Raw genomic sequence first — 72,089 nt, 5'->3', positions numbered from 1 at the left:
CTCCCTAATGGCGATTTTGATCTAAACAACTCCTAGGGTTTGAATTAAGCAAGTTTAGAAGCATTCACACAAGAAGGGAAACAATCAAAAGCTAATGATGTATAATCTCTTCTTTGATACTCCTAAATTTCGAGTTCAATAATGTCGAATTTAGCTTCTTCTAAAGGTTAGGGTTTGGTTTTCTAACCTCCTTTGAGTGGTTTCCATGGTTCTAATCTCAATCCAATTATCCTATTGATGAATTTGATGATTTGGGTAAAAAGCTCCATGAACCCTAGAAAACCCAAATTGGGAATATTGCAATTGATGGTGAAATGAGATTGGATTCTATGACCTAGATGATATTTGATAGCAATAAAACCAATTGGAATGCTCAAATTCATCCATAATGGTAGAATCAAGCACAAACATGAATTTTAGGTGACTTATGGAAAGATATGAGGACATCAATGGATTTTATGCAATTTGGTATAATTGTTAAACAAATAAAGTTCATAACGATGAATGGATGTTTTTCGAATGATTTGAATTCAAAACATGAGGTGTTGCTTGAATCCTAGATTGATATATGGAATAATTGGTCATATGGGTATTTTAGGAAATCTAGGGATAACTATATGATGATTGACATATTGCAAGTGAATGACATTCATGAACATGAATTGACACTTTAGAGATGGAATTGGAACATAAACATGAAGGATTTCTTGAGGTATAAGTGGTTCTAGTGATTGTTTTAGCCTAAAGGTCAATTTGGGAAACATGGAATAGAATTGAGGATTCAATGGTTAGTTTTTATACTTAAAATGAGATTAATTAAGGTTTTATGTGCTTGACAACATTTATTTGATTGTTCAATAAGTTAGGAACAAGCCATGTGAGCTTAGGAATGTTCAAGTGAAAAATGGACTAGTTTACCATTCTTTTAAACACTTGGGGATCATCATGATCTAAAGGTTTCAATGAACACTTATTGCATTAAATGGAGTGTTTTAAGATGATAAAACACCTCCTAAACATGTGTGAGAACCTAAATAAATGGTATAAAGTGAATGGAAAAAGGGTCTTCAAGAACTATGCAAAGTAGGGTGTTATTTGGTGAAAAATAGAGTTTTAGGTGTGTCCAGACATGAAAACACGGCCCGTGTAAATTCATGCTTTAATTTACACGGCCCGTGTAAATCTCTAATTTGGAGATTTTCTTGTTTTTTTCATAATTTTTGCGTACGAACTCGGATTTACACACGGTTTTCGCCTACATTCATATTTTTGGATGAGGAATGATTTGAAAAAAATAAAATTTAGTATTTGAACCTTTGAGGGGTATTTTGGTCATTTTAATGACTTATGTCCACATAAGGCGTATTTAGTGTTTGAAGAGGATTGTTATAGGGAAAGCAACTAGAAGAGCACTAGCTAACCTATGTGTGATTAAGGTGAGTACGTGTTGGCATCTTTCCCACATTGGGGTACATAGCAAAATGATATTATGATAATGAAATTCAATGCTTTGATATATATAATGTTTTGAAACAAAAGCGTTAAATGTTTTTGGAAATTGTTTTTGAAAGAGTGCCTTAAAGGCAAGACTGTTTTTGAAAGAAAATAATGTGTTGGAAGATCGAATGTTTTGAAAATATGATTGAAAAGTTTTGAAATATAAATTTTTTACTTTTGAAATGATTTTATGATACTAATGTATGAAATGTGTAAAGCACGGAAAGTAATGAAAATAAATGTAAAGTAATGAAAAGGAATGGAAAGTAATGAAAGGAATTGGAAAGTAATGAAATGAAAACTGTTCGGGCCATGATACCTCGTAAGAGGCACTGGAGGAATCTATCAGGGTGGCGCCTCCCCTTCGATAGATAGATGTCCTAATGTAAATGATGCCTTGGTAGATTGATTTGTTCTTTCCACCTTGGTCTAGACTTGGGAGTGGTTCCTCTATTGGACGTAGACTCTAAGTATAAAAATGGCAACGGTTTAATACCAAAATTAGCCCTTAATGATAAAAGAAAATGGAATATGGAAATATGTCTTTTGAAATGAAATGATAAGATATGAAATGAGATGAAATGATATTTATGATGCGTACGAAACGAGTTTTCCTTGAAAATGCTTGAAACTGATTTATGGTCTAAAACTATGTTTTGCAAAGATTAAACATTTTTGATGAAAAGTGATAAATTTTTTGGGTCACAGACTCACGTAGCTCACGAGACATTTTTTCTTACGTATCTTTTTTTAATGCCATGTATTCCAGGTTGCAATTAAGGAGAAAATTGATAGATTGAAGTTAGAAGATTAATAGATAGAGAATGGAATGGAACTTGTGAAGTTCCTTATTCAATGTTATTAATGTAATTCGTATTTGTTGGCTATGGTTGTATGGTGCTTAATCGTAACACCCAAGGTTTTAATTGTAATTACTTTTGTGGGACCAGTTTTATGTTAAATGGGAGTTAATACCCAAATGTTTTTATAACCATACTATTTGAAAAAGTTTTGAAAAATTTAGGGTGTTACATGAACATTATCATACTCAGTGGACCATTAGAATACATAAAGTTGCCAACTTTATGAATTTCTTCCATTCAAACTTGGTCAAACATGAAAGACATGCGACAACACCTTAGATATAACCACTTTAAGCAATAAAGTTTGAGCTTTTGACACTTACAAAGGTCTAGAAAGAATATAGGATGATAATGATGATGTTTCCTTGTAAGCTCCACCAATAGAACACCTTCTTATCCTTCTTTTTTTCTTCGAGCCAACAAATGCTCCAAAAGGCCAAAAATCACCAAGGGAATGAGGGTTACTGAGGAAATAAGGTTGAGAGAGGCTGATAGTCAACCCTAAAATCGACTTAGATGGGTTTAAATACGAAGGAAACTCTAAAAGATCATGGGTTTCGGCTGTAGTAGATCTTACGTTGGAACACCCTACATCTCATGTCGTCAGGATGATGCTAAACGTGCTTATCATAATTTGCTTGTCACTTCATGACCACCCAATGGTCACGTCGCGACACTCGATTTTCTCCAAAAATCAACATTTTGACTCCTTGAAACCCTAAATCAATTCATCCTTAGAAACAGGTGTTACAAGGGAAGTGGGAGCACCTCTTAGCCGGCTGATCTACTAGAGGTTTTGGTAAATATTTACGAAAATTATATATATATATATATATATATATATATATATATATATATATATATATATATATATATATTGTAACGCCCGTAGATCCGGGCTAGTCAAATTAGAGACGATAAGCATCAAAAATGACTTTTTTATGGAAGATTATTTATAAGGATTAATCTTAAACAAGTTGTAGTATATGTCACAAGGTTTTCGTGCATATAAAGAACACCAAAATCCGAGTTATAACGAAGAAGTTATGACCTGTCGAAGTTTCGCGACAGAACCGACATGACCCAGCGCGACCCAGCGCGATGTAAATAGTGAATTTAAGTTAGATAGATATCTATCCTTAGTGATCTAAACGAGAGTCGAATATTTCTTCAATAGTAGTCCAACGATAAAAAGACAGATGAAAACGGAGTTCAGATGAAGGAGTTATGAATTTCGAACGGAGTTTTCCTATCCCGGCCTACTAAAGATAATATATAAGTAATATACTTATAATATATTAAAAATAAAGTCAAAATTAGCCAATGGAGTCTAAACGAGAGTTGTAGAGCATAATTTCACCTTCGCGTCGATAGAAGAACATCGAAAACGGAGTTCGTATGCGAATGTTATGAATTTCTGAAGTTTGGGGCGCGAACCCCAAAGCTGTGTCAGAGACCACGACGTGACACGTCTTCTGACACCTCTGGTAGTCCCCCAGATGCAACTTGAGATGATGCATGTAGTGACAACCAAGCCCACGACGTGGCAAAAGGTGTCACGACGTGGCAAGGTCCAGTTTTGCCCTATAAATAGATTTGAAGGGCCAACCGAGTTTGGTTGCTCATTCTCTCATCTCTCACCCATATTACCTCGATTTACGTGCAAATAAATACCCCCGAAGCCCCGGTATCATCCCGAGACCCGAAGTGAGTCCCGAAGTTCGAAGATCTCGAGAAGAAAAGAGTTTCCGAGCCGAAGCTCTGCCCGCGAGAAACCCGGTGTGTGAAGTGATCTCGATTTCACCGAAGAATACTACTTCTACAAGTCGTAGTGTTGTCCGATGATCTTCTGATCAAGTGAGTGTGTGGTCACTTTCTTCTAACACATAAATATTAAGTATTTTCTATGAAATATGTGCTATGTGTATAATATAAAGTTGTTAATATGTGTGGGTGTATAGTCCCTTTCATAAACACGATTTTAATACAAGTATTGTTTGAATGTATTAAGTATATGTTTGGTGTGATTGTGTGGTCACTTTCTTCTAACACATAAATATTAAGTATTTGCTACGAAATACGTGTTATGTGTTTATATATTGTGGTTTATTTGAGATAAGCGTGGAATGGATGTTTTATATAGGTTTTAAATGAGTTAAACTACATATGTATTTTATATCTACAAATATGTTGGGTAGAACATGGGTAGACAAACTAGTTGGTGTGTGATGAAGGATAAGTTTGAGGATGATACGAAAGATAAACCTCGGTAGCTATGGATTTAGTACTGTAAAGAATAAACCTCGGTAACTATGGATTTAGTATTGTATAGATAAACCTTGGTAGCTATGGATTTAGTACCGTATAGACGAACGTTGGTAGCTATGGATTTAGTATTGTATAGATAAACCTTGTTAGCTATGGATTTAGTACCGTATAGATGAACGCTGGTAGCTATGGATTTAGTACTGTATAGATAAACCTTGGTAGCTACCGATTTAGTACCGTATAGACGAACACCGCTAGCTATGGATTTAGTATTGTAAAGAATAAACCTCGGTAGCTATGGATTTAGTACCGTATAGACGAAAGTTGATAGCTATGGATTTAGTACTGTATAGATAAACCTTGGAAGCTATGGATTTAGTACCGTATAGACGAACGCTGGTAGCTATGGATTTAGTACTTTATAGATAAACCTTGGTAGCTATGGATTTAGTACCTTATAGACAAACGCTGGTAGCTATGGATTTAGTATTGTATAGATAAACCTTGGTAGCTATGGATTTAGTACCGTATAAACGAACGCTGGTAGCTATGGATTTAGTACTATATAGATAAACCTTGGTGGCTATGGATTTAGTACCGTATAGACGAACGTTGGTAGATATGGATTTAGTACTGTATAGATAAAACTTGGTAGCTATGGATTTAGTACTGTATAGACGAACGTTGATAGATATGGATTTAGTACTGTATAGATAAAACTTGGTAGCTATGGATTTAGTACCGTGTAGACAAACGCTGGTAGCTGTGAATTTAGTACTGTATAGATAAAACTTGGTAGCTATGGATTTAGTACCGTATAGACAAACGCTGGTAGCTATGGATTTAGTACTGTTAGATATACGATGATAGCTATGGACTTAGTACCTACACTGTTAGCTATATGTTTAGTACCCGATGAATGAACCATAGTGTAACGCCCGTAGATCCGGGCTAGTCAAATTAGAGACGATAAGCATCAAAAATGACTTTTTGATGGAAGATTATTTAGAAGGATTAATCTTAACCAAGTTGTAGTATATGTCACAAGGTTTCTGTGCATATAAAGAACGTCAAAATCCGAGTTATAACGAAGAAGATATGACCTGTCGAAGTTTCGCGACAGAACCGACATGACCCAGCGCGACCCAGCGCAACGTAAATAGTGAATTTAAGGTAGATAGATATATATCCTTAGTGATCTAAATGAGAGTCGAAGATTTCTTCGATAGTAGTCCAACGATAAAAAGACAGACGAAAACGAAGTTCATATGAAGGAGTTATGAATTTCGAACGCTGGTAGCTATGGATTTAGTACTGTATAGATAAACATTGGTAGCTATGGATTTATTACCATATAGACGAACGCTGGTAGCTATGGATTTAGTATTGTACAGATAAACCTTGGTAGCTATGGATTTAGTACCGTATAGACGAACGCTGGTAGCTATGGATTTAGTACTATATGGATAAACCTTGGTAGATATGGATTTAGTACCGTATATACGAACGCTGGTAGCTATGGATTTAGTATTGTATAGATAAACCTTGGTAGCTATGGATTTAGTACCGTGTAGACGAACGCTGGTAGCTGTGAATTTAGTACTGTATAGATAAACCTTGGTAGCTATGGATTTAGTACCGTATAGACAAACACTGGTATCTATGGATTTAGTACTGTTAGATAGACGATGATAGCTATGGACTTAGTACCTACACTGGTAGCTATAGATTTAGTACCCGATGAATGAACCATAGTGTAACGCCCGTAGATTCGGGCTAGTCAAATTAGAGACGATAAGCATCAAAAATGACGTTTTGATGAAAGATTATTTAGAAGTATTAATCTTAACCAAGTTGTATTATATGTCACAAGGTTTCTGTGCATATAAAGAACGCCAAAATCCGAGTTATAACGAAGAAGTTATGACCTGTCGAAGTTTTGCGACAGAACCAACATGACCCAGCGCGACCCAGCGCAACATAAATAGTGAATTTGAGGTAGATAGATATCTATCCTTAGTGATCTAAATGAGAGTCGAAGATTTTTTCGATAGTAGTCCAACGATAAAAAGACAGACGAAAACGGAGTTCATATGAAGGAGTTATGAATTTCGAACGGAGTTTTCCTGTCCCGGCCTACTAAAGATAATATATACGTAATATACTTATAATATATTAAAAATAAAGTCAAAATTAGCCAATGGAGTCTAAACGAGAATTGTAGAGCATAATCTCACATTCGCGTCCATATAAAGAACGTCGAAAATGGAGTTCGTATGCGAAAGTTATGAATTTCTAAAGTTCGGGGCGCGAACCCCAAAGTTGTGTCAGAGACCACGACGTGGCAAGCAGTGCCATGACGTGGCAAGTCTCCTGACACCTCCGGGAGTCCCCCAGATGCAACTTGAGATGACGCATGCAATGACGACCAAGCCCACGACGTGGCAAGGGCCAGTTTCGCCCTATAAATAGATTTGAAGGGCCAGCCGAGTTTGGTTGCTCATTCTCTCATCTCTCACCCATATTACCTCGATTTACGTGCAAAGAGATACCCCCGAAGCCCTGGTATCAATCCCGAGACCCGAAGCAATTCCCGAAGCCCCGAAGATCCCGAGAAGAAAAGAGTTTACGAGCCGAAGCTCTGCCCGCGAGAAACCCGGTGTGTGAAGATATCCCGGTTTCACTGAAGAATACTACTCTTAGAGCTGTAGTGTTGTACGATCATCTTCTGATCAAGTGAGTGTATAGTTACTTTCTTCTAACACATAAATATAAAGTATTAGCTATGAAATACGTGCTATGAGTTATATATTATTTGTCTATTTGAGATGGGCTTGGAATTGATGTTTTTATTCGGGTGTTAAATGATTTAAATTGTGCTTGTATTTATATCCACAAAAATGTTGGGTAGAACATGGGTAGATGGAATATTTGGTGACGATGTGACTTCGTGTCTATCTAGTAAGCCTTTGTGACAATGTGACTCCGTGCCTATTAAGTAAAGCTTTGGTGACGATGCGACTTCGTGCCTATTTGATAAACCTTGGTGACGATGTGACTTCGTGCCTATTGTATGAACCCTAGTGACTATGTGACGTAGTATCTGTTGTATAAACCGTGGTAGCAAATAGACCTTGTGCCAATTCCTTAGGTAAATTCTTAGGAATGAATGAATGAAGGATAGTGGATTCTTAGGGTAAACCCTTGAGAAAATAAAGGAGATATGGGGATAGGTATTTGGGTTGATTGCTTGATAATTGAATATAATAAATGTATTATTGTGGGGTGAAAACCCTATATGCTCACCAGGCTCCCAAGCCTGACCCACTCAGTTTTCTTTACATTACAGGTGATGGCACAAGAGTATAAGTTGGTGGACTTGACGATAGATTTTGGGTTATAGATCAGTAGTTATAAATAACTGTCGTAAGGTTTATTTTATATTGTTTATGCTTTTGGTCTGTATCGAACATGACATCCCGATGTTTTATAATTTAATGAAAATACATTCTCTTTGAGAAACGTTTTGATAAATTTTATCATATTTTATTTTGGGAACAAATTCCACAACTCTTTTAATCAAAAGATTACTCTGATTTTAAAAGAACAAAGCATAAACAAATCGGTCTTTTCTGGCCATGAAATTGGGGATGTCACACATAGCAACTATGGAATTAGTGGTCTGGGAAGGAGCCTTGGCAGCTATTGTCTTAGTGTCTAATAAAGAATCCTGGTAGCTATTGTCTTAGTGCCTAATACGGAGTGAACGAATAGATGATTCTTAGGGTAGACCCTTAAGAGTAAGGAAGATAGTGGGGATGAGTAATTGGGTTGATTGTTTGATAATTAAATATAATAATTATATTATTGTGGGTTGAAAACCCTATATGCTCACCAGGCTCCCAAGCCTGACCACTCAGTTTAATTGTATCACAGGTATCGATACGAAACTGTTTTGCACTGAGAGATTAAAGGAGATGTAAATCACTAGACTAAATGAATGTATGTTCTGTTTATGCTTATGTGTCTGTATCGGAACATAACATCCCGATGTTTTATTATTTAATGAAAATACATTCTCTTTGAGAAATGTTTTGATAAGTTTTTATCATATCTTGTTTTGGGAACAAATTCCGCAACCATTTTCTTTAAACGATTACTCTGATTTATAAAACAAAGCATAAACAAATCGGTCTTTTCTGACCGAGAAATTGGGGATGTCACACACACACACACATACATATATATATATATATATATATATATATAATTTTATTAGATAATTTGATGAAAATTCAGGCCTTATTTTTTTTTTGAGGCCATGTGCGGTCACACACTCGGAACCCGTTAAAGGTTGGCCTTGATTGTGTTAGTATAAAAAGTAATATCAATCCCTCGTGCACTTGACAATTTTAGTCCCTATGATTTTTTTTGGTCTTATTTTTTACCTGGTAATTTCAGTCGTTTTATTTTTAGATAAATTAACTAAGTATTAAAATATTATTTTGACCTGTTTTGTTGTTAACTTTGTAATATGTTATTTTTATCCTCTTCATTTTTTAAACTTTTGTGTTTATCCCCTCGTAGTGTTTATATATATCATTACTATATATGAAAACTTTGTTTCTCTCGTGCCGCCAAAATCAAATTCACACCCTTCATAGAACACCACGTCACCTATATTTTAAACGACGCCATTGACGTCGGTCTTCAAGGATTACATTGTCGGAAGAAGGAACCGACTCTACCATCACAACTATTCTCTCCGACGGTTTGCATGTCAGGCCATCTAAAACCAAATCAATATGTTCTAACCCTCAAACGACGCAACTTACCATTATGTCGATCCAATCCCATTATTGTCGTTTCTCCTTCATCGTCTCACCTTCTATATAAACCCTTTTTCTCGTCTACAAATTTTATACGTTTCCAAATACGCCCACTTCACTCAACGTTTCAACGAGGACACTCATAAAATTAGATACACACACCCGCTGGGAGACGCTCTTGTTTCGCAGGTATGTAATTTTGGATTCTAATTTTGCTATACTTGCTTCTGGTGTTCAACAAAACCTGCAAATGTTTACCTACTTCGAGAAAATTAATCGACTTTCAGATTACCATCCAGTGTTTTTAATTTTTTTGATCGAACCGAAGATCACAGGAGTCTGCTCCAGTATGATGCGAGTAACCTCAGAAGAAAGGAACTCTCTAGTCTGCTCATCCATCTGCCCGACCTCCGGGCCTGATCCCGATCCTGATCCCCCTCCGGCATCTGAGCTGCCGACTGCTGGTCTCGGACGCAAAACTACCATTCTGAAACATAACATAACAACATCAGAACACTGAAATATCTCAAGGGATCATGTTACTACTACTAGCTTCCTGGTCTTGTCTTGGCCTTCCTTGATTCGAGTACGGATCCTCTGCTTTCAGTAGTACGGGCCCATACTACCTTCCACATCTATCCGTACTTTCCTCAAGAACTGCCTTGACTCCACCAAGTCACTTCTACTACTGCCATTCTCTGCTACTCTCATCCTAGGCTTGCCCTAGGGAAACCTCAAGCTCAACATGACTGGTCCTCAGCTGCTGTAGGTCTCCTCATAATGCCAGCTAGCCACCACCTAAACACCATCGCATGTGATGAGGATCAGATAATCCTTCAAGTAAAAGATCCGTCCCTACAACGGTTGGACTCAAACAAGAGCTGCGCAGTAGGGCCAGTTCCAGCACTCTGGGATTATTCAAACCTGATTACATGTGGTGTGACGTGTTCACCTAGTGGCTAACTCCCATCACTCAGAACCCCACAAAGCACGAAGCAAGCATCATTCGGACAAGGGAACCAGACTCAAGCAAAACTATCCTCGTAACAAGAAACGGCACTAGCATCGGATGCTAAGCTCATACTATCATGCATAACCTAAACAGGCTATCCTACTGCTGTCTACTCAATTCTAGCATGCAATACTCATAAAGCTGTAACACATAAGCAGGCACATAAGGCATTCTCCTAGATCCTTAGCCCTATACTAGCATGCTGTTCTACTGAAACTGAAACTGAACAAATAACTTGTATGGGTAATTGGGAGTACTTACTTGAGCTCGGCTGACCGCATGCACACACCTCTATCTTGTTAAAAACAATTCTTTCTTTCTAAGTGCTTTCAAAATTCTTTTTGTAAAACATTTTTATTTTACTAAAATCTTTTATTTCCCTTAGTTTGAGTTCAGATACACCCGGAAGTGTATCCGTATCCCTCAAACCAGGGCTCTGATACCAACTTGAAACAACCCAAACATACGACCCAAAAATTTCGTTTTTCAATATAATCAAAACCATAATCAGAGTGTCATATAATAAAACCATGCGTGATGTATTCCAACATAATAGAAAACACTGTGCGGAAACTGTATCATACTACGGCAAATCAAAACAAACTAAATCAATCCCAGGCTAAAAGCTAAAGTTATGGTGTGTGCGATGCTGTCACCCCGAGCTCTTCCCTTTGCTTGCGGAAGTACCTGAAACCAAAACTGAAACTGTAAGCACGAAGCTTAGTGAGCTCCCCCAAACTACCACATACCATACAATAACATATAAACACATATTGGGCCTTGCCCACTGCATCGGGTCGAAGCCCGGAAACTGCATCGGACCGAAGTCCGGAACTGACCGGGACCTTGTCCCCTGCATCGGACCGAAGTCCGGAACTAACTGCATCGGACCGAAGTCCGGAACTGACTGGGACCTTGTCCCCTGCATCGGACCGAAGTCCGGAACTAGCTGCATCGGACCGAAGTCCGGAACTGACTGGGACCTTGTCCCCTGCATCGGACCGAAGTCCGGAACTAACTGCATCGGACCGAAGTCCGAAACTAACTGCATCGGACCAATGTCCGGAACTAACTGCATCGGACCGAAGTCCGGAACTGACTGGCTGAACATGGCATAGCATAACACATCAACTAGCATAAACACATATACGGCATACTACATCGGGCCGTAGCCCGGAACACATAATACTTAACGCATAAAACATAGCACACAAATCCTGTTCGAGCCACGAAGGCATCGAACATTCTAGCTACTGCATCGGACCTAAATCCGGAAACTACTGCTAACTGAACGGGCCGGCATTGTGGCCTTAGACCCGTTCCTACTGGAAGGAAACTCACCTCGTAAGCTGGCTGCTGAGTGTGTGGCTCGGGAAGCTAACGGCTGCTGCTCCTGAATCTCCTCGGCTACAAGTCCATAAACACACTCAATCAAATACTAAACACTGCACTTGGGGTAAAATGACTCTTTTACCCTTGGTCAAAGTTACTCTCATTTGGACTGACTCGCCGAGTTGGGCCACCCAACTCGCCGAGTCCTACTCTCACTTTTCACTCTTACTCGCTGCTACTCGTCGAGTCTGGCATCGACTCGACGAGTACCCTCTTGATCCAAGAACTCAGACAATCTTCATCCGACTCACCGAGCCGGATGAACAAACTCGACGAGTTGTTCTTGATCTGAAGGAGATTGCCTTGGACTCGCCGAGTTGATGAACAACTCGCCGAGTCCCTCCATCACTGAGTTTACCCTCAACTCGCTGAGTCCACTCCCTAACTCACCTCGTCCACTCGACACTGACAAAACTGAAGGACTCGGGAACTCGCGACCCAACTCGCCGAGTCGTTCTTCCCAACTCGCCGAGTTGCCGCCATGCAACTGATTTTTACTCGATTTTGTTTGAATCCAACACATACAATTGATAGATCTGAGTCTAATAAGCTGATTTACCACGTAAAGTTTCCAACTTTACGTGCACAACCTCATGAATAAGGGAAATAAGGCTAAAAGATGCACAAAATGGGTAGATCTATGGTTAATATGCAAAGTAACTCCAAAAAGACAGTAGATCTGGGCTCTACAACACCCCATCATTCAGCTCCAAAAATATTTCGACTTATTAAGACATTCAAGCAAACATAAGGCTTGGAACAAGCATCAACTAGCTCTTAGGAGAGCTCTAATGGAAGTTTAAAGCATATAACAAGAAGGAAACTCCGAAAATACCTCAATTAACTCAGATTTGCCCTTGGATCCTTGCACTACAACTCTTCTCCTTGCTTCTTTCTTCTTCTCCTTCTTCACACCTTCACAAAATGGCACCAAAACACTTATAAGCTCTCAAGGGAGGATTAGGGTTCTCTCACTGTGTTCTCAGGGTGAGGGAGGCGAGTATGGGGCTATAAGGTGGTTTAAATAGTGGGCAACCCGGGGATTTAGGGTTTCACCTAGACGGATGGACTCGCCGAGTCAGGGATATGGACTCGCCGAGTCCCCGGCTCCCGCGTGCTCGAAGTCGCGACCCTACTCGGCGATTCAGGCTATGACTCGCCGAGTCCCTCTTGAAAACTTACAACAATTACCGATGAATTAACGTACCGGGAACGGGTCGTTACAATTCTCTCCCACTTGTCTCAGACTTCATCCTCGAAGTCTGCTACGGCTGGATCTGCAAAAATTTCCGGGTAATGCGCTCTCATCTCCTCCTCAGCCTCCCACGTCCATTCAGACCCCTTCCGGTGCTGCCACTGCACCTTTACTAGCTGAATTACCTTGTTCCTCAAGGTCTTGATCTTCCGTTCCAAAATCGCGACCGGTCTCTCAATATAATTCAGGCCGCCATCAACGTGGATATCCTCTAAGGGAACGACTGCCGTCTCATCCACCAAACACTTCCTTAACTGCGACACATGGAAGGTGTTGTGTATCTGACTAAGCTCCTCAGGGAGATCTAACCGATAAGCAACCCGACCCACTCGGGCCAAAACCCTGAAAGGACCAATAAATCTGAGGCCCAATTTGCCCCTCTTCCGGAACCTGATGACACCTTTCCAAGGTGAGACTTTCAGAAGAACCATATCGCCCACCTGGAACTCCAAGTCTGAATGCCTCCTGTCGGCGTAGCTCTTCTGCCGACTCTGCGCAGTCTACAGCCTACTACGGACCTGCTGGATCAACTCAGTCGTCTTGAGCACCACTTCGGTGCTCCCTATGAATCGCTGACCGACCTCGCCCCAACAAATCGGGGTCCTGCACTTCCTGCCATATAACATCTCAAAAGGAGGTCGATCGATGCTCGCATGATAACTGTTGTTATACGAGAATTCCGCTAACGGAAGATACGTATCCCAACTGCCCCCAAAATCTAGAACACATGCCGTAAGCATGTCCTCAAGAGTCTGAATCGTCCTCTCGCTCTGCCCGTCTGTCTGTGGATGAAAAGCAGTGCTGAAATGGAGACGAGTACCCATCTCGTCGTGGAACCGCTTCCAGAATCTGGACGTGAAACGGACATCTCGGTCCGACACCACCGATACCGGCACTCCATGACGTGCCACAATCTCCCGCACATAGATATCAGCTAACTTTTCCGCCGATATACTCTCCTGAATCGGAATAAAATGAGCACTCTTCTTCAACCGATCCACTACTACCCATATCGAGTCCACTCCACGTGCGGTCCTGGGGAGTTTGGTGACAAAATCCATGGTGATATCCTCCCATTTCCACACGGGAATGTCTAACGGCTGCATCTTGCCGTGAGGTCTCTGGTGCTCCGCCTTGACCTTCCGGCAGGTCAAACATCTCTCAACATACCAAGCGACGTCTCGCTTCATGCAGGGCCACCAATAATCAGGTCGAAGATCTCGATACATCTTCGTCGCTCCTGGGTGGATAGAAAATCGAGACTTATGAGCCTCGTCCATCAATACCTGCCGTACCCCACCCCAGTACGGTACCCACACCCTACCATGAAGCGTCAACAAACCCCGACTGTCGTAATCAAACGAAGCTACTCGGCCCACTATCCTCTCACACTTCTGCCTCTCCTCCTTGAGGCCCTCCATCTGAGCCTCCTTGATCCGCTCCAACAGTGGAGTGATCACAGTCATCCTCATACACAGATCCCTGATAGGGGCCGCCGACACCTTGCGGCTCAGGGCGTCGGCCACCACATTGGCCTTCCTTGGATGATAAAGGATCTCACAGTCATAGTCCTTCAACACGTCTAACCATCTCCTCTGCCTCATGTTCAAACTCGGCTGATCCATAAGATATTGCAAACTCTTGTGATCCGTGCATATAGTACAGCGGACCCCATAAAGGTAATGTCTCCAAATCTTGAGGGCAAATACAACTTCCCCCAGCTCCAAGTCGTGGGTAGGATAATTAGCCTCGTGAGGCATAAGCTACCAAATGGCCTCGCTGCATCAATACTGCTCCCATACCTGTGATCGAAGCATCACAATAGACTACGAAATCCTCTACTCCCTCTGGCAAGGTAAGGATCGGAGCCTCGCACAATCTCTGCTTGAGAGTCTCGAACGCCGCCTGCTGCTTAGGCTCCCAACGAAAAACCACCGACTTCTTGGTTAGTCGGGTGAGCGGCACTGCTATCTTGGAGAAGTCCTGAATAAATCTCCGATAATACCCTGCCAGCCCTAGGAAGCTCCGAATCTCAGATGGAGACCTCAGGACCTCCCACTGCATCACGGCCTCAATCTTGGCCGGATCTACCAAAATACCCTTCTGGTTGACGAGATGACCAAGAAACTGCACCTCGCGCAACCAAAACTCACACTTGGAGAACTTTGCGAAAAGTCTCTCCCTCCTCAAAGTCTCCAACACCTCCCGCAGGTGCTCCTCGTGCTGCCCCTGTGTCTTGGAATATACCAAGATGTCATCTATGAATACTATCACCGACCGATCCAGCATCGGTCTGCACACGCGGTTCATGAGATCCATGAACGCGGCTGGGGCATTGGTGAGCCCAAATGGCATCACCACGAACTCATAATGACCATATCGGGTCCTGAAAGCAGTCTTCTGTACATCCTCATCTCTAACCCTCATCTGATGATAACCGGAGCGTAGATCGATCTTGGAGAACCAAGACGCTCCCTGAAGCTGATCAAACAAGTCATCTATCCTCGGAAGTGGGTAATGGTTCTTCACCGTTACTTTGTTCAACTCCCGATAATCAATGCACATACGATGCGACCCATCCTTCTTCCTCACAAATAAGATCGGCGCTCCCCAAGGCGAACTGCTTGGCCGAATGAAACCCTTGTCTAACAGCTCCTGAAGCTGTGTAGACAACTCCTGCATCTCAGGGGGAGCAAGTCGATACGGTGTTTTGGCTATCGGAGCCGCACCAGGAACTAGGTCGATCCTGAACTCAACCTGCCTCTCTGGAGGTATCCCCGGAAAATCCTCGAGAAACACATCCGAGTAGTCACGAACAATGGGAACATCATCAATCGTCGTCTTGCCCTTCTCCCGGGCATCCAAGACGTAAGCTACAAAACCGGCGCAACCCTGCTGAACATAGCGCCTCGCCCTTGCGGCGGAACAAAAGATCGGTCCTCGCTGGGGCCTCTCGCCCTGAATCACTATCTCTCCCCCACTGGGAGTGCGAACCCTCACTAGCTGAAGCTCACAATCAATCACCGCCCCATTGGGGCTCAGCCAATCCATGCCCACAATAACTTTATTCCCACGCAGGGGAATAGGAACCAGGTCCACTGAAAACTGCTCATCAAATATCTGAAGGGAACACCCTCTATGTACTCTGCCGACCCTTACGGTCCTATCATCTGCTATCTCAACCTCTAGTGGACAATCCAGCTCCCTGGGAGCTCTGCTAAATCTCTTGCTAAGCGCAAGTGATACAAATGATCGGGTAGCCCCCGAATCGAACAATACCAAAGCGGAAATGCCGTTCACAGAGAACGACCCTAAATAAAACATACCCACATAAGTAATACTCAACCGATATAATAACAATTAAAAGATGAAGGAAAGATACATACTCGTCACCACATCAGGAGTCGCTCGTGCCTCCTCTGCTGTCATCTGAAATGCCCTGCTCTTCGCCACTGGCGCATCAGATCGGCCCTGTCGGCCATCCGTAATCCTCAAGGTGGCAGGGGCAGGTGCAACCACCTTCCCTGCTGCAGCTAAACTGGGACACTGGGACCTTTTATGTCCCCTCTGATTGCACTGAAAGCAAATCAGATCTAATGCTGTAACCGTAGTAGCAGGGGCCGTACAATCCCTACTCAAATGCCCAGTCCGACCGCACTTGTAGCAGCCGGAACTCCCTGCCTTGCACGCCCCCTCGTGCAATCTCCCACACTTGCCACACCGACCATGGCTCTGCTGACCCCTAGACCTGTGATCTGAAACCTTGGGCTTTTTGCCCACACTGCCTGAACCCGAAACCGCCTCCGGTTTCCTCTTCTTCTCCATCTCGAGATCAATCTCCCTCTCTCTAGCTCTGGCAATCATGTCGTCCAGCGTTTTACAACTGGACCGGCTCACAAACATGCGGATGTCACTCCGCAACATCTCATGATAACGGGCCTTCTTCATCTCCTCATCGGCTGCATACTGTGGAACAAGAAGAGCCCTCTCCCTGAACTTGGCGGTGATCTCCGCCACTGTCTCTGTAGTCTGGGTAAGGTCCTGGAACTCCCTAGCTAACTGCTGCACCTCAATGACCGGTGCAAACTCCGCCCTTAACCTGGTAAAGAAATCAGCCCAGGTCATGGCATCCAATGCCGCATCATCCCCGATGGCATGTCCGACCTCCTCCCACCAATCCTGTGCCCTGTCCTTCAGAAGACAGGACGCCAATCTGACCTTGTCCCCCTCGGGACACCTGCTAATGCGGAAAGCGTTGGCCACATCCACCAACCATCTGGTACTCGCTATGGGGTCCCGCGTCCCATGATAGTCTGGAGCTCCGCATGCCCTAAACTCCCTGAACGTAAGTATGCGCGACCCCATCACGGCCGCCATCTCAGCACGGAAAGTACTCAATCTCTCATCCATCAGCTCTAAACTACCCTCCTTGATCGAACCGAAGATCACAGGAGTCTGCTCCAGTATGATGCGAGTAACCTCAGAAGAAAGGAACTCTCTAGTCTGCTCATCCATCTGCCCGACCTCCGGGCCTGATCCCGATCCTGATCCCCCTCCGGCATCTGAGCTGCCGACTGCTGGTCTCGGACGCAAAACTACCATTCTGAAACATAACATAACAACATCAGAACACTGAAATATCTCAAGGGATCATGTTACTACTACTAGCTTCCTGGTCTTGTCTTGGCCTTCCTTGATTCGAGTACGGATCCTCTGCTTTCAGTAGTACGGGCCCATACTACCTTCCACATCTATCCGTACTTTCCTCAAGAACTGCCTTGACTCCACCAAGTCACTTCTACTACTGCCATTCTCTGCTACTCTCATCCTAGGCTTGCCCTAGGGAAACCTCAAGCTCAACATGACTGGTCCTCAGCTGCTGTAGGTCTCCTCATAATGCCAGCTAGCCACCACCTAAACACCATCGCATGTGATGAGGATCAGATAATCCTTCAAGTAAAAGATCCGTCCCTACAACGGTTGGACTCAAACAAGAGCTGCGCAGTAGGGCCAGTTCCAGCACTCTGGGATTATTCAAACCTGATTACATGTGGTGTGACGTGTTCACCTAGTGGCTAACTCCCATCACTCAGAACCCCACAAAGCACGAAGCAAGCAGCATTCGGACAAGGGAACCAGACTCAAGCAAAACTATCCTCGTAACAAGAAACGGCACTAGCATCGGATGCTAAGCTCATACTATCAGGCATAACCTAAACAGGCTATCCTACTGCTGTCTACTCAATTCTAGCATGCAATACTCATAAAGCTGTAACACATAAGCAGGCACATAAGGCATTCTCCTAGATCCTTAGCCCTATACTAGCATGCTGTTCTACTGAAACTGAAACTGAACAAATAACTTGTATGGGTAATTGGGAGTACTTACTTGAGCTCGGCTGACCGCATGCACACACCTCTATCTTGTTAAAAACAATTCTTTCTTTCTAAGTGCTTTCAAAATTCTTTTTGTAAAACATTTTTATTTTACTAAAATCTTTTATTTCCCTTAGTTTGAGTTCAGATACACCCGGAAGTGTATCCGTATCCCTCAAACCAGGGCTCTGATACCAACTTGAAACAACCCAAACATACGACCCAAAAATTTCGTTTTTCAATATAATCAAAACCATAATCAGAGTGTCATATAATAAAACCATGCGTGATGTATTCCAACATAATAGAAAACACTGTGCGGAAACTGTATCATACTACGGCAAATCAAAACAAACTAAATCAATCCCAGGCTAAAAGCTAAAGCTATGGTGTGTGCGATGCTGTCACCCCGAGCTCTTCCCTTTGCTTGCGGAAGTACCTGAAACCAAAACTGAAACTGTAAGCACGAAGCTTAGTGAGCTCCCCCAAACTACCACATACCATACAATAACATATAAACACATATTGGGCCTTGCCCACTGCATCGGGTCGAAGCCCGGAAACTGCATCGGACCGAAGTCCGGAACTGACCGGGACCTTGTCCCCTGCATCGGACCGAAGTCCGGAACTAACTGCATCGGACCGAAGTCCGGAACTGACTGGGACCTTGTCCCCTGCATCGGACCGAAGTCCGGAACTAGCTGCATCGGACCGAAGTCCGGAACTGACTGGGACCTTGTCCCCTGCATCGGACCGAAGTCCGGAACTAACTGCATCGGACCGAAGTCCGAAACTAACTGCATCGGACCAATGTCCGGAACTAACTGCATCGGTCCGAAGTCCGGAACTGACTGGCTGAACATGGCATAGCATAACACATCAACTAGCATAAACACATATACGGCATACTACATCGGGCCGTAGCCCGGAACACATAATACTTAACGCATAAAACATAGCACACAAATCCTGTTCGAGCCACGAAGGCATCGAACATTCTAGCTACTGCATCGGACCTAAATCCGGAAACTACTGCTAACTGAACGGGCCGGCATTGTGGCCTTAGACCCGTTCCTACTGGAAGGAAACTCACCTCGTAAGCTGGCTGCTGAGTGTGTGGCTCGGGAAGCTAACGGCTGCTGCTCCTGAATCTCCTCGGCTACAAGTCCATAAACACACTCAATCAAATACTAAACACTGCACTTGGGGTAAAATGACTCTTTTACCCTTGGTCAAAGTTACTCTCATTTGGACTGACTCGCCGAGTTGGGCCACCCAACTCGCCGAGTCCTACTCTCACTTTTCACTCTTACTCGCTGCTACTCGTCGAGTCTGGCATCGACTCGACGAGTACCCTCTTGATCCAAGAACTCAGACAATCTTCATCCGACTCGCCGAGCCGGATGAACAAACTCGACGAGTTGTTCTTGATCTTAAGGAGATTGCCTTGGACTCGCCGAGTTGATGAACAACTCGCCGAGTCCCTCCATCACTGAGTTTACCCTCAACTCGCTGAGTCCACTCCCTAACTCACCTCGTCCACTCGACACTGACAAAACTGAAGGACTCGGGAACTCGCGACCCAACTCGCCGAGTCGTTCTTCCCAACTCGCCGAGTTGCCGCCATGCAACTGATTTTTACTCGATTTTGTTTGAATCCAACACATACAATTGATAGATCTGAGTCTAATAAGCTGATTTACCACGTAAAGTTTCCAACTTTACGTGCACAACCTTATGAATAAGGGAAATAAGGCTAAAAGATGCACAAAATGGGTAGATCTATGGTTAATATGCAAAGTAACTCCAAAAAGACAGTAGATCTGGGCTCTACAACACCCCATCATTCAGCTCCAAAAATATTTCGACTTATTAAGACATTCATGCAAACATAAGGCTTGGAACAAGCATCAACTAGCTCTTAGGAGAGCTCTAATGGAAGTTTAAAGCATATAACAAGAAGGAAACTCCGAAAATACCTCAATTAACTCAGATTTGCCCTTGGATCCTTGCACTACAACTCTTCTCCTTGCTTCTTTCTTCTTCTCCTTCTTCACACCTTCACAAAATGGCACCAAAACACTTATAAGCTCTCAAGGGAGGATTAGGGTTCTCTCACTGTGTTCTCAGGGTGAGGGAGGCGAGTATGGGGCTATAAGGTGGTTTAAATAGTGGGCAACCCGGGGATTTAGGGTTTCACCTAGACGGATGGACTCGCCGAGTCAGGGATATGGACTCGCCGAGTCCCCGGCTCCCGCGTGCTCGAAGTCGCGACCCTACTCGGCGAGTCAGGCTATGACTCGCCGAGTCCCTCTTGAAAACTTACAACAATTACCGATGAATTAACGTACCGGGAACGGGTCGTTACAAGATGTTTGATGAGATCATGAGGATTCCATCAGTTATATGTTGGTTTTAATAGTTAGAGAGTTCTTTATGCTCATGTCGTAGCTATTACTACCTAAAACATGCACATAACCATGGATATATCATGTTAAATTTGGTCAATTATGTTGTTCAGAAGCCTATTCATAGTCTTCCACTTTCTTTTTTTGCCAATGCTTTTCCAAATGTGTGAAAGGGTTGATGCTTCCTATGTATGCTTAGAAGAGCATATTGGCATTGAAAGAAACTTTCAAGAAATAAATACCTAGATCAGATATCGTTTCCACAGACTGGTTATAATCAAACATCTATTGTATAATAACTTGTGGCTGCTTGGAGACTTAATGTCCCAAAAATGTACAACTTGACCTGGGAGGTAAATAAGATTCTTTGTAAGATGTTCATATTGTCTTTGATTTTTTATATGTACAAAGTTGATTAGAAAAGAAAAAAGATATAATTAAGAAAGGGTATTTTGCCATTGTTGGGTTCCCTTAAGATAAATAAAGTTTTTTTGGTGTTTGTGATGACACTTTTTATTGAATTTGTTGCGCTTCATATATTTGGTTACTAGACAAAGTAACAATGGTTTGTAATCAACACCTCTTATGTCTATTAGCAATGCGATTTGAGTTAGTGGAGGTTAGATTCTGATTAGACCAGTTGCCAAATTTGTCATGGTTCATCTTAAATCACAATATTAAAAAATAATAATAATAAAGGCTTCATTTACTTTTTTCAACGAACATCTTGCAATATGTTGCCAAATTTTAATGAGTGCTAGTGAGACAACATTGCTCTTGATATATTATAAAGCACTTTAAATTTGTGTAATTAAGGGCTAAAAGCATTAAATGCAAAAAATAACAAAATACTTTGATTAATTTGTTTATTATAAGGTCTTACTTTCATTTCCTGATATTACAGTAATGTACTTTAATAGTCTACAAAATTATAAAAATATCGAGAAAAAGGAATATATTTGTCGGTTTTTCTAGATGTTAATACACTATTATATTAGTTAAATAAGCCATATGGATGAGAATAAACGGTCATTTACCCTTAAATGAACTGTTTGAATGAGTAAATGCCTATTATACCCTTTTATTTTTAAAATGTAGGTAAATTTTTTCTTTGCTTTTGTAATAACTGCATCTTTCGTGATAACTGCATGTTTTAAGTTATGGTTTGTTGATTTTTCTGTTCCATCAAGTGCTAAATGGATGAAGTAGTGTATAGATATATGATGAGTTTTACCCATTTGTCTAAAAATGAGAGTTAACGATTAGGCTAAATGGGATTAATGATATTTATGCCAATTGTCATGTTGACATGGTTCCGTTCTGTATCTTCCCAAACAAGGTTGTTGTTTGACCGAGCCTTGAGTAGAGGTCTCCAAGTTCTAATATTTTTTGTTCGAAGGAAAACCTATTTGACAGTTACATATGTATTATAGCATCCTACTCTTATTTTTTTTATTAGAACATTGTACTAATAAAATTTACTTATCAAGCCTTTGTATTGTGAAAAATCCATTGAAATGTGGCATTTTACTTTCCACATTTTTGTGAATGAAATACTCAAATTACCTTTCATGTGAAGAAGCTAGCAAATTTGTCAAGGGTGGGTCGTGCTGAGCACGGGCCTCTAACGTACCTAGTATATATATATATATATATATATATATATATATATATATATATATATATATAAAATTTTATTTCTCTTAATAATTTTCATTACTTAACTTATATAAAAAATTATATAATTATTGTTATAATAATTTTCATTACTTAACTTATAAAAAAAATTATGTAATTATTGTTATATATATGCATGAGTATAAATTCAAGGTGACATAAATTTGGATATTTTGTTATTTGCTTTTTTATGTACTTGTCACTATAAATTTAAGTTTGTTTACTTTTTTTTTTTACATTTTCATTTTTTTATGTACCCTTCGTCGTTTCCTCTATATATATATATATATATATATATATATATATATATATATATATATATATATATATATATATATATATATATATATATATATATATATATATATATATATATATATATATATATATATATATATATATATATATGAGTTAGGTCACATATAATATTTTTTTTTATTATTATTTGAACTTTTGTTTGTTAAATTAAGAAAAATAATATCACTAGTTTATTTTTATATACGTGTCGGTATAAAATCGAATTTCTTTCAACGTAAATTTTGTGTACCTTTTGTTCTTGTTGTTATGCACATTTTCTATGTATGAGTTTGATCATATGTTAAATGTTATTGGATGATATTAATTGGAGTTAGTCGGTGGATGTTTCCAGCGATACCTGTCACCCTTCAACTTTGTGAAATGACACTTTCAGCCATCTACTTTGTAAAATGTCACTTTCAATTTTGACTTACAACTTTCTAAAATGTAAATTTCACTCCTCTATTTTTTAAAATTTCGTGTTTAACCTCCTTAGTTTATATAATATGTTTTTTTTTCTACAATTACCATTCCTCAACTCTGTTAAATGTCATTTTGACCCTTTCAGTTTTAAATTTTGTAAAATATCTTTTTATCCCCTCAACTTTCTAAACTTTGATGTTTACCCCATCCATCGTCAATTTTCTCAGTCGTATTGTTCTTATATATTATCTACCAACGAATGCAACAATATTTAACTTTTATTAATACAATCATAAAAATTGAAATTACAAAATGTATTGTCACCGCCAATTGCATGATGGGCAAAATAGTAGTTTATCTTAAATTGTATTTATTTGTGTATTTGTTTGAGATGATTATACATACGAATACATCCGTTAATGTAATCTACCGTGTAACTTTTTTGTATTTGAATGTGATGTGGTAACCACAATTTCATTTCTTTAAGTGACATGTAAGAATCTCCAAAATCACCAACCTGGGATAACACTTCATCAACCATTCTTTGGTTGTTAGCAACTATAATGTATTAATGTTGCTTAAATCATAGAGCTTGCCAATTTACTGGATTTCTTAATCATTGTGTTTCACCTTTATATTGTAAATTAACAATTATTTTTGTAAAAAAAACATCAGAGCCTGTAACATTTAATTTTATTTTATATAATATATTTTAATTGGACGTTATCTTTAATATTTTTTATTCAAATCAAAATGTGTATGGAAAATTATTTATACTTGCAAAAAGTAATGTTCTTATTGATTTTTGGTGTTTATAAAATAGAAGCTTCTGTGAGAAAAAAGGCATGTTGACTATGTTGTTCATACTAACTTTATCATTAGAGGCGTAAAAAACAGATTTAGATCGGTCCGATTTTTTTTTCCGTCTTTTCTTAAAATGTCTTTGTCAAGACCGGTTCGGTTTTACAGTCTTTTTATTTATTTTTTTGGGTTGGGGTTCGCTTTTTTGGTTTGAATGCATAAAAACGTTGTGTTAGATTGTTGGTAGATAGAAGTTATGTATCTCTTAACTTGTAAAACATAGACTATTCTTAAACTTCAGTTATAATTTGATTAATTGTTTTGAAATCCTTCATTGAAGTTCACGAAGTAACTTTTTAAGTAATATATATATATATATATATATATATATATATATATATATATATATATATATATATATATATATATATATATATATATATATATATATATATATATATAGGGAAAAGTGAATATACCCTTAAGGATATATAAGCTTAGGTACCCAAATTCATAATAATACGTTGTTTTGTTTGATATATTCATTATAATATTGTTAAACTTAAATCCTTAACTTGATTTATATTCAATATCTTTAAATTTTCACTATTATCTTCCTCTTATATTACATCTTTTTGTCGAACACTTACTAGGCTATATATATTATTGGTGAAAATGACAATTATGTAAGAGGAAGATAAATATGAAATTTATAAAAATCTTTGAAGTAATTCAAGTTAGAAGTTGAATTATAAAAACATTGGACAATTACAATGTCTATATATGATACAAAACAATGTAGTATGGTGAGTTTGGGTACCTAAGCTTATATACCCTTAAGGGTATATTCACTTTTCCCATATATATATATATATATATATATATATATATATATATATATATATATATATATATATATATATATATATATATATATATATATATATATATATATATAGGTTTAGGTTCATTTGAGACCATTCTAGTTTTGTGAGACCAAATCTAAAAATAATTTTAAAATGCAAAATAAATGGAAAAATCCAAAAATTCTTTTTTTAAATATTATTTTCGGAACTTGAATTAACTAAAAAAAATATATAAAAAAAATAAAAAAAAAATTCGTTTTTTTTTTGAAAAATACGCGAAATATTCTAAATAGAATATTACACTGACATATTCTAAAAAATAATTTTAATATGCAAAATAAATGGAAAAATCAAAAAATTCTTTTTTTAAATATTATTTTCGGGACTTGAATTAACTAAAAAAAAATAATAAAAAAATATATTTTTTTTGAAAAATACGTGAAATATTCTAAATAGAATATTACACTGTACATATTCTAAAAATAATTTTAAAATGCAAAATAAATGGAAAAATCAAAAAATTCTTTTTTTAAATATTATTTTCGGAACATGAATTAACTAAAAAAAATAAAAAAATATGTCTCACGGTCTCACAAAATATAGGTGGTCTAAAATGAACGTAACCCTATATATATATATATATATATATATATATATATATATATATATATATATATATATATATATATATATATATATATATATATATATATATATATATATATATATATATATATATATTCTTGTTTTAGGCTAAAAAACTATGTTGAAAGTTGAGGTGGGTGATCTGTCTTTTCATTCGATAATTTGAAGCGGATTGATGTTGGGGAAACACGAAAATGAGCCTTTGACCAAAATCATTGATTGAGCTTGGTAAAGAAAATAAAATTTGCGGTTTTTTTAAACATCAAACTATATTTGAGTTAGGAAAGAGTATGAAAACAAAACAAAAGGTTACAAAAAGAGATAGTTTTGTTTTAAACATCAAATGATATTAAATTAGCAAAGAGTTAGGAAAAAGACAAAGGTTAAAAAAACATATAGCTGAAATTTTGTAACCACCGGCTTCAATTAACCTTTATCGGAAATATTCAGTAAAGTTCTAATATTTTTGAAAAATTTATTATAAAGATTTAAATTTTTTAACAATAGTCTCAATTATTTAACCTTTTTGAATAGAAAATCCCAAAAAACAAATTAATTTATTTATTTTAATTCTTTTTGACCTCTTAAGCAGATGATGTGATTAAATCGTTAATTTTTCTAAAATAATGAGATTTTTCTGCAGATTCGTCAAAAATTAAATATAATGTATAAACAAAATTTTTGAGTATTTATATCTATTTTTACGTATTTATTTATTTTCTAAATTTTATATGTATATGTTAACATATTTTTATGTATCTTAAAGTACTTTTATATATTTTACATATTTTTATATGTTCTTTTGTATTACGTATTTATATGTATTTTTTGAGTTTTTGATATAAATGTTTATGTATTTTTATATATTTTAAATGTGTAAACGTATTTTTTACGTATTTATGTATTTTTTAAAGTTATATATATATATATATATATATATATATATATATATATATTTGTGCATTTTCATATATTTTAAATGTATAACTATATTATTTTTATGTGTTTATGTATTTTTTTATTTCAAGTCGTCTTCACCATTTCATCCAATTCCCACAGTTTCTTTGAATATGTCTAGATGGTTTTCCTACATACCCACATATTTTAACTTTTCTGATTCGCTTATCTTAAAATTAAATATTGAATTAAAAAACAAAATAATAATTCATGCCTTGAGCAGAATGCGACCGACATAGAGATGTTAAAATGAGAGATGATTTTATCGACCGCAAACAAAATATGTATCCCTTACGAATTCCGAATTTATAGGAGGAAATTTAAGCATGTAATAGTTTTTGTAAGGTTCTTTACCTAATACCAAGGTTGTAAAAATGTGGATGGAGTGAGATTAAGGTACTAATTGATTAGGCGGGACTAATCATGAAATTAATTAATGACCATTAATTGTTATGAAAATTATTCAAAAATTAATAAATATAAGTTTAATCCTAAGAATATAAATATACGATAATGTTTTTCTTTATACATAAGTCCAAATAATACAATGAGTTCACATGAAATCGTTAAATGTTTGATTGTAACGAGCCAAAATTTTAATGTAAAAATTTTGTTTTTAATTCAATCATAAAACTTAGTAATACCAATCATTCAAAAATATATTAATGTAAAAACAGTTATCACATACAATCCCAAAGACCAATAAGTTGTGGAAAACATGGGTAGATGTTTTGCGATCACGTCGGGCCCTTCCCCTTCGATCCGAAGTACCTGAAAACATAAACATAAACCGTAAGCACAAAGCTTAGTGGGTTCCCCAAAATAACATATATCATACATACGATAGAGAATGTTATGAACCAATCATAGTCTTGTCATTATGCCACGACCCGTATCATGGTCTTTCCTTACTAGGTCGGGGGCCAAAACTCGGGGTCTTGCAAACAAGTGCCAAGAGCCACCTTCTGGTCTTCCATGCAAGCATCACAAAGACAACTAACATACAATCTATATTTAATTATCTACTTATTTTCCAGGGTCCAAACCCTGGTCTTCCATACAAATTTGTCAGGAGCTACCTTCGGGTCTTTCATACAAATGTCAAGGGTCACCCCATGGTCTTCTTATAATACATAAGCCACTAGGTCGGCATTGGTGCCTTCAACCCATAATACAATGAGGAGACTCACCTCTACTGATGATAACTGAAACAACACTCGATCCAAGACGAACAATGTTCCTCATGCTAAACCAAAACTAGAAACAAACCCAATCAATAATTAGGGTTTAACCCAAACCCATGGTCTAGTCCATCATTCATCATGATAAGGGAAAAAGACCATTTTGCCCTTTATATACAAGCCTAACTAAACTAAGCCCAAAACCCCTAATGGCCCAAGGACCAAAATTGATCCATTGGGCTTCTGCTGAGATGTTCAGTAGTTGCTAGATGCAAGGCCTACAATTGGGAATAGGGATGAGCAAAGGAACCGACCTGGATAGAACTGGACCTGAACCGGACCCGACCTGGAAACCGAAGTCGGCTGAAATTAAGAACCGAACCAGACCGTCGGTTCTACCAGTTCCGGTTTTTGTCAGGTCTTCGACGTTGGAACCAGTCCCCGAGAAATAGCAACGTATTTTGAGAAATATTTCGGTTACAGTGTCGGTTTTTGCCAGTTCTTGTCGGGTCTTGAAACCTTGTCAAGTGTTGGATGTATTATTATTTTAGGAACATGCTCTAATTTTTTAATGTAACTGCTATTAGATTCCTGGGAACATGCACTAATTTATGAATATAATCTATATAAACAAGCGATTACCAGACAACATATGAAAAACTACAAGTTTGATATTATAAAAAATAAGTCAGTTTCTCTATTTCAAACAACCATTGCACCATTTTGTTGATATTAACCAAAGTACCCAAAAACTGCCAACTCTTAACTAGAACATAACTGCCATAATTTCCTGATCACTAACTGCCCATCATTAACTATCCAACATTCAAAATATACTTTCAAGTTTCTCCCAAAAAAAACTCTAATATGTGGATTCCAACATCTATTTGACATTTTGACTAGTTCTCTTATCTATTCCCCGTTAACTTCAAGTTGTGTATAGCATCCACAATGTCTATATATAATACAAAAGAAAAACGTTATTACTTAATAAAATGTAACAATTACTAATAAGACGTTAAAAATAAAATGTAACAAGTATTAAAGTATTACCAATAGCGAAGTCATCACCAAGCTACTCTTTCTTAGCCAATTTTGAGTGCATATCAATGCCTCCGAAATCATAACGGACAAATTAGTACGGTAGTCGGTAATTACTCGACGACCGTTACTGAATGTGGATTCGGATGCTACGGTAGAAATTTGCATCCCCAAAATATCTATTAAGAAACAAATTAGTGTATAATACACGACATAAATTTATAAAATAAATATGAAAAATTGAAGTAAAAGAAGGTTGATACCTCTTGCCATTCGAGCAACGATCGGGAACCGCACCGCGTTATTTTTCCACCATGTGAGGATATCATATCCTTTGTCAAATCTGATTGGGTCCTCGTTTAAGTATCGTTGCAATTGAATTTCCGACGAAGTCAATGGGACACTTCCCGAGGTTATATAGCTTCCAAAGAATTCTTTTTCGTCATCAAAATTAACAACTTCTTCGGGAGTTTCTTGTTGAGACGACGAGGTCATGTTTGGTCTTTCCAAGTATGTCTTGAAAAATTTGTCCAATTTGCATTCGATATCAATAACCTTTACACATGCTTTCGATTCTTTCTCATCAACAGATATCTTATTATCTTTGTTCTTGGCTTTAAGCATTTTGATAAAAACAACTTTCATAAACTTTGACTTGCATAATGTCGCAAAGAAGACATAATCACTTATATTGTCATAGTCACCCCAATATTTGTCATATTTTTCTTTCATATCCGGTACCATAAACAAAAAATCCGGGTTGGTTTCATGTTTCCTAAGGTGTTGCTCTATGTCTAGGAAAACCCGGTATACATATGGAAGATAGGCTTTGATGAACACGAAACTTTTTCAGTTTTATTCTTAAACTTTTCAAGGAACTCCATCATCTTTTTAATCATCTCAAATTCAGAATACGATTGTATCCTTTCCACACTTTTCTGAAAACATTGGATCTATAAAAAAAACAAAGAAAATACAATCAAAGTTTCATATATGTTGCTAGAAAAAAAAACAAATTTGGTATGCTATATTCCAAGACATGTAACTCATTCAATTTTAACCAAATCAAGCATTTTTATAGTAAAAAATTATCTACAAAACATAAACATGTAGGAAAAAGATTCAGGTCAATACAACAAAAAAAGTGAGTTATGCAACTTTCAAAATTTGGACAGAATGCTAAATTTGTAAATATTGCTAATTTTTTGTGTTGAAACAGATTTGGTTTTATTTACCATGATGACTATATTCGAGAAACACGTCTTTCACATCGTATGCTGATCTTAGAAATTCAAAAGGTAGAGTTCCACCGTGTTGGAGTTTCACCACACAAAAATCTTTGAGTTTCTACAACTGCATCCTTCATGGCTTGTTTAATGATCTTGATCCGTTGTGGGGAGGCTCTAATGTATTTCACCGCATCCTGTATGATTTTTACATTGTAAACTTTGTGTTTTAACCCCATTTTCACAACTAGGTTTATGATATGAGCCATAAACCTAATGTGAAAATGTTTGTTATTCACGTAAATACCCGGAAGTTCTTTCACAATGATGTTGATTGCCACGTCAATCGTCTTGGCATTATCAACGGTCATCGTCATGACATTCTTCATGCCCCACTTGTTTATGCAAATTAGCAACTCATGGGTCATGTCTTCAGCTTTGTGAGTATCAACCTCTCTAAAGTTGACTACCCTTTTGTGTATGACAAAATCTTCGGTAATGAAGTAGACTGCGACAACCATATAATTTATCTTTTAACACGAGGATGTTCACGTGTCGGTTGTCAAGTGGGTGGTTGTTTTGGGGTTGCTCAAATGTTTATACAACTTATGCCTCTCCATTAAATAGAAGGACACAACATCACGAGAAATTTTATGCCTTGAAGGCAATTTCACCCAACCATTGAGGGTGTTTACAAATTCAATGAAGTCCTCGTTTTTAATGAATTTAAATGGTAGTTCCCCGATGGTGAAAAGGCCTAGTAAGGCAAGTTGGATCCTCGTATCATCATGTTTCCATGTGTATACATGGCCCTCACCATTAGGAGCTTTCGTAAATAACAACTTTTGTTGTTTGTCATCATCTTCATTCAGTTTGTTGTCTGGATTTAACTTGCAGCAATTAAAATGCTTTTTTATTGAAGTTGTCCCATTCTGGTTTGCATCTGCGGCTCGTAATTTTAAACAATAATTGCATTCGGCACACTTTCTTTCAATTCCATTTTCCTCATTTATCCATTATATCTCGAAGTAATCCCAAAGATAAGCAGTACAATTATCTATACCCTCACCTCGTCTGGTTGGGTAAATTTGGTCCTTTAACTCCTTTTAAGTCATTTGTTTTGTTCTTGGGTTTTGGCTTTTTTGGGTATTTTTGTTGTGTTCGTTTTTTTGGTAGTGGTGGTTTTTTTGTTTTTGTTGGTTTTTTTGGTTTCTTCGTTTTTGTGGGGTTGCAAATTTTCGTTCTTTTGATGGTTGTTGTTCTTGTGGCTCCTCTTCTTGGTCTGATGAATCAATGAATCGAGTATGATGTTAATCAAAATTAATATTGAAGAATGTAAAAGAGATTGAACACAATATGTAAATAAGATTTCACTTCAGCTTTATTACGCTTTGTGTGTTTACAGAAAAAAATAGACAAGATTGTCAAAGTTGTCTAACTCTAGTAAATGACCCTATTTATAGGATACATAAAACGTACAAAAAATATAATTAGGCATAAACACTTAAGCTTCGTATAAAAGCACCCTAGTAAAATAGATTACAGATCATACGAAGAGTACAAAGCATGCTTCGACTAATTACAACAAAAACAACCCTTACATGGTTTGATTCGTCACTTGGTATAACATGTCATGCTGGTGTTTCTTCTATATAATCTTCTCCTGAATCTTCTCCATAATCCTATATTCTCAAAATAAAACATATAATTAGTACATTGTTAAATTGTTACTAAAACAAGAAAAGTAAGATTTGATATGCTTTCTTGCGGGCTTTGTAAGTCATTCATTTTTTTAACCAAATCAATTGTTTTTATAGTCTAAAATTAGCTACAAAACCTAAAAAAAACATGTAGGAAAAAGAATCAGGTCAATATAACTTAAAATGAGTGAGTTATGCACATTTGAAAAAAAAAGTCATATTATGTTTAATTGTTGAAACAGACAAAAAAATTCTGATTTGATATGCTTCCTTGCGGGGCTGGTAACTAATTTAACTTATAACTAAATCAAACGTTTTTATAATCTAAATATCTACAAAACCTAAAAAACATGTAGTAAAAAGAATCAGGTCAATAAAACTTAAATTGAGTGAGTTGTGCACATTTTAACAAAAACGTCAGAATTCGATTTATTGTTGAAATAGAAAAAAAAATTGATTTGATATGCTTCATTCCGGTGCTTGTAACTCATTCAATTTTTAACGAAATAAAGCATTTTTATAGTCTAAACTTATCTACAAAACCTAAAATACACGTAGGAAAGAGATACAGGTCAATATAACTTAAATTGAGTGAGTTATGCACATTTTACCAAAAAAGTCAGAATGCGATTTATAGCTGAAACAGAAAAAAAAAATTCTGATTTGATATGCTTCCTTGTGAGACTTGTAAATCATTCAATTTTAAACAAAATCAAGCTTTTTTATAGTCTAAATTTATCTACAAAATCTAAAAAACATGTAGGAAAAATATTCAGGTCAATACAACTTAAATTGAGTGAGTTATCCGACTTTCAATATTTGAACAAAATGCTAAAGAAGTAAATATTGCTAATCTTACTTAGTCATCAAAGTCTTTTCTAATCCAATTAGCCGAATTACCATCTTGATTATTGGCATCATGAACATCCGAGTTTTGGTATCTTGATGATGGTAAATTTGGTAACCTATTCAAATCCTACATTGTCAATATCATACATTAAGTATATAACTAAACAAATTCTTGGTTTTGACAATCTTAAATTCATACTACAAACTAATCAAACAAAAATCTTGCATGTATGTCTACAAACTACAAAGTACATTGTTAAATGGAACTTAAAACACGAAATACAAATATATAATCTTACTTTATCTTCATGAGCATCCATAGTTCGAATTATTGAAGGTGATTGTTGAGAAGCTGATGGTTGTAGACTACTTTTTCTGCCTTTTGACATTGCTTATTGATGGTTGAGATTTGAGAAGATGATCAATGATGGTGGATTGGTGGATAATAGATGTTGATTAAGACGAAGAGCACATGAGGATGGAAGCAAAATATGAAGATGTCAACTTGAGATGATGGTGAATTGATGATGATCGATTCGACTAGAGATATGGAGATGTTGAACAATCTAACTGATGATCAAAAAATCAAGGACTCGGTAGGTGAAACGCCCCAAAATACGAGCCAAAAATTTCATTTTTGAAAATATATTTTTAACAAAACATTCGAATTAAAACATTTACTGATCATAGTATTTTAATAAGATATAGCATGTCTGGAAAACATTTCAATAAACATAATGATGTCAGAGTACAAATCCCCAGGAAGTTCTCATGATGCGGAATACGAAGCATGTGTGTGATGGGCCACTACCGTGCCAGCTCCTTCCCCTTCGAAGAAGAGGTACCTGAAACCAAAAATGAAAACTGTAAGCACGAAGCTTAGTGAGTTCCCCCAACCTACCACATACCATACAATCACATAACATGCATATATCATCAGACATATCTGGGTGCCCGACCTACCCCTTCGGTCCTCTCGACCAGATACTGTCTAGCATAACTGGGAGCTTGCCTCCCCTTCGGTCCTCTCGACCGGATACTGACTAGCATATCTGGGTGCTGGTCTCCCCCTTCGGTCCTCTCGACCGGATACTGGGGACTATTTCACCCCCTACTACTACCACATAACACATATATCTCTTAATCTATCTAGCATGGCTGGGCATGATCGCCCCTTCGGCCCTATCGACCGGTAATCTGGGGACTATCTCCCCCTACTGTCACTAACACATAGCATCATATCATACTAGCACATAAACATATCACAGGTAGTAGCAACCTTAGATGAATATCACAGAGACAATCATCTGTCATACAACTCCTACTGGTGGGTCGACATTGTGCACCTCATAGTAGCTACTGATCTGTGTGGGAATAGTCTGTCTGCTGCTGTTGCTGCTCCAGAAATCTTCCGGCTGTAATTCCCACCAAACACTTAGTCAAATACTGTTAACCACCCTCAGGGTAAATTGCCCATTTACCTTTAACAAGTCATGATTTAAGTCATAGTCAACTGCCAGTTGACCAGACTCGCCGAGTTGGCTTGCCGACTCGCCGAGTCTCTTTCTCTATACCCAAATCTTAATAGTCCAGCATCCTACTCGCCGAGTTGTATGAACAACTCGCCGAGTTCGCCTTCATCCGAAGAACACTCTACGCTGTGACTCGCCGAGTTGTATGAACAACTCGTCGAGTCTGTTCTTGATCTAAGAAGATTGTCTTGAACTCGCCGAATTAGGGCATTGACTCGCCGTGTTCCTTCATGGATGAGTTCGGCTTCCAACTCACCGAGTCCACCCCGGACTCACTACACTACTCGTCATAACAAAAAGGGGGAAAACTCGGGGACTCGCGTCTCGACTCGCCGAGTCCGATGAACGACTCACCGAGTCGTTACCATGCAATTACTATATGGTCGATTCTGCTCGAATCCAGCTCATGCCATTCATAGATCCGTGATCCTAGGGCTTGATTTACACATAAAGTTTCCAACTTTACGTGTAAATAGGCAACCATGATAGTTTTAGGGTCCAAAATGCACCAAAAGGTTAGATCTAGGGCTTTCATGAAATATGGTTCCAAAAAGACAGTAGATATGAGCTCCTGGAGCTCAACCATTCCTAGATCTAAAGGTTAATCAGCTTATTATGAACCCTCAAACCTACCCAAGCTTGGAAATGGTTCAAGAAGGACTTTAATGGAGCTATAAGGGACAATAAGCATGAAAACAAGGGGGAAAACAAGTTATACTTTAGGGAACACACTGAGATAGCTCAAAGATGCTTGACCTCCTCTTCTTCTTCTTGATCTACTCTTCTTCCCACTCCAAAACTTCAAGAGAACACACCAAATGCTTCAAACTCACAAGGAAACAAAGCTTGGACGAGATATAGGGCTCTGAGGGTGAATGGGGGCGAGCTTGGGTCGCACAAGCTAGCTTAAATAGGGGCAAACCCTTGGGATTAGGGTTTCATCAAACAGCGATGACTCGCCGAGTCCAGGATATGGACTCGCCGAGTCGCCAACTTAAGCGTGCCCCTGGACTGCGTCCCTACTCGGCGAGTCGGACCTACAACTCGCCAAGTCCAAGGCTAAAATGACAATTACTTAGATAAATTTTTACGTACCAGGAACCAGGTGCTACAGTAGGGTTCCATTAACGAGCGAAGTATCAAACACACACATCCATGCCGCATTTTTTTGAGGTCCAATTTGGAAGTCCAAAAGACGTGTTTTTTTAAAGCTGGTCTGGTTCGTTTCCCGGTTTTAGGCCGGTTCCAATGACCGGTGTCTGGTTCCAAAAATCAACAATAATATAGTATCTGTCCCAGCCCGACCGGTTCCATCGGGTTTCGGTTCTGGTACCAGTTCCGACCGGTTCCTCGGTCCATATGCTCATCCCTAGTTAGGAATGGAGTTGGGCCATAAATTTGAGTAGAACTTCACATGCGTCAAGCTATGGGGCTTGCTAAAGGAATGCTTACCAATGTCGAAACCGTTGATGTTTTCTGACAGAGAGATTTGAATGACTATATTTACTAAAACTTAATGCGGAAATGAGATTCTTAACTGAACTCATCATTTCAAGTTTTCAATTTTTTTTCTTTTTATAGGTTGCTATTCGGAATACTTAATGTTCTTCATCAGAAATGAAGCCTCTCTGGTTGTTGTTGGAAACAACCTATTACCTTTTGTTGATCTAGTGACTTTTCTAGGTGATTTTCTTTGTGGGAAAGAAACGGATAAATGGTTATGGAGCATAGATTTCAATGATGTTTTTTCTATTGCGAGCACTAGGAAATGGATAGATGATAGGGTTCTTTCGGTTAATAGTTTAGAGACTCGATGGTGTAACTTGATGCCGAGGAAGGTAAATATTTTTGTTTGGAGGTTGTTGTTGGGGCAACTTCCAACTACGGTGGAATTGGAAAAGAGATGGGTGATGATTTCTAATGTGTGATGCCCTATTTGTGAGTGGGAAGAGAAATTATGGTGCGTCTTTTTAGTCGGTGTGAAGTGCAGAAGTGGCTAAAAAAATGTGGGAGTCTGATTTTTAGATTGCTTGATATTAAAGTGGGTAATTTTTGTGACCCAAGTGATCTTTTAGAGATGGTAAATGAGTTGAAAATAAACAGCAAGAAACGAAAGGTGGTGGAAGGGATAGTCTTTACAGGCCTTTGGGTCATTTGGAAATTTCGGAATGATATGGTTCACGACTCTAAAAACATTAGGAAGAACATGATAATGGATAGTATACAATAATTGTCTTTTCTTTGGTTGATTAGGAAGAACATGATAGTGGATAATATACAAGAATTGTCTTTTCTTTGGTTGAGTAGTAGACAACATAAACTTTTGTTTTCTTCGGTCTTTTGGCTCCAAAACCTTTAAATACTTTGTAATTTCCTAGCTTGTTGTTAGTTTTTTTTTTTTTTTTTTTTTTTTATAATTTTTTTTTTTTTTTAAATTGAAAGTTGTTTCCAAAAAAAATAGCAAAATGTTAAAAGGAAAGATATTCTTTGAAACTCTTATGTTATAATTATCTTTTTTCTTAGATTATGTCACTTTCAAAAATAATAACTGTTTTTTATTTAATGCAAATATACTGTGGAATTGGTTTACAACTTTTCATTACATTTTAATCCAACAAAATGACAATCAATAAGTAAGATATGTGTCGATAAACTGTATATGGAAGTCGTTGGTATGCAATAAATGAGAGGGGGCGTATCTCCAGCTGGATCCTTTACGTAAGCGTTTACCCAGGCGCACGTTAGTCGCACCCACCTTTACATAAAAATCAAAGTCTTCGAACGTGTTAATTATCCTCCCCGCCATAGCTCTCTTTCTCTTTCTCTTTCTCACCATGTACGGTAGCCGGAAAGACAGCTCCGACATGCGTGTTAAATATCCTCCTTCCCCGTCCCCAAGCTCCTATTCTACCAGCTCATCCACATCCTCATCGAGCCGGAGCCGAGTTAGAACTGCAGCGAGATCCGTCGCCGGAGTTTTTGTAGCGTGTTTTACACCACCGGAGGAGGAGACGCCTCATCATAGCAGACATAGCTCCTCTGCGTTTGGTGGTTCGGACGCGTTCAGTTCAGCCTCAGGTGATCAATCATCGTAATATTTTTGATTAATCTTTCTCTCTACGTCTTAAGTTGAACACGAAGCACGGGCATAAATGGATAATTTAGGTAAATCATTTTTCGAGCATCGAAATGACGAGATCTGACCAGTCGTTATGTTATAATCCCTTGTACTTCCTGTTATAAAAGCTGTACAACGCGGTTTAGTCCTTCATCATCGCTCATGACAATTTCTTAAATCGAAACATTATCGCTGAAAGTAAAGAGATTGAATGGATGACTCTGTGAAATTTCCCTTGAAAAATGCAAGGGTACAACCATGGAAATCCTGCATTTGCTTACAAAAGTCAAAAACCTAGCAAACTTATTTGCTATGCAAATTGTTTGATTTCTAACATAAACTGTACCTTGATTGAATTAATAGATATTTCGGGGGCTTCAGATTCAACCGAAGGAAAGAAGCGACATCGTAGTATCTACAATACAGTTCGGAATGATTCACCACACTCGAAAGAGCCCGGAAGTGTAAAGTTCAGTATGGCGGACATCCATAAGGCAACAAAGAACTTCTCCCCGACTCTAAAAGTTGGACAAGGCGGATTCGGTACTGTATATAAAGGTCAACTCCCAGATGGAACCCTCGTTGCCGTTAAACGTGCCAAAAAGGTTAACTCCTCATCATTCATTCCCTAAATTTTCAAATCACACAACCTCAGTTCATTATCTCTGGTTTACTCAGATTTTTGGTGTTCATTTTGTACAGAGCATGTATGATAAGAATCTAGGAGGCGAGTTCCAGAGTGAAATTCAAGCGCTATCAAAGGTAGAGCATTTGAATCTGGTGAAGTGTTATGGGTACTTAGAGCAAGAAGATGAAAGAATCGTTGTTGTGGAATACGTTCCTAATGGGACGCTTCGTGAACACTTAGAATGTGAGCTAATTAGACTCAAATCTCCCTCCATTCTCAATGCTTAAGCAACACAGCTATCTAACACTTTAATTTCAGGTTTCAATGGAAATGTTCTTAGTCTTGACTCTCGTTTAGATATCGCTATAGATGTAGCACACGCCATAACCTACCTCCACACTTATACAGGTTTCTTCTTCTTCTTCTTCTTCTTCTTCTTCTTCTTCTTCCCCAACTATTAACTCATGTAGATTTTCGTTTTAAACTGAATAAAGCGTACATATGGGTATGGATGCAGATCACCCTATAATACACAGGGATATAAAGTCTTCAAATATACTTCTGAGTGAAAAACTGCGAGCCAAAGTTGCCGACTTTGGTTTTGCAAGGCTAGCAGCGGATGCTGAATCAGGTCAGACACATGTATCGACTCAGGTTAAAGGGACAGCTGGCTACTTAGATCCCGAATACCTCAGAACATATCAACTCACAGAGAAGAGTGATGTTTATTCCTTCGGTATATTGCTGGTTGAGCTAGTTACAGGTCGGAGGCCAATTGAACCCAAACAGGAACTTGATCAACGCATCACAGCACGATGGGTATGTATTATGTATACACTCAGCATTTTTACTTTTTTTGGTGAAAAGACTAATATACCCTTTTTCCTTATTAGGCCATGAAGAGGTATACGGATGGTGATGCTATTTCGGTATTGGATCCGAGATTAGAAAAGTCGGATGCAAATGGTGTGGCTCTTGACAAGATTCTGGAACTGGCTTTACAATGTGTTGCTGCTCATCGAAGAAACAGGCCGACAATGAGGAGATGTGCTGAGGTTTTGTGGAACATTCGGAAGGAATACAAACAACTGTTAGGTTGATTTCAAAACTCCAAATTTGTGTAATTTTGATTTTTTATAGAGGTGAAAAAAATTTGATGTGAACAAATAGAAGTAAGCTCATAATTGGAAAGATGCTTGCTATGAAGTTGTGCTTTTTTTTTTTTTTTTTTTTTTTTTTTGAATTAGTGTTTTACATTGTCAACGAATGGAAAAAAACATTTGTTTCGGGGGTTGCGTTTAGAGCCAGGCGTTTTGTACATGTGTTTATCTTTCATTAAAACTTGTATATTATATTGAATTCTAATTTCTTTATTCTTCTTAGTTTAATGTTTAGTCGTCGCTTGCTGGGTTTTTTACTATTTAATATATATTGCCCTTTCTAAAAAAATATATACCCAATTTTCGCTTTGCCATTTCAACATTTGGAAAAAGCAACTGTAACTTTATCATAAAAGCTTGTGGGGTCAGGTCGTGTGGTCCAGCGGATTTTTTAGGAAACGGTAGAAATTAACTGGAATTTAATATCACTTACATCATTTCTTCTAGAGGTTTGTTGGTTGCACTTCATAATGGAATTCAACGCTAATTTCATTGATATGCAACTTGTGCAACATTGGACCCCGATTGTAGATTTGTTTCATGCCAAGTTGAACACTTTAAAATTAGATGTTAGGTAAGGCTTCCCTAATCATTTTGCTCTTTTAAAGCCTTTAAAAAAAATTATTGGTATGTTGGAAGGTACAAGTTGGTATATTAATGAAACCTGAGTATAGAGGATAAATTTACAAGGCTAAAATCATAGAATTAAGGTTTCGAAGCATCTCCAACCGATGGGTCTGGATTTAAATGGATAAAATGGGTTCCCCGAAAGTGGTTTATTACTTTTGGAGGTCTATAGAATTCCACTGGCTTCGAATATGATAAGGAGAGGCATTGATATACTCCAAATTGTGTCCATTTGTAGTTTGGAAGAGGATATGGTTGATAAAGTTTTCTTACGGATGTGCTTTTGCCAAGAATATATGGAGGTGGTTTTGTTCCTAAAAATAATAAAATAAAATAAGCAACTCAATTGGAATTTATTCAATTTGAAGCCTCCTCGTTTATGCAATTTCTAAATCCTATTATTAATAATGTAGCATGTTGGTTTCTTATGTTTCACACTATTAAATTGTGTAATTTATTGCTTAATACATGTCGTATGTGGGAGCTTAATAAATGCCTTATGTGGGTATATGTATGTTTATTCATACATATAATATAATTTGTTTTGGATTGCTTGGGATAAGGTTGGGAGGTCTTGGAGAATGGGGAATCTTAGATCTCTAAACATTGCTCTTCTTGTTAAATGGTGGAGATTAAAATTTTAAAATAACTTTTTTCGGGCCTCTTGTATTAAAGCTTTACATGACACTTTATGAGTTGATGAAAAACCTTCTGCAAAGTGTGGTATCGTGAGGACTTGGTTATCTATTTTTCAAATAAAAGGGAAAAACTTGAGGAGTGAAATATTTCGTTGGAAGATCTTTTCTGTAAGGAAATGAGACCTGGAAACCACACTCTCTTTTAGAAGGATAAATGAGTTGGAGATTTTATGCGTGTTCCCGTTATCATACACAAAAATTATTTGGTTGTTGGTAGAGCAAAAGGTGATACAATGGCTGTTTTTTAGGGATGTTGGAGGAGACAACCTAGAAGGGGAAAAGTGATTGGGAGAATTGAATTGTTTGAATGCAACAGTTGTGGTCTGGTGTTGTCAAGGACCTCTGATTCATGGAGCTGGAAGGTTGAGGCTTCTGATGGCCGATAAGAGAGGCAATGATTGTTTAGTTCGAGGCTTTAAAGGGGTGGCCAAAATCCTTGTTAATGGAGGTGTTGGTGACTTGTCCATTCTGTCTCATGAATGATGAGGAGGTGGATCACACTTTCTTTTCAACACAGATCTGGAGTTGGTTTATCACCTAGAGTAGGATGTTTAGCTTCGATTCCTGGGGATAGAATGGAATTGCTTACGGTGTTGGAAGCCTCAGGTTTTGGTAAGAAGAAGAAAAAACTCAAACTTGCCCTCATGTACTCTATGATTTGGTTAATCTGGAAGGCATGGAATTCTTTGATGTTCAACAATAAGAGATGTTCTCCCTTAAAATTGGGGGATGATATCCAATTAGTTTCATATAATTGGATTAAGCATAGATCTTTTAATTTCATTAGTTGGTTTGATTTGTGTAATGTGTATTGCTCCTTATAATCTATGCACGCTGTTTAAAAAAAGTTTTAAAAAGGATTAATTATTGTTTACATGGCTACATCCTTTTTTTTTACAGATTTACAACCCGAACAAAAACATACATACATTAGAATAAGCTTCAATTCCATTTCATTTTCAATCAAGACAGATTTCCATCTCTTGATATTTTTAAAGCTTCCAAAATCCAGTTCCCATGAAAGATTTAATCCTTTCAAAACATTTTGCACACAGAAGAATTTAACCAAAGTTTTTATAATAAAATTAAAAGGTTCAGAATACACTAAAAGACCCCTTTACATTTACACCTTCTACCCAAGTATTCTATCAACCCTTTCACCTAAATTTCTAGCTTGCCTCTTACAAAACCATCACAGCAAAAGATAACAAGAATAAACAATAATAATAATATTAATATTAATATTTAATATACCTACCTAACTCGCCCATTTTCCCCTAGGTCTTGACTTCCTGAAAGCGAGTCTTGTCGAGTCAACTCATAGTTCCTGTTTTCAGGCTCTCCATTTGCACAATTCATTGCCTTCACTTTGGAGCATAGAAAGAAGAAAGAAGATACGTATATTGATACATGCCACATGCTGCAACACAATTTTGTCAGATTAAATCATCAAATGAATAAATAAAACACTGGAGGGGTAGATTGGACTTTTCACAAACTCACCTATGCCAAAACCAATAACTATTGGTTGATTCCAAGCTCCAACTTATGGCAGCCATTGTCAATGCAGCAAATCCAGCAATCACAAAGAACCACTGAAAGCGTTTAAGAATCGTCTTTATCAGATTTCTACACCATTCTTTGACTGTTTGCCACCTGAAAAGTCAAACCTAATCATTTTAAACTTCAAATTTATACAAAATCTTTAAGCTTTAACCAAAATCTGATCAACTACACCAAACGTGAAGATATTTTGGTAACAAAATCGATATCAATTTCGAATGTGAAATGAAATCTACTAGTTTTGACTTTGACCCGAAAAGTCAACAGAGGATCTCATTCTCACCTATGAAGCATATTAAGGAAAAGTTCTGCTGAAAATGGAAATCGTCTATAATGTGTAAAGAACTCGATTAAAAGGCCAACAAGAAGACCCGTTGCTCCAATGGCTATAACAAGAACAATGTTGGAGGAACTGCAAAATCATTTACAACACATGTTATCAAGTTACACCTTTTTATGCACAAGGTACAACCCATAAAAGCAAGATTACCTTGTTGGTCCATTCATAGCCATAAGAGCTGTAACAATGGCAACAACTGTATGAATTGTCCTCTTTGATCCTTCATCAATATCTGTTACATATACAAAAGTTCCTACCACAGCCATGAATGAAAGCCAAAAGTCCATGAACTGCATAAACAAAGAAAAAATAGATTTTTTTAGTAAAAATTACGATTTTGACCTTTATAGGTGATGTTTAAAACTAATGAAATGGGAAAAGATAAGTTGTTACCTGTAAGACTTTGTAAGATAAAACACACCAAGTGCCAACATCACATGCATGATATAATCCACTGGAAATCCCACTACATGTGTATAACACCCACTCGGCAAATGCCTACAAGAATTAGAATATGATGATGGGCAAATATGTAATTTTATGTTGTGGGGATTTCCCAAGAAAGAATTTATGTTACCCCTTGTCGAAGCGCCCAATAAGCCGGAAATACAAATGCAGCATTTGATGCAATTAGGGAAATTGATTGCCATATATGCCCTACAAGAGTGGAGAAATGTTCTTTATCTTTGAGTAATTGACTTTTTATTTGGACAGAATGATTTGTCTTAACGTGAGTGAATGACCATTTTACCCTTGATGTTGAATAATGATACAATACGAGAGTTTCTTTTTTCCTTTTATTTTTTAAAGTGTGTCATCCTGTCCCAATATACTTTTCAAATGATTTAATCTACATGATTGTGGGAGATAAGAATTCTGAGATGTTATTTTCCATTTGAGTAAGAAGGTGGAAATAAATTTACCTTGATGTGAGACAATTTCAACACTGCAATCAAAGCCTCCATGATCACGATCACATGAGCAATAGCTGAAATAAAAATGTAGCAAGAATTTAGAATCTAAGTGATAGTTGATCTTCTTCAAAAACCGAAATCTACCCTAATATTTAAATACCTGTATAGAGACAAACCACTCATTTCCACAACATTTTGACATGTTCCATGAGATGAGCATCTTCTCGGGCATCTTTCAATCGAAATAGACATGGTAGTTTGACTTTGACTTTGACTTTTCGAGGAAGAAGTCAAATGTTTTATACCAAAACTCCATGTTCCTCCTCTAACATACACGATATAAAAACTAATTGTCTTCTCACTCGAATCATACAACTTAAAGAACATGGAACCATTACTATTGCTACTTGAATTCGCATAAAAATAATCCCATTTATCTTCAAATGGTAGTCCACCATATGATGCATATAGTTCATGATTTATTTTTGTATCCGAATTCAATCGAATGTGAATACTTCCTCCAGCTGCCCCTGAAGGGATGTCTACTAGGAAATAAGTCCAAGCAATATGTTGACTTTGACTTTGACTTTGACCTTGTGATGAGTTGCTTAGGAGAGGCTCGAGAAGGAAATTAGCAGAATTCGAAGAGATTTTATCGCTCACTGGTAAATAATATGATTCGAAAGGTACAGAAGGATTCTTCCTAAGAATTGTCTGCATATTCCATGCATTTTCTGTAAGAATCAAATTAAAAAGAGCAAGTGGCTGAAGAAATTAGATGTGGGTCCCACCTTCATTTCTCCTAGCGTAAAGGAAATGCAAGAAATAGCAATGCACTTTCATTGTTTTTAAAAATCTAAATCTACCTGTTTATATCAATGTTATATGAAACAATTTTCACTACTATAATTGAATAGATTTTTATTAGGATTCTATAATACACAAATAAAAGAAAGTATGCTTCTATTTCTTGCATTTGGCCCATTTATAATTAGGATTAAGGGAGATGTTAAACAACCTGAAGTGTGTATCTTTCCCATGTACAATTCAATCCAGCCTTATCTATAGGACACCGAAGCAATTTCCATTCCAACGAATAGCAAAACTTTGTGGCTTCCTTTGAGAAGTTGAGGGGTAGAATAGTAAAATACCATCGACCAACTTTAGGTGATCGTATAACCAAAGGGGCATTATTGACATTACCCGAATAATCATGTGTAGATGATGATGGTATGGCACCATGTCGAGCATAGCACATCAATGTGGTATTACTACTACTACTACTATTATTACTTTTCAATGATATCATGATTTCTTCTGAAATTCCCAATAAGTCCAAAGAGTAGAGTTTTGATTCATTTGAATCAATGCAAGAATGCTCAAAATCATTTTTACAAGAAGTGATGATTCCTTGTGTTGAGTTTTGGTCAACACATGAAAGATGGTCAACCGTTTGATTGCAGAATTGCCCTGAAATGGATGGACTCACACAACCTTCAACACTCACATTTCCAGTAAAAGAATACCCTGAACCTCGATTTATCTGTATTTCACACAAAAAACATATTATTCTTTAGGAAATTATTCATAGTCTATTTTTTAAGATACAAGGGTAAAAAGTAATCTTTTGTCAGGTAAAACACTTATTATCTATACAACCAAGTTACACTTTTTGTACCAATTTAGAAAACAATGTTTCATTTCACTATCAATTAATGCAGAATTTTATCAAATCAGTTGGGATAAATTGTTAGAAAATTGAAAAGAAATAAGATTGGGTACTTTCTAATGTTAAAAACAAGGATTAAATGCATTTGATTTGTTTATTATAAGTTTATAACATCCGACTTTAATTTCTTCCTCTTACAACATTATGGTGTAAAAAATCTACCCAATTACAGCAATGTCATCAAAATACAAAGCAATTTTCATTGTTATAATCGGGTAGATTTTTCAAAGTATGATGTCAGTGTTGTAATTGAAATAAATGAAGGTCAAAGTCAAACAATAATGACAACAAGTATTGGAGATAATTTTGTTTACCATTTTTGATTGAGTCCTTGTGGATCCAATGCCATTAAACAAACCAAAGTACCATACTCCAGAAGAAATCTGAATAACAATATCATGTTCATATAAAAGCAAGATTCATCATCAAAACTATAGAAAAAGTCAAATGTGATTTGTGAAAAAAAAAAAAAAAAGTCAACCTGCTCATGTGTTAGTCTTATCATAACTTTTTTCTGCATTGGATAACATTTCTCAGCAAACTGAAGACCTTCTATTGCCAAAGATCCATTTAAAATGGGGTCCAACTCTGAAGCAATGAATGTTTATAGAATGTAAATTGAATCAATGAGGAAAGCTTTTTTTTTCTCTGACTTCCTTTATTAAGTCGTTCTCTGTATATTTTAGTATTTAGTAAAAAGGAAACAGCCATTAAGAGCTTAATGTTGTACCTAAACCAATTAAAGAAGTATTATATGAATCAGGCAAAGGAGGACTTCCTTCACGTGCACAAATCATTGGTAGATTACTTTTATCTACTATCATAATGCTTTTTTTATCCTGCAACTCATAAAAAACATGTTAATGATGCACATGGATCTTAATATTATTCATGTCCTATTTGTTTTGATCATTTAACAATGTCATTTAGTTTCCTACTTACAAGGTTTACATCAGACTCTAAAGATAGAGTCATTGAAGAAAACCACGTTGGTAAATCAACTGCAATCACAAACACAAGGATAAATTAATTTAAATACTAAATTACTAATCTTGTTCTTCAATTCTTTGTTTTTCTCTCATGTTTAAAAGTAAATCGGACAACAAATCCAATAATGGGGACTATAATCACTTAAATGTCGTGACCAAATCAACATAAAAAACAATCCTTTTTATCACAAACTAGTTGCATTAGGATGAATACTTATATAGTGTGCATCAAATAACTCTGACAATGACAATTAATGCGTAATATTATAACCTTATATATAGTTATATACCATCAGACAATATCTAATCTTTTCAATCAAGAAAAAATTTCAACCCAAACATAAACAGCTCACCATCTATGTTTTATACAATTAAAATTAATACAAAATGATGATTCGTTCCTCGTTAACGATGTAGATAAAGATATCTTAATCTTGTCAATACGCACGGATCTAAGGGCAAAATGGACGCAATCTAATCTTTCAACTTGAAAATATCAAGTTTGACTTTGACCCACCATGTAAATTATCATTAAATCAAGAACACGAGCTTAATTAATTGCAAAGATTATAATTTTCATCAAAGCTAATCAACCCATATGTAAATCATCATTTAAATGATGATCCAAATGCAAAACGCCCAAAAATTGAACTTTTTCCCCTTGAACAATCCCAAATTTTACCTTACACGATAAAATTGAAGAAAGATAGCTTAAGTACTCGTATAAATGATCGAACGATTTAACATAAGATTCTTCAATGAATTGATAAAGTTTACCTCTGATATAACGCCAATCGTAAGGTCTGAGCACAGTTCTACCATAAGTAAAGCTTGAGATAGTAAAGGAGTCATAGGGAACAGCATTAGTTTCATATGAACAACAACCGAAAACTAAACAACCGATACAAATGAAAAAGTAAAACTGATTCGAATAAAGACATCCCGGAATCGAATAATTGATTTTCTTTTCCATTTGAATCTGTTTCAACTGATTCTACAACAAAAAATAGAAGTGGGTAGAAACCATTAAACAGTAGCTTTTCTCAACATTCAACTGATCATTCAACATAAGCATAGATATATCAGTAAGGAATATAATAGAGTTTAAATTTGGAGTTGGGTGCGATTTTTAGGTGAAAAAGCTAAAGAAATAAAGAAATAAATCGACATTGACTGGTTCTTGACTTTGGTACCTTTTTCTTCGCTTAAAACTTTTATTCCCCTCTACGTGCTTTGTAAATGTTCGTATTGACACTACTGACCCCTTATCTATGGGTTCATTCACCTCCAGTCCCTGTTCATTGTTTAAAGTTTAAACTTTAAAGACTCCTACCATAAAATCATTTGTCCTGCTTATATTTATTTGTTTCTATATTCAGCTGTTTTCCTTTTCTTCGGAGAACTTCGTTTTAAACCTTACAATATAATATTGATATTTATTCTTCGTAAACTTTTAAAATATAAAATTTGAACAAATCTTTTTTATAATATTTTAATAATTTATAGTCATTTTTTATATTTTAGAAACGCTTCATTTTCAATCCTTTTCATTTCATATAACAAATTGTTTAATTGTTTAGTTTTTTTTTTATTATGTTTTTTTATATTAACATTGATATTTTGATGCTTAAGAAAGATTCATGATATTTTAATGTTTAAAAATAACATATACGGTGTTTTGAAATTTTATGAATGATAGATATAAAATTTTAAAAATTAAACTGGACAAATATTATATTTTGATGTTTATAAGGAGTACTAGCCGTTGCCCGCGCAAAGTGGTGGGCGACAAATAGTTTGTTTCGACAATTAATTTCTTTTCGATAGAGAATCATTAATTTTAATTCAATCATTAGTTTGTTTTAGGAAACATTTCATATTAAAAATAAAGAAAATTCATGAAATGACCAAATTATAGGGTGTTGAGTATTTATTTGGATGAAAAAAGATCTAGTCAAAACCTTGGAAGAGAAGATTTATATGAGTTTGTTTAAATTTTAATATTATTTTATTAGTGATTAGTTGTACAATTAGCTTAATGATTTGGACGTCTTAAAAATAAATTATTATTTTATTCAATCTATTTTTAGAAATAGTGGGATTTGTTTTATAAGATAGTAAAGATATACCATAATTCTAAATAACATAACACGTGATTTCGCAGCAACATCAAACCTTAAGTTTTTTCAAATCGTAGCGAGTCACGTCGCTTGTAAAATGTGACTTAAGGCTTTGTGTGTGTGTGTGTGTGTGTGTGTGTGTATATATATATATATTCTACTATTAATCATTATTATATACATATATGACTTAATGCGACATTTTGTAAAAACTCGACGACAAATACAAGTCTTTTAGTCATGATGAGTTTTTTAGAACCTTGGTATATACCAAATTCTCTCTTGTTTTGTTTTAAGAACATACTAACATCCATGAATTTATATATATATATATATATATATATATATATATATATATATATAGAGAGAGAGAGAGAGAGAGAGAGAGAGAGAAAGAAGAAGAAGAAGAAGAAGAGCTTGATAACTCTTATATGGTACATCATTTTTTAAAACAAGTATTCATCAAATATAGCATCTAATAGAGATCAATGTTCAAAATAAAGATTTGATGATTTTTTTTTGTTGGGGGGGGGGGGGGGGAGAGAGAGAGAGAGAGAGAGGCATATGCATATATCGCACATCTAAATATGTGTGCATGCATATTTTTGGTTTCTTTTTTTTCCATGTTTTTAAGTTGTAATTCTCTTCAACGTTGTTATTTGAGTTTTATTGTTGTGTTGTTTTGAAAAATATTAAAAAAAAAAAAAACTAAATATGCATTCATGCATATATAAGGACATTCAAATGTATACATGCACATCTCAAGTTTTCTCAAACCTTTAAGTTCTTGCAATAGCTTAACTCTCTCTCTCTCTCTCTCTCTCTCTCTCTCTCTATATATATATATATATATATATATATATATATATATATATATATATATATATATTAGGCCCAAGAGCATGGTCCACACAAATCTGGCGTGTCACCCTTGCCTGGCGCTCCTTTGTTAACCTTCCCCGGCACTCTCCTGTCGGCCCGACCTGGCGCTCCTTTACCTGCCTTTCCTGGTGTGCACCCACCAGCCTCGCCTGGTATGTGCCCACCAACCTCGCTCGACGAGTGGCCTTGCCCAACTCCTTACTAGTTGGGCATGAATTGGGTTGGCCCAAGACGTAACCTAGTTATCCCCTATAAAGTGAATAGTGTCTCCTCCCTGGAGAAGGACTTCCTCTAGTGGCTTAGTCGTCATCCTAGAACCATCTCATCTCTACCAACCGATCTAACTTGATCGTCGGATCCTACTCCCGGGGCACAGTCCATAGGATGGTTCTAACGACTTAATCGTCGATGTCGCCTCACTTCAGCCAAAAGAAAAAAAAAAGTAACCGAGAAGTGTTTGGTCAACAAGATGTATGCATTTGTCTGCTTTCAACCGACAACAAGAAAAAAAAAAAAAAAAGTAGCCAGTCCCCACTAGTCATGTATTAGTCATGTATTGGGTTCATACATCTCAAGTGGGTCCTATGGTAAAATCTAGAAGACAAGAGTTCCATGGCGGGACCCGCTAGGTCCATATCCTTAGTCAACAAATCGGGGGTTAATTTCCCCATCTCTTCTGGCCGAATCAACTCCACCTACGAGTTAAACCTAACTATAGCCAGTCAATTCCGGCGAACCAACAATAGCTCTGTGTTGGATTAGTGTCTAAGTCCATAACTATTTTGGTATGTACTTGACCCGATGGTGCATGGTCATTTTAGGTTGCCTTCACCAAAGCAACTTGATAGGATGAATTATGGAAAGAAATGATTAAGTATGATTTATTAATATATTATGAGAATAATATATTAAAGGAGAAATCATATTGTTTAATTAATATTAGTCAAGAATTAATTTGGTAATTAGTTTTGTGACTAAAATAGATTAATTAAACTTAAGGGACTGGAATTGTAATTATAAGATAATTGCAGTTTGGGCTATGGATTGCCTTATATTAAGGAGTGGACGAATTCTATGGGAAAGCCCATGAGGAAATCGTCCAAGGCCTTAAGGAAAAGGAATCTATGGGTTGCTTAAGGCTTAAGCATCCAAATTAGGGTTTCCTTGTTAGATAACCCTAATAGCCTAACTATATATACATCCCTTATGACCCAAAAACGTGGCTAAGCATCCTTCTAGGGTTTCACACGTTTTAGAGCAGCCTCCATCCTCTCTCCTCTTCATCCTCTTGCTCTTGGTGTTTGTGAACCATTAGAGGAGTGATATTTGTGACTCTAAGCTTTCTAAAGTCAATACAAGGATGAATTGGATTGTTATTGCTACATAACAATCAAGGTAATGTCTTAAACCCAATCTTATGTTAATATGATTACTTGTATGCTAGAATTAGGGTTTGTAGTCTTGGATAACTTGCATGTACAATAGAGAAACCTAGATCCAAGCATTAGGGTTTGTATGAGCACACAGGATGTTCTTATGACCAAAACCCATCACTCTGAACACAACCATGTCTTCAACAGCAACGATCCACCAACCTCCATGTCTTCGAATACCACGATTGTTGGACCATCCCCAATCGATGGTCATTTTTATCGTCGATGATCCAACAACGACAATCACCATTGTCTTCTATTAATTGACAACATCTTCGACACCAATCTTTGTTCCACTTCCAGCGCCAAGCGCCGACCTTTACTTCTCAATCATTTCCGACTGGAACCAAAGATCACAAGTCGACCACCCCTTTCGCCATCATTGACTGCTCCACCCTTACTACTGTGACCATTAAACCTCTCCTCGATACCCATAAACTGCAACTTCGATAACCATCAACATCACCTGCCACTTCAGCCGACCACCTATCGAGACAACATTGATGGTGGAATCAATGCTCCAATATCTTCCACCAAGTGCCGACCACCTGCAATCGACTGCGTCTAGTCGCCGAACATGTTCAAAAAGCCATCATTGGACCACCTGTTACCACCGATCTCCTTCAACTGCCACCCTAGACTAGCGCCACTAGCGGGGTCGATGCTCCGATCTACTCTCCACCATTCTCCGTCGATAACGAACCACCAGGACCTTTCAACGTTTGCATTTGATATGAGTGCAACAAGATGCGATCCATTCCTTTTTGCCTCTTTGAAAGTGAGAAACAGTTAAGCAATCATGACAATAAGTAACAACTAGAGATGATGGGCCCACACATATGGTATCTCTTGGTGCCCGTAGTCCACTATGCATCACACAAAAAGAAAAAAAAAGATATGAACTTGGGTTGATCATTTCTTAATGTACTCTAACATATTTTGGGCTTTTAGCAATTTGGCATTTTATTATATCAGCAACTTAAAATATGGGCTACTTTTACAAGGAAAGCCAACAACTTAATGCTTGTCTGCTCCAATTCAGTCAAGTTAAATCTGATTCTAGAAGATGCGGTCCAACTAGCTCAGCGTTTTCAAAAAAAGGAGAGAGAATAGTAGTGTACTACTACTACTACCACTACTCACGAATCATTTCGAAATTATCACAATCTTAATCAATTTACTATATCAAGAACATATACTAACTATCAAATCTAATTGTGCTGTCTTTTCAGACAGTCGCTCCAACGTCGCGACACTCAGAGCTCATCGACGGCAAACTCGCGGAGCCAAGTTTGATCTATAACGCAATTACCGGGGACTTGCAAAATCTGCACTGCTGACCATTCACTCAAAGTTCCAATTCAACGGGCATAGAAATATAACTCCCCACCCAGTGTTGAATGCAGGTATTGTCCACCTCACTGGGGCGCAAGTGACACTCAGAGCGTGTGTTTCTACATACAGACTTCAGAGCTCGGCACAACAACTAACGGTCCCAGAGGTTGTATGCGTAAGGTTACTCTTTTTAGCTACCTTGGCCCGACATCTTATCGACACCATTGTCGCATATCAGCCCTGCTCTGCATAACATTATCAGTAGCCTTGCTCTACATGATCATAGCAACAGGTATGGTACATCTCACCGAGTGGATCATATTCCTAACAAGGAAAGACTGTTAAGCCATATCATGTTGCATAAACCCATGATTGCCTCATCGTGCAACCCCATGGATGTCGTGGGCAAGGTTCGGTCGTTTCTTTTATTCTTTGATGCATTGGTACTTTGTCTAGTCCGATCTGATTGTCGGCAATCCAGTCGCACCAGACTAGGGGACTTGAAGACGTTCAGTTTATATGATTAAGTCCAGTCCAATGTCATTGGTCTCATACCAATAACATCAGATTGGGTGGGCTTGATGATATTAGGCCCATTAGCATGGTCCAGACAACTCTGGCACGCCAACCTTGCTTGACGCTCCCTTTCTAGCCTATTCCGACACTCTCATGCTAGCTTTTCCTGGCGCTCCCTTGCCAACCTTGCCCAACACTCTCCTGTCAGCCTGACTTGGCGCTCCATTACCATCCTTTTCTGGTGCGTGGCCGCTAGCCTCACTTGATGCTTCCGGGCGACCTTGCCCAACTCCTTGCTAGTTGGGCCTGAATTGGGTTGGCCAAGGCTTGACATGTTCCCCTTGACCTACTTGCCACCTATAAAGTGAATAGTGCATCCTCTATGGAGAGGGACTTCCTCCGGTGGCTTACCCGCCACCCTAGACCCTTGGCTCAGTCGCCACTCTCCTCATACAACCACCATACACTATCCCCAACACCAAGATGATTCTCTCCAGCTAAGGATAACCATCTCACCTCTGCCAACCGATATAACTTGATCGTGGGATCCTGCTCCCGGGGTACAATCCATGGGGAAGTTCCAACGACTTTGATATGTGATATTCTGATCTCCACTGCAGCAGAAGTCCAGAAGAGAAGCCGGAGGTCGATGTCGCATATATATATATATATATATATATATATATATATATATATATATATATGTGTGTGTGTGTGTGTGTGTGTGTGTGTGTGTGTTTAGGTTCTATGGAAAACAAAAAACCTAAAAAACCTTAAAAATCATAAAAATTCATTAAAAAAATACGTAGACATCATAAATCTTTTTTTTTTTGATTTTATATTTTGAATTTTCGCTGAAATTTTTTTTGAAAAAAAAAAATCAATTTTTTTCAGCGAATTTCTAAAAAAAACTTGCGATTTTTTGGTATATAAATTAAAAAAAAAGATTTATGATGACTAAGTATTTTTTTATGCATTTTTATGATTTTAAGGATTTTTTTAGGATTTTTTTGTTTTCCATATAAACATTCTCTCTCTCTCTCTCTCTCTCTCTCTCTCTCTCTCTCTCTCTATATATATATATATATATATATATATATATATATATATATATATATATATATATATATATTCAAAATACTACATAATCTATATATCCATACTAATAAATAAATATATTTTTTATCATGTCTCACTTTCATTAACTTCACAACATTTTATTTTTTTTGATTATTTTTATGAGTTTTTGCTTTTTATTATATCTTTTGTCTATTGTTTATATGATAAATGTAATAATTGTCTTTTGTAACGCCCGTGTTTCTGGGCTTGCCATTTTTAGCAATGTAATAGTCTAGGTTAACCTTTGTAACTCAACTTGAAATAATAAGAATGTATTATTTATGAATTATGTGAATTATGTGATTTATGTGTTTATCTTCTTGATTTTTATAATTTAATGAATTAAGAATGAAATAAGCGTCAAAATTAAAGTGTGAGATACGCCCGATATCTTTGCATAAAGTTGTAGTGGTCGAAACAAGGATTTCGGAGATATAAGGAATGCCAAAATCCGAGTTATAACGAAAAAGTTATGACCTGTCGAAGTTTCGAGACAGAACCGGCACGACGCCGAGTTATAACGAAAAAGTTATGACCTGTCATCGCCCTGGGGAGCTCCGGTGTTATTCGTGAAGAAGAAAGATGGAAGTATGAGAATGTGCATTGATTACAGAGAGCTGAACAAGGCAACGATAAAGAATAGATATCCGTTGCCAAGGATTGATGACCTATTTGATCAATTGCAAGGTTCGAGCTATTTCTCGAAGATCGATCTTAGGTCAGGATATCATCAGCTGAAAGTAAGAGATCAGGATATAGAGAAGACTGCGTTCAGAACTAGATATGGACACTACGAGTTCTTGGTTATGTCGTTTGGACTAACCAATGCTCCGGCAGCATTCATAGATTTAATGAATAGGGTTTGTAATCCGTTCCTTGATAAATCCGTGATAGTGTTCATCGACGACATTATGATTTACTCAAAAAGCCAGGAGGAGCATGGCAGACACTTGCGAGAAGTGTTAGAAGTTTTGAAGAAGGAGAAGCTATATGCTAAGTTCTCCAAATGTGATTTTTGGATTCGTGAAGTCCAATTCTTGGGTCACGTGGTCAACCAGGAAGGGATAATGGTTGATCCAGCAAAGATTGAAGCTGTAATGAAGTGGGAACAACCGAAAAGTCCCACGGAGATTCGAAGCTTTTTAGGATTAGCCGGATATTACCGAAGGTTTATCCAAGGCTTTTCTTCGATTGCTACTCCATTGACAGCTTTGACCCACAAAGGAGCTGCTTATGCTTGGAGTGAGAAGCATAAAGAAGTATTCGAGAAGCTAAAGAAGAAACTATGCGAGGCACCGATACTTTCTCTACCCGATGGAGTTGAAGACTTCGCTGTTTATAGCGATGCGTCTGGGGTTGGATTGGGTTGTGTTTTAACCCAAAGAGAAAAGGTGATAGCATATGCGTCTCGACAACTGAAAGAGCATGAAAAGAACTACCCGACTCATGATTTGGAGTTGGCAGCGGTAGTTTTCGCTCTGAAGATATGGAGGCATTACCTCTATGGCACTAAGTGCAAACTTTTCACTGATCATAAGAGTCTCCAATATCTCTTTAATCAGAAGGAATTGAATATGAGGCAACGACGCTGGCTGGAATTACTCAAGGACTACGACTGCGAGATACTTTACCACCCCGGTAAGGCTAATGTTGTTGCTGATGCTCTCAGTCGGAAAGTCAATCTTGAAAGGAAAAGGCCAAGAGCGTTGAGAATTGAAGTTGTCTCGACCATTGTGGAAAGTATAAAGAAAGCTCAAGAGGAAGCTTCTGAGAAAAATGACCGAAAGGAGGAACGTTTGGGTAAAACGTTGGTGTTTGGTACAAACGGTCATGGACTGAAGGTATTCCAAGATCGTATTTGGGTACCTAAGTCAGGAGGAATTAGATATCTTCTGATGGAAGAAGCTCACAAGACCATGTATTCGATTCATCCCGGTAGCACTAAAATGTATAGGGACCTGAAACCCTACTACTGGTGGCCGATGATGAAGCTTGATGTTGCAAAGTATGTGGCCGAGTGTGTGACTTGTGCGAGAGTCAAGACACAACATCAGAAACCGTACGGGAGTTTAGAACCTTTACTTGTGCCTATGGGTAAGTGGGAAGACATTGCCATGGATTTTGTCACTAAACTGCCCAGAACAAAGAATGGTCACGACATGATTTGGGTGGTCGTTGATCGATTCACTAAGAGTGCGCATTTCATAGCAGCCAAGGAGAAATGGTCTATGGAAAAGCTTGCGAATTCTTACGTAAAGGAAATTGTGAGGCTTCACGGAGTTCCGTTAACAATTGTGTCGGATCGTGATAGTCGTTTCACCTCGCGATTTTGGAAAAGTTTACAAGGAGAATTGGGTACCAAGTTGTGTTTAAGTACAGCTTACCATCCGCAGACCGATGGTCAGAGCGAACGAACGATACAAACACTTGAACATATGCTGAGAGCATGTACCTTGGAATTCCTAGGTAATTGGGATGAACATTTACCGTTGGTAGAATTTTCCTATAACAATAGTTTTCACTCGAGCATTAAGATGGCACCTTACCAAGCTTTGTATGGACAAAAGTGTCGTACGCCGTCTTGTTGGCTTGAGGCTGGGGAAAAGCAGTTTATGGGACCGGAGATGGTTCATCAGACTGCTGAAAAGTTGAAAATAATTAGGGAAAGAATGTTAGCAGCTCAAGATCGTCAAAAGAGTTATGCTGACAAAAAGCGAAGACCGATGACTTTTGAAGTTGGGGATTCGGTTTTGCTTAAAGTCTCGCCGTGGAAGGGACTTATAAGATTTGGTAAAAGGGGAAAGTTGAGTCCAAGGTTTATTGGACCGTTTAAAGTTCTTCAGAGGATTGGGAACCAAGCTTACAAGCTCGAACTACCAGAAGAACTGAATGGAATTAATAACACTTTCCATGTGTGTTATTTACGAAAGTTCACGGGGGAAGTTCCCGACATGATTCCACTTTCGGAGTTGAGAATCGATGAGAACAAAAGGTTGATTGAAGAACCAGAGGCAATTGTTGACCGAAAGACTAAGAAATTGCGACGTAAGATGGTGGAGTTAGTGCTTGTCCGATGGAAACACACGAATGGGCCAAATCTCACCTGGGAGATGGAGAGTGACATGAGGAGTCGCTATCCGCATTTGTTTGTTGATGTGTGATTCCGGGGACGGAATCATTCTAAGGTGGAGAGAATTGTAACGCCCGTGTTTCTGGGCTTGCCATTTTTAGCAATGTAATAGTCTAGGTTAACCTTTGTAACTCAACTTGAAATAATAAGAATGTATTATTTGTGAATTATGTGAATTATGTGATTTATGTGTTTATCTTCTTGATTTTTATAATTTAATGAATTAAGAATGAAATAAGCGTCAAAATTAAAGTGTGAGATACGCCCGATATCTTTGCATAAAGTTGTAGTGGTCGAAACAAGGATTTCGGAGATATAAGGAATGCCAAAATCCGAGTTATAACGAAAAAGTTATGACCTGTCGAAGTTTCGAGACAGAACCGGCACGACGCCGAGTGACGTAAAATATGAATTTAAGATAGAACGATATTTAGCCTTAGCGATCTAAACGAAAGTCGTAGATTTCGTTAAACCGAGAGCGTGCATAAAAGGAACGCCCAAATCTGACTTCGTATGAGGAAGTTATGATTTTCTGAAGTTTCGACGTGGCAGTATGCAGCCCGAATACTCGATTTGAGATCGAGCGGTTTTTAGCTGAAACAATCTAAATGAGAATCGAAGATCTTGTTGTTAGTAGCGAATCAATGAAAAGTTAGGCGAGAACGGACGTCAGACGAAGAAGTTATGAATTTATAACGAAGTTTTTCTGTCCCGGCCTTCTAAAAATAAATAATAAAAATAAAAGTGAAAATTAGCTGACGGAGTCTAAATGAAAGTTGTAGAGTACGGTCTGACCTTCGCGTGGATATAAAGAACGTCGAAAATGGAGCTCGTATGCGAAAGTTACGCAATTTAGAAGTTTGACAAGTCAATTACGCCCCGCGTAATTTGAGTACGCCCCGCGTACTCAGTCGGTTGCAACTTGTCTGACCAATACTCGAGTGCCACCAGTCGACGCACGCAGTGACGTCAAAGTACGCCCCGCGTAACCCGAGTACGCCCCGCGTAATTTGAGTACGCCCCGCGTAATCCTAGACCCAGCAGCCTATAAATAGAACTCGAATTCAGCCATTTTCTCTTGTTCAAACTCTTCTTTCTCTCTAAGTTTTGCCTCGTTTTGCGTGCCGTTTATACCCCGAAGCCCCGGTAGTATTCTCGAGCCCCGAAGCAAGATCCGAAGCCCCGAGAATCCCAAAGAGCGTTATTCCCGAGCCGAAACGCTGCCCGCGAGGAGCCCGGTTTTGTGAAGATCTTCCAGATCTACGGAGAAACACCTCTTCTGCAAGTCGTAGTGCTGCCCGATCATCTTCTGATCAAGTGAGTGTGTAGTTACTTTCATTCCAACACAATATTATGAAGTATTTTATATAAAATACGTGCTATGTGTATATATTTGGTTGTTATATATGTGAATGTATACTCACTCTCTTCTATATTATAGATCTGATTATTTCTCTATTTCAATACGTGTTATGTGTGTGTGCCTCATCTGTTATGTGAAAAATGTTTTGATTGAGCATGCTATACAGGTTTTGAAACTACGTATAAAAATGTATATTTTATCTACTAATATGTTGGGTAGAATATGGGTAGATAGTTGGTGTGTAATAAACAGATGAGAGGCCTCGATGTTGTTTTGATCCAGTCATCTAGCGGAATTTAGATGACGACCACGAACTTTTCTAGATAGTCCAGTGGAACGCTAGCAGGCTCATAACCTGTAGGTGTTAATGAACTTGGGTGTTCATTCGCTGTATTCCATCCCCCCCATGGTTGCCTTATTTGACTTATATTGCTGAGGAACCCCCGAAGCATGTGTAGTCGCCCCGATGAAATATTCTTAGACTAGGTCCCTTGTGTTAGTTATTTTAGGGACATAAAGTGAGAATAACGGGAATGGGTAACTGGGTTATTGTTGGTTGATAATAATTAATTTAATTATTTATTGTGGGTTGAAAACCCTATATGCTCACCAGGCTCCCAAGCCTGACCCACTCAGTTGATTTATTTTACAGGAAGTGGCGCAAGAGCTTAAGATGGGTGAACATCAAGTTGTTTTGTTTACAAGTCTGTATATGTATATATTTGTTGAAAGACTTGTAATGCTATCGTTTATGCTTTATGATCTGTATCGGAACATGACATCCCGACTTTTGATTATGAAATGAAATTATATTTCTTTATGAAATGTTTTGATAAATATCTATTTTATCATGTTTTGTTTTTGGGAACAAATTCCGCATCTCTTTTAAAATTAAAAGGATTTACTCTGAAAATTATTTTAAAAAGCATAAATGAAATCGGTCTTTTCGGGCCGAGATTTTGGGGATGTCACAGTTGGTATCAGAGCATTAGTTTAAGCGAACTAGGAATTTGTAGGATTTCTAGACTTAAACTTAGAATGCTAAGTGGAATTTTGAGATGTGTCTGTTATGATTTAAGACACAAGCACTAGTTTATTTTAAGAAAGTTGCCTAAAATGCTTTATGTGCTAAATGTTATATGTTGCCATATATGATATTATTTGTTCGGATCTATGGTCTGTTGCCGACCGGATCTAGAAACCTTATGTGTGTAGGATTCTAAGCGTACGTCTACGATATTAGAACTAGCATGTAAACGTTTCGGAGTGATAAGGATGATTTGAATATCTATCGTGAATAAGGATCTAATTTCACCTTATTCGGTGTGTAGATCAAAAATGGTGAGAACAAGAAGTGGAGTTGGAAATGCTGATGAAAATAGGAATCAACCACCAGTGATTGAACAAAGACCTGTTGTAGCAGCAGCACCTGAGCCAATAACCATGGCTGGTGTGCAATTGATGATTCAGACGATGTTGGATCGTCAGATGGAGGAAACTAGACGGTTGCTTCAACAAAATCGTGAAGAACTGTCGATTCGTGTGGAAGAGCCTGAATTAAATGAAGGGCACTCGGAAGGTGGAAACTTCAGTGGATCAGTTGGTCAAGCCAACCCACCGATAGTTAGGCAAGATAACCGCGATGGAAGGAATGATGGAATGGGATGCAAGTACAAAGACTTTTTGACTTGCAAACCATCGACCTTCAATGGAAAGGAGGATCCGATTGGAGTTATGGATTGGATCTCAGAAATGGAATTGGCCTTCATGACGTGTGGCTGCAGAGGTAAGTTGCAAACTATCTATGCTGTGCGTCAATTCCGAGGTGGAGCCGTTCGTTGGTGGAACACTCTAGGGAAGACTTTGAGCCCTAATGAGCCACTGCAATTGTCATGGGCAGAGTTCTTGGTGCAGTTTAAGCGCAAGTTCTGCTCGGCTCAAAATCTGTTGGAGTTGGAGAACAAGTTCCTGACATTGACTAAGGGCAGTATGTCAGTTGATGAATACACCAATAACTTCACCGATAAGATGGAGTTTGCCTTGCGTATCGTTCCAGACGAGCTGACGAAGGTGGACCGGTATGCGAAGGGACTCCCATGGGAGTATGAGGTGCCGGTACGTCAGGCACATACTTTAGAGGCAGCTATCTGGGCTGCCAAGTCTGTTGAGAACATGATAAAGGGGAGAACCACCAACAAGGTTGAGGTTGGTGAGAAGAGGAAGTTTGAGGGAACATCTGGTTCCGGCAAGAAAAGCAAATTTTCGAAATCTGATTCGAAAAGGTTTGGTGGGGGTAAAGGAGGGGAAGCGAAGTGGTGCGAAAAGTGTAAGAAAAAGCATTTTGGGAAATGTAGCGAGGATGTAACTTGCTACAAGTGTGGAAAGGTTGGACATTTTGCCAATGAATGTCCGAACAACAAAAGGATGTGTTTTGGTTGTAATGAAGAGGGGCATATTTTGAAAGACTGTCCGAAGAAGAAGGAGGCAGCTAAGCCCAACATTCCACCAAAGCCGAAGGCGAGAGCATTCCAGATGACACTGGAAGCTGCTAAGGATGAAGCTGATGTCGCTTCAGGTACCTTTCTCGTTAACAATTTGCCTGCCCAAATTTTATTTGATTCTGGAGCCAACTACTCCTTTATATCGCATGAATTTGGTAGAAAACTAGCTTTGCCTATTAATAGACTAGATAATGCTTTATTGGTCGAAGTTGCTAGTGGCAAGTTTGTACCTGTTAGCCATCGTATGAAAAACATCTTAATTGACTTGAATGGGAATAAGTTCTGCGAGGAATTATTGCCTATCGAACTTAACGGTTTCGACATCGTGTTGGGAATGGATTGGCTCAGCGCCAATGATGCTGAAATTTTATGCAAGAAGAAGATTGTTAAAGTAAACCCGCCTAGGAAGGAATCATTTATGGTGTATGGGGACAAACGCCGAGTGAATTCTGGAATCATTTCCCTAATGAAAGCCAGAAAGTGTTTGACCAAGGGATGTACATCATATTTAGCATTCGTGATTGATGCTAAGAAGGAGAAGAAGGTGATGCAGAGTATTCCTGTGGTGTGTGATTATCCGGAAGTATTTCCCAAAGATCTTCCTGGATTACCACCTGATCGACAAGTGGAATTCCGTATTGACTTGTTACCAGGAACCACGCCAATAGCAAAAGCACCTTATCGATTAGCACCAACGGAGATGAAGGAGCTGATGATGCAACTTCAAGAGTTGTTGGACAAAGGTTTCATTAGACCTAGTTCATCGCCCTGGGGAGCTCCGGTGTTATTCGTGAAGAAGAAAGATGGAAGTATGAGAATGTGCATTGATTACAGAGAGCTGAACAAGGCAACGATAAAGAATAGATATCCGTTGCCAAGGATTGATGACCTATTTGATCAATTGCAAGGTTCGAGCTATTTCTCGAAGATCGATCTTAGGTCAGGATATCATCAGCTGAAAGTAAGAGATCAGGATATAGAGAAGACTGCGTTCAGAACTAGATATGGACACTACGAGTTCTTGGTTATGTCGTTTGGACTAACCAATGCTCCGGCAGCATTCATAGATTTAATGAATAGGGTTTGTAATCCGTTCCTTGATAAATCCGTGATAGTGTTCATCGACGACATTATGATTTACTCAAAAAGCCAGGAGGAGCATGGCAGACACTTGCGAGAAGTGTTAGAAGTTTTGAAGAAGGAGAAGCTATATGCTAAGTTCTCCAAATGTGATTTTTGGATTCGTGAAGTCCAATTCTTGGGTCACGTGGTCAACCAGGAAGGGATAATGGTTGATCCAGCAAAGATTGAAGCTGTAATGAAGTGGGAACAACCGAAAAGTCCCACGGAGATTCGAAGCTTTTTAGGATTAGCCGGATATTACCGAAGGTTTATCCAAGGCTTTTCTTCGATTGCTACTCCATTGACAGCTTTGACCCACAAAGGAGCTGCTTATGCTTGGAGTGAGAAGCATAAAGAAGTATTCGAGAAGCTAAAGAAGAAACTATGCGAGGCACCGATACTTTCTCTACCCGATGGAGTTGAAGACTTCGCTGTTTATAGCGATGCGTCTGGGGTTGGATTGGGTTGTGTTTTAACCCAAAGAGAAAAGGTGATAGCATATGCGTCTCGACAACTGAAAGAGCATGAAAAGAACTACCCGACTCATGATTTGGAGTTGGCAGCGGTAGTTTTCGCTCTGAAGATATGGAGGCATTACCTCTATGGCACTAAGTGCAAACTTTTCACTGATCATAAGAGTCTCCAATATCTCTTTAATCAGAAGGAATTGAATATGAGGCAACGACGCTGGCTGGAATTACTCAAGGACTACGACTGCGAGATACTTTACCACCCCGGTAAGGCTAATGTTGTTGCTGATGCTCTCAGTCGGAAAGTCAATCTTGAAAGGAAAAGGCCAAGAGCGTTGAGAATTGAAGTTGTCTCGACCATTGTGGAAAGTATAAAGAAAGCTCAAGAGGAAGCTTCTGAGAAAAATGACCGAAAGGAGGAACGTTTGGGTAAAACGTTGGTGTTTGGTACAAACGGTCATGGACTGAAGGTATTCCAAGATCGTATTTGGGTACCTAAGTCAGGAGGAATTAGATATCTTCTGATGGAAGAAGCTCACAAGACCATGTATTCGATTCATCCCGGTAGCACTAAAATGTATAGGGACCTGAAACCCTACTACTGGTGGCCGATGATGAAGCTTGATGTTGCAAAGTATGTGGCCGAGTGTGTGACTTGTGCGAGAGTCAAGACACAACATCAGAAACCGTACGGGAGTTTAGAACCTTTACTTGTGCCTATGGGTAAGTGGGAAGACATTGCCATGGATTTTGTCACTAAACTGCCCAGAACAAAGAATGGTCACGACATGATTTGGGTGGTCGTTGATCGATTCACTAAGAGTGCGCATTTCATAGCAGCCAAGGAGAAATGGTCTATGGAAAAGCTTGCGAATTCTTACGTAAAGGAAATTGTGAGGCTTCACGGAGTTCCGTTAACAATTGTGTCGGATCGTGATAGTCGTTTCACCTCGCGATTTTGGAAAAGTTTACAAGGAGAATTGGGTACCAAGTTGTGTTTAAGTACAGCTTACCATCCGCAGACCGATGGTCAGAGCGAACGAACGATACAAACACTTGAACATATGCTGAGAGCATGTACCTTGGAATTCCTAGGTAATTGGGATGAACATTTACCGTTGGTAGAATTTTCCTATAACAATAGTTTTCACTCGAGCATTAAGATGGCACCTTACCAAGCTTTGTATGGACAAAAGTGTCGTACGCCGTCTTGTTGGCTTGAGGCTGGGGAAAAGCAGTTTATGGGACCGGAGATGGTTCATCAGACTGCTGAAAAGTTGAAAATAATTAGGGAAAGAATGTTAGCAGCTCAAGATCGTCAAAAGAGTTATGCTGACAAAAAGCGAAGACCGATGACTTTTGAAGTTGGGGATTCGGTTTTGCTTAAAGTCTCGCCGTGGAAGGGACTTATAAGATTTGGTAAAAGGGGAAAGTTGAGTCCAAGGTTTATTGGACCGTTTAAAGTTCTTCAGAGGATTGGGAACCAAGCTTACAAGCTCGAACTACCAGAAGAACTGAATGGAATTAATAACACTTTCCATGTGTGTTATTTACGAAAGTTCACGGGGGAAGTTCCCGACATGATTCCACTTTCGGAGTTGAGAATCGATGAGAACAAAAGGTTGATTGAAGAACCAGAGGCAATTGTTGACCGAAAGACTAAGAAATTGCGACGTAAGATGGTGGAGTTAGTGCTTGTCCGATGGAAACACACGAATGGGCCAAATCTCACCTGGGAGATGGAGAGTGACATGAGGAGTCGCTATCCGCATTTGTTTGTTGATGTGTGATTCCGGGGACGGAATCATTCTAAGGTGGAGAGAATTGTAACGCCCGTGTTTCTGGGCTTGCCATTTTTAGCAATGTAATAGTCTAGGTTAACCTTTGTAACTCAACTTGAAATAATAAGAATGTATTATTTGTGAATTATGTGAATTATGTGATTTATGTGTTTATCTTCTTGATTTTTATAATTTAATGAATTAAGAATGAAATAAGCGTCAAAATTAAAGTGTGAGATACGCCCGATATCTTTGCATAAAGTTGTAGTGGTCGAAACAAGGATTTCGGAGATATAAGGAATGCCAAAATCCGAGTTATAACGAAAAAGTTATGACCTGTCGAAGTTTCGAGACAGAACCGGCACGACGCCGAGTGACGTAAAATATGAATTTAAGATAGAACGATATTTAGCCTTAGCGATCTAAACGAAAGTCGTAGATTTCGTTAAACCGAGAGCGTGCATAAAAGGAACGCCCAAATCTGACTTCGTATGAGGAAGTTATGATTTTCTGAAGTTTCGACGTGGCAGTATGCAGCCCGAATACTCGATTTGAGATCGAGCGGTTTTTAGCTGAAACAATCTAAATGAGAATCGAAGATCTTGTTGTTAGTAGCGAATCAATGAAAAGTTAGGCGAGAACGGACGTCAGACGAAGAAGTTATGAATTTATAACGAAGTTTTTCTGTCCCGGCCTTCTAAAAATAAATAATAAAAATAAAAGTGAAAATTAGCTGACGGAGTCTAAATGAAAGTTGTAGAGTACGGTCTGACCTTCGCGTGGATATAAAGAACGTCGAAAATGGAGCTCGTATGCGAAAGTTACGCAATTTAGAAGTTTGACAAGTCAATTACGCCCCGCGTAATTTGAGTACGCCCCGCGTACTCAGTCGGTTGCAACTTGTCTGACCAATACTCGAGTGCCACCAGTCGACGCACGCAGTGACGTCAAAGTACGCCCCGCGTAACCCGAGTACGCCCCGCGTAATTTGAGTACGCCCCGCGTAATCCTAGACCCAGCAGCCTATAAATAGAACTCGAATTCAGCCATTTTCTCTTGTTCAAACTCTTCTTTCTCTCTAAGTTTTGCCTCGTTTTGCGTGCCGTTTATACCCCGAAGCCCCGGTAGTATTCTCGAGCCCCGAAGCAAGATCCGAAGCCCCGAGAATCCCAAAGAGCGTTATTCCCGAGCCGAAACGCTGCCCGCGAGGAGCCCGGTTTTGTGAAGATCTTCCAGATCTACGGAGAAACACCTCTTCTGCAAGTCGTAGTGCTGCCCGATCATCTTCTGATCAAGTGAGTGTGTAGTTACTTTCATTCCAACACAATATTATGAAGTATTTTATATAAAATACGTGCTATGTGTATATATTTGGTTGTTATATATGTGAATGTATACTCACTCTCTTCTATATTATAGATCTGATTATTTCTCTATTTCAATACGTGTTATGTGTGTGTGCCTCATCTGTTATGTGAAAAATGTTTTGATTGAGCATGCTATACAGGTTTTGAAACTACGTATAAAAATGTATATTTTATCTACTAATATGTTGGGTAGAATATGGGTAGATAGTTGGTGTGTAATAAACAGATGAGAGGCCTCGATGTTGTTTTGATCCAGTCATCTAGCGGAATTTAGATGACGACCACGAACTTTTCTAGATAGTCCAGTGGAACGCTAGCAGGCTCATAACCTGTAGGTGTTAATGAACTTGGGTGTTCATTCGCTGTATTCCATCCCCCCCATGGTTGCCTTATTTGACTTATATTGCTGAGGAACCCCCGAAGCATGTGTAGTCGCCCCGATGAAATATTCTTAGACTAGGTCCCTTGTGTTAGTTATTTTAGGGACATAAAGTGAGAATAACGGGAATGGGTAACTGGGTTATTGTTGGTTGATAATAATTAATTTAATTATTTATTGTGGGTTGAAAACCCTATATGCTCACCAGGCTCCCAAGCCTGACCCACTCAGTTGATTTATTTTACAGGAAGTGGCGCAAGAGCTTAAGATGGGTGAACATCAAGTTGTTTTGTTTACAAGTCTGTATATGTATATATTTGTTGAAAGACTTGTAATGCTATCATTTATGCTTTATGATCTGTATCGGAACATGACATCCCGACTTTTGATTATGAAATGAAATTATATTTCTTTATGAAATGTTTTGATAAATATCTATTTTATCATGTTTTGTTTTTGGGAACAAATTCCGCATCTCTTTTAAAATTAAAAGGATTTACTCTGAAAATTATTTTAAAAAGCATAAATGAAATCGGTCTTTTCGGGCCGAGATTTTGGGGATGTCACATCTTTCAATTTCAAGATTCAATAATTGATTCATTTTCGTTATAAAATCAGTAATTTACTCGGTTTCTCATAAATTCAAAATTCTCAAATTTAAAGAGGTCTTTAGAAATTTGTGATTCATGATAATTTATTAAAATATGTCAATAGTTTTTTTGATTTGTATAGATTGAAGTACTTACTTATTCATCATTTTAATTGTATTTATTTCGAAATTTTACTTTAAACATGTTTAATGTCTACACCTTCATATTTAACATTTTTTTAATCAACCTATGTACTAAACGTGTCTCGCAACTTTTTGATATATATAATCAACTTAAACTTATAGAGCCATGGATAGATTTATAGCTCTAGAATTATTATATGAATGATTAAATTAAAATGGTGCATGATAAAATGATACACCTCCTCCATGTAATCATATACAAAAAAGGATAGGATAGGTATTTTGTATTATTGGTATTACTAAATTAATTAGCAGATAATCATCATAAAATTAGCCTAATTAAATTTAAAGGGAAATTGAATAATCTAATCGTTTTTTGGTGTAATTTTTTTTATTTATTTATAAAAAACCTATTATTATTATTATTATTATTATTATTATTATTATTATTATTATTATAACATATTTATCCGGAATGGGCCATTCTTAAAACAATATTTGGACTCCATATGTGTTGGGCCGACCCATTTCGTATCCTCCGAAATGCCCATTCTGACGCGCATTCTAATCTCTGACGTGCTCTCCAGCATTCTGACACACTCCGAAGAGCATTTCGAACTCCAACTTAAGATATGGAATAGGATCATGATGACCAGGTTGTTTTACAGGTAAGTCCTTTTACTTCTATACTCTTATTTGTTTAGTTTTAAGAATTTCTATTTTTAGAACTTCCTTTGGAATGCGAAGAACAACTATGTAGTGAACTGACTACGTTCCGAAGTCGTAATACATGTTGACCGTGCATTAGGACCAACCCAAAACTAGTTTAGTTGTTTATCTTATGTTATTATATATCGAAAATAAGTATTATGGAACACAACATAGAATTTTGTAGTGCTCCGAAAGGTTTCGAAATGCGAGGAACTGGTCTAAAACATGAGGAATTGGTCTAGAACATGAAAAATGTGTCCGGAATGTCAAGCACATGATCTGGAATAGTCGTCATTGTTTGTTCGGAGTTAGTTTATATCAACTTTTCTATTTGCAACATGACATAGTTTTTGATGTATCCATTACATTGTCTTGTAAACCCAAACTCGGTGCGAATATTATTGCAACAATCAAAGATAGATCGACATGTGAGACTATATTTTGGAATTCATGTTTTGGGAGGTGGCTATATATTCCTAAGGTAAATGAGGATCCTTTGCTTCTACATTACATGTTTTGCCACAAATTTATCACAGGATCCTTAAGCGAAGTATAGGAAATGGTCTTTGAGATTCGGGGTCACGAGCTGTGTTTCAGGAAGAAAGAATTTTGTCTTGTCACTGGCTTCTACTTTGGTGACTATTTTCTTGCCTTGAGTTCGTCGTCGCCTTCCGTTCACGTGTGTTTCCTATGGTCACAAGGAATGTCTCCGTGAAATTAGACAATGTTGTGATGGATGTGTTTAAACATTCACTTATGACTTATCAGACAAGGATGCGGTCTATCTATGTCTTTTATATCTTTTAGAGATGGGTTTCAATGGACGATCACCTAAACATCGTATGATAGAGGATTATTTCGCTTTGGTATCTAACCTTCATGAATTCAACAGGTATCATGCCATTAATTTATAATCACATATTATAATTATCATTACTAATATTTTTTAGAAATCTAATTGGGGTTTTTTATGACGCATATATCCATAGGCTAGGATAATTTGGGATCATTTGTACTCATAGTTATTTATTATATTCAATAAGGTTGAGAAGCATATACATCCAATCAAACCAAAAGCTAAACAACCTCAAAAAATGACGTACACCATAAATAGTTTTTACACGCTTTTAAGGTATGGTACATGATTAACAATTTATTGTTTTTTTGTTTGATAATATTCGAATACATGATTCTTTCAAAAATAAATTCTTAAAAGTTTTCATGTGAGCGGTTTGTTTGGTATCCGACAACCTCAAAAAATGATGTACACCATAAACAATTTTTTACACGCTTTTAAGGTAAGGTACATGATTAACAATTTATTGTTTTTTTTTTGTTTGATAATATTCTAATACATGATTCTTTCAATTATAGATTATTAAGAGTTTTCACGTGAGTAGTTTTTTTGGTACCCGACAACCAAATGTGATCCCTCACATTGTTGCATGGTCAAAACTGAGGCCTTTATATGCGGATGAGTGCAACCGGTTTATAAACATCAAAGACGTATGATTATATATATTTTAAAAAATTTTATTCTATATGCTTAGTTTATGTTTATTTGTAATTTTATAATTTTGTTACCAGGATAATAGACTTATATTGATGTTGGAGCCAGTAGAAGTTGAGAGTCGTGTTGAATGGTGGATAGTTAGTTCAACATGGATTGATCGCCCTGATTTACCTGACACAGAAGTTTACAGGGAACCTTCCTTAACACCATCACCCAAAAACTGCATACCTATAAGCCTCGACAAAAGAAGGCACATAACTAGAACCGCTGGTTTCGGAATCGGAACCGCTTTAAGGCGGTTTTAGTTCCGGTTCCTAAATATTTAGAACTTCTTTAAGTGGTTCCGATTTTGGTTCTTATTTTTTTGGAAGCTTTTGGAGGTATAACGCTTCAAACTTTATGGATCTTTAGTGTAGATCTAGTTTTGGGTTATGTTTTGGCATATTTTGATCCCGTGGATTGGATCTTGTGAGTAGGAGTTACTCAAGAACCTTTGAGCATCTTTTCTAGCCATTTTGAGATTATTAAGTCATAAAAATCGGATCTTGGAGGTTATGGCCCAACCATGCATGAGTTATTGGTCCCTTAGTGATGTTATGAACCTAAGGTTTGGTTTTGGGCCCTATTAAGCCATGCAAAAGCTTAAAGTTGCCAACTTATCAGTTTAAGACCTTCCCAAGAGTTAGATATGTGAATTGGACACTTGATCTTTAAGCATTGAGAGCTTATTGATGAGTTTTGGGTATAGGGCGGTACGTTGTGCGTACCCTCTTGGTACACTGGTCATAATGGGTTTAACCTAAGTTCTCTTTCGGTTGAAGCCCGGCACACTGGCAGTAATGGGTTGGTACGTTGGGCGTACTCACCAAAAGGCAATTTGGGCCATTTTGGGCCTTGGGTCATTTTAGGTTTGGGTCATGTTTTGTTGGGTCAAGTATAGGAAGGGTAAATTGGTTTTTTTCAACATTTGCATGATAGAATATGGTTTGGACCATTGATTTATGGGTAACCTGATTATTAATTTAGGTTGATTTTAGATATATTCAATGTGAGGGGTCGTGGTAGCAGTAGCTTGAGGGAGCGATTTGTTTATCGTCGGATTAAGGAGAGTTTCCTTATTGTACCTGTGGGTCGAAGGTGCCAATGTCGGCCCACTGGAATGTGTTATGTAGGATGTTAGCTATCTTTATGACTTTCACATTATATGTTGGGTTAGGCCCATTGACATACATGTAGGGTTCGCCCCAACTGCATGAGTGAGTTGGGCTCATTGTATGTTGGGCTAGGCACAATTGTATATTGGGTTCGTCTCATTGATTAAGGAGGGCTAGGCCCATTATTATGGGTTGGACCCAATGTACGAGCTAGGCCCCATGACATGATGACATGTATGATATGTGTAACATCCTAAACTTCAGAAGTATATTTAGGGGCTTATGTGTAAATTAAGGAGTCTACTCGGCGAGTAGGTATGCCTACTCGTCGAGTTGGAGCGGGTTTTGGCCACGTGTTAAGTGACCAACTCGCCGAGTCGGCAGCTGGACTCGACAAGTTGGTGCTGGGAAGAGAAAACCCTAATTTTAGGGTTTTCACCCTATTTAAAGGACCTTAAGTCCTTACCTCATCCCCCTTATCACCCCTTGACATCCAGAAGTAGCCCTAAATGACCCAAACCCCATTTTGAGTGTGTGAAGGAGGGAAAGTGTGTTTTGAAGCAATTGCAAGAAAAAAGCTTGGAGTTTAATAAGATCATAGATGAGCTGGTGGATTCAATTTCTCTGCTCAATGTCATCAGTTTGAAGGTAAAAAGTCGTTACCTTGACCTTGTTACATCTAGATCTATTCATGGATGAGATTTGGGGCCACTTAGCATGTTTAGAATCCATTTTGAGTTTTGGGTCTAGATCCGAGGTTGCAACTTTAGATGTAGACTTGTCTTGGTCCATGAAATCATAAAGTATCAGCCCTTTAGCTTTTTTGTGAGCATTCTTGTCATGAACCTTCTCTCTAGCTTGTTTTGAACAAAAATCACCTTGCATACACATAAAGTTTGCACCTTTGTGTGAGAAGCATGCCCTAGAAGGTTGGATCTACAATTTGGAACAATTGGTTAACTTAGAATTGTTGGATTATGGATTAGGGCGAAGAAAGTCGGTGAGTCGGGTCGCCCAACTCAGCGAGTGACATTAGGGTTACGAGTCTTGAGTTGCGATTCAACTCTACGAGTCTGGGAGATGACTCGACGAGTCTTCTGGGGTTTCCCCGACTTTTGGATACGTTTGAACTCGAGGAGTTGCCCGAAAACTCGGCATGTCAACGAGGGTTTCATAACTCTCTGAGTTTTGGAAGACCTCTACGAGTCAGTATAGTGCACTCGGCGAGTCAGGTCAACATGGACTGTTGACCTCAGTTGTTGACTTTAGCTTTGACCAAGGGTGACCAGTTTGACTTCCAAGGGTATTCTGGTAATTGAGTACTTACATATATGGTTCCATCATAGTGTTAGGTGATGGATTTTGTGGTTGTGATCGGAGGATTTGATCTTATCTCTTCAGTTCGGTAATTGCAAGGTGAGTTATCCTCACTATATCAACAGGGTTTAAGGCACCAATGTCGACCCTTATCGGATTTTCATCCGGGTATATTGCATGATATGTTGATGTTTACATCGTGGCTCATGATGGTTGCTATGTTAGATTACATCCTGGGTTAGGATGGTTGCTATGTGATATTTCATCCTGGTTTAGGATGGTTGCTATGCTAGTAATCTGTTAGATTGATATCATGTTTATAGGTTGGTTGCCATGATTAGTGGTCAGTTAGTTCTATATGCTTAATTACTTATATGTATATGCACCTATTTGTTGGTTAGGGGGAAAGGGTTGAGGCAGGTCATGTTCTGTGCAGTAGGCCAAGACACCTTGGGCGGACCGGATAAACTGCAGGCCCATGCCAGGCAAATCTAGTCAGACTAAAGGCCCAACAAGCAGTCCGGATAGGCTGAAGGCCCCGAGGAGGGCGGTCCAAACGTGCCGAGGGCTCGAAGAGCGGTCCAGATAGACTGAGGACCGGGATTCGGTCCAATCATACTGATGGCTCATTATGCATGTTGTTCTGTATTTGTTTGCTTATATGTTTATATGATATGGATATATATATATATATATATATATATATATATATATATATATATATATATATATGGCGTTCGTATTTTGGGGGTAACTCATTAAGCCTTCGAGCTTACATTTATCAATTATTGTTTCAGGTACTTCTGATAATCGTTGAGAGGCGAAGGCGTGATCATACAGCTCCTCATATATCATGACTTTATGATTTGATTATGGGGATACTCTGGTGATTAAAATATTTTGAAAACAAACTGTAATCACTTAATGAGTTTAAATGTTTTAAAAAGTTTCAATTGGCTTAAATTTTATGGGTGTTACAAGTTGGTACCAGAGCCTTGGTTTGAGTGAACTGGAGGAACATTCGGGTGAATCCAGTCTCAAATCAAGGATAAGTTTTCAAAATTAGTAAAGGAGGTTGCAGGGTGTATGATCCGTCGAAGCCACTAAGTAGACTCGAAAATACCATACAGTTATTTGATTATGTGATATGTTAGAACAACATGCTAGTGCTAGGCTAGGGATCTTCAGGAATTGAATGATAGAATTGCCTGATTGCATGATGTCTGCCAGCCTAGGGTTTCCTTTATATGAGATTGGCATCATTATTGTAGTTGCTTAGTGT

General features: G+C 37.9%; 2 protein-coding genes across 2 annotated transcripts; one reads left to right on the top strand and one right to left on the bottom strand.

Moving 5' to 3' along the window:
- The first annotated feature begins 36,868 nt into the window (after window positions 1-36,868).
- Window positions 36,869-39,214, top strand: CRCK2 (calmodulin-binding receptor-like cytoplasmic kinase 2). The gene is made up of 6 exons (XM_078989848.1): window positions 36,869-37,173; window positions 37,577-37,818; window positions 37,916-38,084; window positions 38,160-38,249; window positions 38,359-38,660; window positions 38,735-39,214. The coding sequence occupies exons 1-6, from the start codon at window positions 36,930-36,932 to the stop codon at window positions 38,939-38,941; spliced, it is 1,254 nt and encodes a 417-aa protein (XP_078845974.1). The 5' UTR covers window positions 36,869-36,929; the 3' UTR covers window positions 38,942-39,214.
- Window positions 39,215-41,386: 2,172 nt separating this feature from the next.
- LOC145041696 (transmembrane protein-like protein) lies at window positions 41,387-47,019 on the bottom strand. The gene is made up of 14 exons (XM_078989847.1): window positions 46,639-47,019; window positions 45,815-45,873; window positions 45,603-45,711; window positions 45,354-45,460; window positions 45,187-45,255; window positions 44,162-44,686; window positions 43,304-43,857; window positions 43,153-43,217; window positions 42,807-42,886; window positions 42,623-42,727; window positions 42,380-42,519; window positions 42,173-42,301; window positions 41,830-41,982; window positions 41,387-41,746 (listed from the first exon to the last, which is right to left on the bottom strand). Exons 1-14 carry the CDS (start codon window positions 46,832-46,834, stop codon window positions 41,581-41,583), a joined length of 2,457 nt encoding a protein of 818 aa, XP_078845973.1. The 5' UTR covers window positions 46,835-47,019; the 3' UTR covers window positions 41,387-41,580.
- Between the last annotated feature and the right edge of the window lie 25,070 nt (window positions 47,020-72,089).

The sequence above is a fragment of the Lactuca saligna genome, chromosome 4, assembly GCF_052625555.1.
Source record: "Lactuca saligna cultivar CGN05327 chromosome 4, ASM5262555v1, whole genome shotgun sequence".
Taxonomy (NCBI): Eukaryota; Viridiplantae; Streptophyta; class Magnoliopsida; order Asterales; family Asteraceae; genus Lactuca; species Lactuca saligna.
Note: the sequence above shows the minus strand (reverse complement) of the source record. Positions and strands in the feature narration are given on the sequence as shown.

Excerpts from the sequence above, each read along its gene's own strand:
- CRCK2 (XM_078989848.1), top strand. The coding sequence starts at position 36,930 with ATGTACGGTAGCCGGAAAGACAGCTCCGACATGCGTGTTAAATATCCT. Across the intron at positions 37,174-37,576 it reads CGCGTTCAGTTCAGCCTCAG|ATATTTCGGGGGCTTCAGAT; the intron begins GTGATCAATCAT and ends TTGAATTAATAG. Across the intron at positions 37,819-37,915 it reads CCGTTAAACGTGCCAAAAAG|AGCATGTATGATAAGAATCT; the intron begins GTTAACTCCTCA and ends CATTTTGTACAG.
- LOC145041696 (XM_078989847.1), bottom strand. The coding sequence starts at position 46,834 with ATGGAAAAGAAAATCAATTATTCGATTCCGGGATGTCTTTATTCGAAT. Across the intron at positions 44,687-45,186 it reads CAAGGACTCAATCAAAAATG|ATAAATCGAGGTTCAGGGTA; the intron begins GTAAACAAAATT and ends TGTGAAATACAG. Across the intron at positions 43,858-44,161 it reads GGGAAAGATACACACTTCAG|ACAATTCTTAGGAAGAATCC; the intron begins GTTGTTTAACAT and ends TGGAATATGCAG.